This window comes from Triturus cristatus, chromosome 7 (assembly GCF_964204655.1).
Source record: "Triturus cristatus chromosome 7, aTriCri1.1, whole genome shotgun sequence".
NCBI classification, from domain to species: Eukaryota; Metazoa; Chordata; class Amphibia; order Caudata; family Salamandridae; genus Triturus; species Triturus cristatus.
The window spans coordinates 1379433260-1379505348 of NC_140590.1; positions in this window are offsets into that span (position 1 = coordinate 1379433260).

Genomic DNA, 72089 nt, shown 5'->3' on the forward strand with positions numbered 1-72089 from the left:
AATAATATCAAGGGCAAGTCGATTTTGCATCACCATGGCTCTCATGGCAACCATTTTGGTATTTACCAGTAAGAACCCTCCAGCAGTGCTTGTCGATAAGCGATCCACTACTGTAGACAATTTTCTAATTTTATGTGCATTCAGAGATATTCCAATGGCTAGTATCAGTGCTCCAAAAATATCCCCTACAATTTCTGACCAACTTTCCCTCTTTCTACGTGTTAGTTGCCTACCTATCTCATGCACACCATCTTTTCACCTTCCCACATGAAATATTTTTGTGAAGACCAGGCCTAGGTAACATGTGCCATACCAATGGTCCGGCAACCGATAATAAGCCTTGTTCCCGCAAATAAAATATAATCCAGGGAATACCAGATCGTTTCCTCCTTTAAATCCCCATCCTCCCATGATTCTATATATATCATGGCATTCACTTGCACCTACAAAATAATTATCATAAACAGTTTTATTTCTTCTGATACACAATTTCCCTCTCTGAGGCCATCCAAAGCCATTGCGGGACTCATTTCTCCCCGTAAATGGTTTTCTTTCTCCACATCCCAAACTGTTGTCTCTCTCTTTTCTTCAGGTACCTTTCTTTTCTTAATTCTCCTCTCTTCTACCATGTCCACGAAGGTCTTTTCTTCCTTCCTCAGACTACAAGTAAGATTATTCTTAAACACTTCTTCTAAAGTTAGTTCTCTAGTTTCTAAGAATATTCACCTAAAATTTTACCAGGTTTTATCTTATTTAGTTCAGGAACTACAGGTACTTGTGAGAAAACATTATCTACATCAGAGTAATAGTATTCTAATTTCCCTGTTTGATCAAACAAACTTGCTAATACACTACATGTTATTCCATATGTCACAGGAAGGTGGTGATAGGTAACACCCTCTGATGCAGGTAATTGCATGCAAACATAACAATCTCTAACATCCATAGTTTTTACATATTCATATAATAACTTTGAAAAAACGCTATTAGAAAAATTAGTTATAGACCTATCCTTATGTAAGTCAGTTCTATCTACCAATCTAGTTCCTCCCTCCCATCCTATGGTTCCCAAACTCACCACTGTTTTCCTTCCTGGATTGTATTGCTGACATATGAGACATCTTTGACAAAGGCTCTCAGCTACAAGCCGAAACTTGGCATTATTCCATGTCTGTTTGAAAAGTCTGATCATAGCATGCCTGCCTACATGTGCTTGTCTATGGTACATCCGTGCCATGGTAGAGATCATGCTATCAGGCATAACTGGTCTTCCATCCCGATAAACCCAAACTCTGTCTGCCTCTCATGGTGCACATCCGGATTTTATCCACTGTTTCCTCTTCTCCTGCCTCTTCCTGTAACTGCCTCTCCTCTTCCCAAGTACTCACAGTGGTAGTAAAAAGACACTGATCATTTCCGAAATGGCAAACACAGAAGGTAGAAAACCTACATGTGGGTTCCTTCGAAGATGGTGCAAGGACTGTTGTTGTTGTACAGGATTACTAATGCTTCTATGGATTATATTAGCTATAATAATTTCATTTAAAGTAACGTTCGAAAGGGTAGAGAACCCTCTTTAGGACCAAATCTGCCCAAAATCATGCACCACTCCAAATCCATACTGACTATCTGTAATCACAGTGAGTCTCAGATTCCTTCCCAATTTACATGCTCTTGTCAATGCAAACAATTCAGCAACCTGAGCTGGTCTCACTCCTTTCAGACAAGACGCTTCCAATACAGCCGCTACAGTACATACTGCGTACGCTACACTCAAAATTCCTTCTTCTGTTCTCAGACATGACCGATCCACGAACATCACATAGTCACTTTCTTTCAGAGGCACATCTTTTATATCCGGAAGCGGCTTCGTGCAAAAATCAAGCACTTCCAAACAATCATGATCCACGTCATCCTTCACTTCCACATTTACAGACTCAGGTAACAATGTTGAGGGGTTTATATTGAGACACCTCACAAGGCTCACATTCGTAGCACCCAAAATGACTTTCTCATATTTAGTTAGACGACTATGCATCATGAACTGAGTGCAGCTCCTTGTTAAAAGGATCGCAACGTCATGGGGTACAAACACTCTCACAGGGTATCCCATCACAATTCCTTCACTCTGTTCCAAACTCTTACAGGTAGCAGCCACTGCTTTCAAACAACCAGGCAACGCTACAGCTACAGCATCTAGTACAGCTGAGAAATACGCAATTGGTTGTCTTAATTTTCCATGCTTCTGTACTAACACAGAAAGTGCACACCCATCTCTCTCACTGCAATAGAGCTCAAACTCTTTTTCATAGTCAGGCATTCCAAGAGCCGCGGCTTCTCACAAGCTGTCTCTCAATTGTTTAAAAGCCTTCAATTCCTCTTTGTTCAATTCAAGGGGGTCTTTCACATCACTCTTCGTCAAGCGTACCAGAGGTTTTGCAATCAGCGAAAAGTTGCTGATCCACTGACGACAGTATCCAACCATTCCAAGAAACATTCTCACCTCTCTTCGAGTCATTGGTGCTCTCATTCCCTTTATTATTCTGATCCTGTCTGCAGTCACCTTTCTCATACTTTTCTCAATTTTATGACCTAAATAATGTACTTCCTTTTTGCAAAATTGTAATTTTGATGGGGCTACTTTAAGTCCTCCATCCGCCAAATGATTCAGTAATGCAACTGTATCTACCACACAGGCTTCTCGTGTTCTCGCAGCCAACAGTAGGTCATCGATGTACTGCACTAGTACTGAACTTTTGGGCATTTTTATATCTTCCAGGGATTTCTTTAGAATCTGATTAAATATCGATGGACTTTCTGTATACTCCTGTGGGATTCGGCACCATGCCAAGGTACGTTCGCCGAACCGGAAAGCAAAAATCTGTTGGCTGTCAGGGTGCAATGGGATGGAAAAGAAAGTGTGACACAGGTCAATGACCATGTACCATTTTGCGTCGTGGGGAATCTGATATAGGATCACTGAATGGTTTGGTACAATGGGACAACAAGGTACAACAATTTTATTCACTTTTCTCAAGTCTTGCAATATCCTGAAAGTTCCGTTAGGCTTTTTCAAACTCATGATTGGTGAATTACATGGACTACTCATTATCTCTTTCAAAATTCCATGTTCAATCATTTTATCTATTACAGGAGTCACTCCTGCAATTATTTCTGGTGTCAATTTTTATTGGGGAATATTCGGGTAACTTATTCCTTCTTTTACAGTTATCTTCACTGGGTCTACTTTTTTCATCAATCCCATATTTTCTCCCGTGAAATCCCATACCTCGGGTTTCACTGTTTTCTTCAATTCCTGAGGCAAATCCTCTGGGTCAAATACAACAAATGCCTCAGTAACTTCGGGTTCCAGATTGGCCATGGTCATTCTATACAATACATCCTCATCACGAGTTACAAAAGCTCTGCCATCCGGAGTACAAAAAATCGTGCAGTTCATTTTACACAACAAGTCCCTCCCTAAAAAATTTACAGGGCTAGTATCACACACGACAAATCGGTGCATGTCAGTAAATTTCCCTATTTTAACTTTAACAGGTTCTGTAAGGTATGTTTTTATCTGTCTATTGGAAACTCCAACTACTTAGATTGTGTCATACGAGAGAGGAAGATTTTTGACGTCAGCTGATCTAACAGTTGAACGGGTAGCACCAGTATCTACTAGGAAAGTAATATTTTCATCATTTACCTTTCCATCCACAAAAGGTCCTGTCTGTCTGGTCTACCTCTAGAGTTGCGCCAAGTACGCACTCCTCTTCCTCACCTCGGCACCGTCAATAACTCTCTTCTGACTCACTCTCATCGCACTGCAGCCAATATTGCGAAACAGCACTAGCGCGCAGTAGCTTTTTTTCCTGTTCCTCGGTGTAGACTCCTGTCTCATTACTGTATCTCTGATGGTTTACGCTCTGTGGAAAAGGTGGCTTTGGCACCTGACACTGTTGGGCAACAACCTGCTGCTGTCGCAGCGGTTAACAACTCACCTCATTCTGCACCTGTGGATTCAATGATGCTTATCGCCATTAGCATTCGGGGGCAATTTACACTCGGACTTCCAATGCCCTAATTTCCCGCAATTATGACGTGGCCACTTCTTTTTGGCTTTGTCTAAACTAACTTGTCCCTTTCCTTTTCCAATATTAGGTTTTGGTCTCATATGGCCCATACCATTTGCTTGTTCAATCAGCTGGGCTTCTTGCATTTCCGCTACTTTAACCTGTGCCCACATGGCCTTCTCTTTCAGCTTGCGTTGTTTTGCTTCAATTTCGTCGCTAAAATATTACGCATGTCTCAGTACTTCATCTATCTTTTTATTTTGCCAATCTACCGTATGCTGTTTAATAATTTCGCTTACTTCAGGTCTCAATCCATAAACAAATCGATATACAAAATGACTTAAATCCTTTTCACTCAATTTCTCATCACCACTGTATTGCTTAAAGGCTAACAGTAATCTTTATAATAGGCATGGACAGATTCTTTAACTTCCTGGTGTGTTCTATCAATTTTTACCCAATCATTATTTTTCAAAAAGGTAATTACCTGTTCATACTTTCTCATTACTTCTGGATCGGGGCACCTGTTTTAGGATCCCTAGGATACTCTTGAGTGGGCCAACCTACTGTGATTTTAAATTCCGCCCATAGATCTACCGGCACAATTATATCGAACAGACCATTCAAATCTATCCACAGCACTTTTGACAATTTAACAAACCTTTCCACTTGTCGATACCACTCCACAGGCTTCTCCCTGAGCCTGAGGAAATCATTTGTAAATGATCAAATATCCTGTCTAGTCCAGGAACAACATGCACATAACCCCCTCCTGGAATCTCCCTCATGGGACATTCTGTTACCACTGTCTCCTTTTCTCTTACCGGGAACGCTGAAAAGGTCTTATCTGTTGCATCATCCCTCTTTCGAAACCACCTGCTTTACCATCTATCCACATCACCCCATTTTCTTAGCAAGGCAATCAGTTCTTTAATTTGAGTCAACCTTCCTGCAGTATTCAAATTTTCAATATCCTTTTCAGAGAAATCTACTCTATATGGCTTCTGTGGCGATCTTATTTTCTCAAAGTCAATGCCCATTTCGCTTGCTGTCTCTTCTAGTTTCTCATGCAAACTCCGCGCTATCCAAGTTATACTTTTACAAAGAAACATTAGCTCTTCATCCTGATATGCTTTTAATTTTTCAGTTGAAATAGTCCCTACTATTAATTCCTCCAACGTTATTTTTAATTTTGCCACATCTAAAGGTTGAGGTTCTGTATCTTTTCGCTGTAAACTCCTTAACTAATCTCTTAATTCATCAGAAGTGGGACCTACAGGAATTGTTTAATTTCTTATTCACTCCATACTTCTTTTTGGGGTCTCTGATGCCGATTTTGTTGTCATCAGCGTCTTACTTGCTGGACTTTGATTCATTGTCAGATTTTTAGGAGTACTTAACCCTGAGGTTCCTACTAATTTTCCCCATGGATTTTCTCCTGAATCTCTTTTTTACGTTTTGATTTGTTTATTGATATTGTAAGGAACTGTTAAACAATGTTCCCTATCTTTCTGTTTATCAAAGATAGGCATCACTGGTCCTATAGTTACAGGTACAGTTACAGCTTCCATTTTTTTGGTTACTTCCCTAATTTTCTCAGTTATTTCCAGGGTAGTTCTAGCCAGTTCAGCTGAGTTTTCATTTACCATCCTGACAGGTTGTGCTAGTTCAGAGTCTCTAAATGGATTATTTTTTCCTAAATCAGGTGGCGTTTGCTCAAAAGTTTTATTTCGTGGTGTTTCTTTTACTGGCGCACTCGGCGTCAGCAACGTGGAGTTGGATTGATACGGGGGAGGGTTTTTATAAAACATGTCCTCTAGCATATCATCCTCTGACTCATTCACACCATACTTGTAACCTTCTACCCCTGTATTGTTTCTCTTCTCTGTACACTTTCTGCCACTAGTCTCTTCAGCGTTGCTTAGTGGAAACATCCCATCAGTCATGTTTTCACTCCGCCATCTCCTCATTCGGCCATCATGACTTTCCTGTCCACACGGTCTACCAAACATGTAATTATACCTTCTGCCACTCCGCTGCCATTCTCTTTCATACATCTCTTCTTCCCATTCCGTTAAAGCTTCAAACTGAGTATTTCTAGGTCTCGGTTCTAAACTCATCATTCTTTCTCTTAAATTCCTTAATACAGCTAAACTGAACAAACCACTTTCTGGAAATGCTAAGACTCTATCTTCTTTCGTATACTTTGCCCAATTATCTAACCAAATAAATGTATGGTACCCATATTTCGCTACCAGAAAGGATGCGGCCAATTTCGGTGGAGGAAGTAGCTGTCCTTCCCTAGTCACAATTGGCTTATCCTTTTTAAATAGGTTCTTGATTTTCCCAAACCATTGCATTTTCTCCTTCTCTGGTGGATCACAATACATCATTTCTCTTATTCTTTAATCCTGAATTGCTAGATTTCTTGAATCACTTCTCCACTACTATTCTGTTTGCTGTCCAATCGCAGCGTGACTCACACTAACGCACCAATCCGGACCGTCTACGTCACTCTATAATTCTCCAATCCCAGCGCGACTCACACTAACGCACCAATCCTGAGCGTCCACGTCACACTGGCAATTCCCCACTCCTAGCGCAGCGTACACCAGCGCACCAATCCGTGAAAACTTCGTCTCTCTATGGCTGGCCAATCCCAGCGCGGTCTTTCTGACGTCAGCTTGTCTCGCTACTCCTGCTTTTGCTGACCCCTCCTTTGTAAAATTTGTAGGCAAACTTTTCTTACATTTTCTTTAATCAAAATCTGTTAGTAACGACATAAAAACACCACCATTGCCTGTTTCCCTAAACCAAAGAGATAGTTTTGTTCATTTACACAAGAATTCTGTATTTCCAGTAGGCAGCGCTTATCTCTAGCCTACCACAGAATTATTCAGTTTCGCCGATAAAGTAGCACTTCCCTCTACCTTACCCTTCTATCAAGCAAAAAGGCTAACCGTTTCTCTAGGGATAAAACACATGTGGAGACTACACTGCTCATGAGAATTAAGGCCAGAGTTTCACGAGAGAACCTGTTGCTATTGCACTCACGCACATTCACACAGAAATGTCCCTAACGATAACACACAATGATGTTACTAACTCGAAACCAGACAATGCGTTGTGCGACTTCACTTTCCACAAATTTCCCAGTGTACCTACAGGGCAACCAGACAATACACCGTGCGACTTCACTTGCCACACATTTTCCCCATGTACCTACAGGGCATCCAACTTCCTACATCCCGGAATGCTTCAAAAACAACATAAAACGCGACACGACTCAACATAAGTTGTTAGCATGAATCAATAATCAATCATCAGTAATCAATACTCAGATCAATAATCAATAATCACCAAACCAATTCAATAAAACCAAAAGTCTGCTACCAGAAAAACTGCTCCAGCGAAAAAGGCAAATTTACATATTCTCCCTGCGTCACAGACCCGTCATCGCACTAACTCACTCATACATGCATTCATTGGTGGGACTCATAACACCAATACTCATACGTCTCACTCCGAATCTGCACACAGGAGGAAAGAAGCGCTGGACATGTGGGGTACCTTATTACCTATAGGAAGAAAAATACTTTACATTATATACATTATATACATTAGTACCTATAGAATCCTAACTTTAACATCAAGGCACTCCACCACTTGTTCGATGGACCAATTAGTTGGACTGGTTGATGGTGATTTAGAACCAGCTAAAACACATTAAAGCTTTGGAACCTTTGATTAATCAATACCTTGTTAAAAGAATCACAAACTCATTTTCTGTTAATCAATGTTTCGTTTATCTAATTAATTCACTTTCATTGGCATAGTCAGCATTTTAATCAATCAGAATTTTCAATTAATATTTTGGCACAAATTTGCATAACAATTATATTTACCTAAATTTTGATACCGGTGACCATTTCCCGAAACCTGTCAACCCTGCATAACTCAAATACCTTCTGGTGAAACGACCAATCAAATGCAGGCTAAGACCCAAATAAGTCCGGGAAAGTTCTTTCGCTCGGCACGACACAGTCCCAAAGGTATCCAAAGGACCAAGCAATCGTGTAAGCAAATCGACCCTCCTCATCAAACGGAAATTCAGAACGCACTTCTACCCACCCTCTTATAAAGTTCTACTTATGTAGTAAATTCTAGGATATTATGCCACATTTTCTAGGAGTTGAAGAGTCCTGATTGGCTAAGCCCCTAAAATTTGAAATATTGAACTCTGTTCCCAGGTTTTCTTGGTTCTCAGGGAATTGAAAATGCCATCTTTTAGTTTGTTCAGTTCTCACGCGAAAAGTTCCGAAGTAACAACATGCAGACCTCTCGATACAGGTCACCATTGTCTTTTCTGTCATTCACACTAGCTGAGTCCTGGCAATCCTCCACGTTTCTATCCTTGACAAAGAACATGTAGTTCGATTTAGAGGTCACCTGGAGATCTTCAGAGCCATCCGAGTCTGCGCAGTAAACGTCACACTCACACGACAGTGGCCCCTTCCGAACTCCATTTTGAATATCGCGGCCTAGTAGGCCCGAATACCAACTTAAGCAAAACAAACATAAAAATAATTAATATATGAAAATAAAGATTCTAATGTTAAAACCCACACTAATCCCAATATATATTAGTATTTTCCTAGCTCATAGCAACATTTAAAGCAATAATACTCACCATTCCGCAATACAAGGAGCAGAAACCATTTCAAAAGCAACGTGAATCGTGCAAGTTCTATTACAACACATCCTACGGTTAATATGCGTCTCACAGTTAATCAATAGAATTATTAGCCATGCAATTAGCATTTTAGTCCCACGTGTAATTTGTGTTTATTAAGGTGCATATATTGATTAATAGTAACACTCCAAACAGTTAATACAAGTTAATATTTAGAATAGTTACGTAAGTAGTATTTTGTCATGCAAATAGAGAAGTGTCACGGGGACAGCGGGGAATACAACCTTGTAGGGGGTGACTGGTGGAAACCTCCCGAACTGACCGGCCCTATGCTTTGTGTCCCTCAGGACGATCCATGGACCGCATCGTTTACAGAACCGTATAAGGAGGAAACCTGTACCTTTAACTGGGAAGCCGTTCCCGATAGCACCGCCCTCTCTCCTAACGTGGGCAGCCAGCAGCCAATAAGAGTCAGGGAGGCGAGAACCAGGACGTGCGATGACACCGGAGAGAAGAGAGAGAGGGAGAGCGACGTTGAGCCAGAGTTCCAGCAGGAAAACGAGTGAAGCGAACAGCCTACGAGGAGCAGAAACCCCACTGAGGACGGGAAGTCGGAGACGGGAGGACTCCGCAACCACGCTCCGCCGAGCCACGCCCACGGAGGAGCGTGGCTATCCCAGGTACGGGATCGTTTCTCGGGCTGGGTCGGGAGGCGGGAGACGGGAGAGCGCCACTAGACGCCGACGCTCGCCGCCTTGTACATAGTTGCATTCCCCCCCCTTTCACTTCACCCCCGCTCACGAACGGTCGCCTGGGTCACCTCTGCACCAGTGTGTTTCCCTCACTCCCGAACCCTCAAAACAAGCGTAAAGTGGACGTGTAAACTAATCCACGCTTTTCTCTTTGTTTGGCACGGCACCGGAGTTTCCTCGTCAAAGCTGCAAAACCCGAGAAGCGAGACGAGCTTCACCCCGCCGTGATCAAGACCCCGGCACCTGAAAACCGGACAGTCCTCTACCGGGAAAGACAAAAAAACAGCCCTGAGTTGGATTACCAATAAAACCCCTCTATATAAGCCCCTTCTGTAGCGTCCTCATTTCAACCCGCTTACAAGAAGGTATACACATTTTAGCTTTACCTGCTCCACCAGAGGCTCTCAGGTTAATGGTTTCCATGGCAGAATTAACTGAAGCTTTGTCGTTAAAAACTCTGCCGTCCCCCCACCTCTGATGGGGGAGGAGAAACACAAGTAGGATTGGGCTGGTGAACCACCAATTTATAGTGGTTTACCCACTTCAGCAAACTTTAAATGGAGGTTTAAGGCTTGAATAAGTAAGATAAAATATTAATAATGACATTTTATGTGTTTTTAAGTAGGGAAAATTATGCATTGTTGCTTACGCATGCTTCCTTTAAGGCCTAGATTTATCCTTTAGATAGACAGTATATGTGAATGGAATGTCTATGTAACCAATGATCTTTGCCAGTAGAGCATCCTAAACTTATAAATAAATTTTCCACTTTTACGCTTTCTTTTAATTATTTCACTAGCTATTGTTCCGTGGAGGTTTGATCACGTAGGCATTTGATTGTTCTCCCCCCACCTCACTTGGGCTGTGTTCGATAAGTGTAATCAAATTAAAATATCTTAAAGATTACCAGGTATGCCCATCTCTTTTAAAACTCTCCATAAACTGGCTCGGGGGAAGATCGAACGCAGACCATAAATCAACAAAAGCCACATCAAGCTTCCCACCCTTAATGGCAACTTCCTTCCAATAAATATAAAGAAGGCAAAGGGGCTGATTCAGGTTGCTCGTTTTTGTGTGAAAACCCGCAAGGTAATCACTCAAGATTCGGGACTCTAGGATCCTATCCTGGATCCTAGCCAAAATCTGTTTACAAAACATGTTCTGCAGAGTGTCAATTAAGCTTTTTGACCTAAAACTGGCTGGCTTAGCTCTGTCACCCTTCTTATAAATGGGGATTATTCCTGCTATTTTCCACGGAGGGGGAAATGGTAGCACCAAATGTGATGGTATTGGTGAGCAAATTAATATAGGAGCCCCAAAGGATTATGCCCTCTCTATGCAAGTCATTTAGGATTCTATTAGGGCCAGTGGCATGGGCTGAAACACACGAACGAATCGCTGCATGGGTTTCTTCGATTGAAAAAACCAGAGCTTCACCCACTCCGGTTGGGTCTTCCCCCTTCCTATCACTAACTTCCCCCACTACTGTGGTGCCTGACTCATAAAGAGACCCTTAGTGAGACACTCAATCCTCGGGCTGGATAGTCCATTATTTCACTAGCTATTGTTCCGTAGAATTTCGATCACATAGACATTTGATTGTTCTCCCCCCACCTAACTTGAGCTGTGTTTGATAAGTGCAATCAAATTAAATATCTAAAAGATTACCCAGTATGCCTATCTCTTTTAAAACACTCCATAAACTGGCTCTGAGAACTAGATCGAATGGAGACCATAAATCAACAAAAGCCACATAAAGCTTCCCACCCTTAATGGCAACTTCCTTCCAATAAATAGAAAGAAGGCAAAAGGCCCGATCCAGGGTGCTAGTTTTTGCATGAAAACCCGCTTAGTAATCACTCAAGATTCAGGATTCTAGGATCCAATCCTGGATCCTAGCCAAAATCTGTTTACAGAAACATTTCTGCAGGGAGTCAATGAGGCTTATAGGCCTATAAATAGCCGGCTTAGCTCTGTCACCCTTCTTATAAATGGGGATTATTTTGGCTATTTTCCATGAAGGAGGGATGGTAGCACCAGATGTGATGGTATTGGTGAGCAAATTAATATAGGTGCCCCAAATGATTATGTCCTCTCTATGCAAGTCCTTTAGGATTCTATCTGGGCCAGGGGCATGGGCTGGAACACACAAACAAATCGTTGTTTGGGTTTATTTGATGGAAAATAACAGGGCTTCACTCACTCCAGTTGTGTCCTCCCCCTCCTATCACTAGCTTCCTCCACTACTGTGGTGCCTGACTCATAAAGAGACCCATAGTGAAAAACTCACTCCTTGGGCTGGACTATAAATTCCAGAGCCGGCTTTCTCTCCTTAAGCCTGTGCGCTGCTTTTTTCAAATTTATAAAAATTCATCTTTTGCAATGTAATGAGAAGAAGATACTAATGTATATGCTGAATTACCTTTAATTTCAAATTTATATACACAGATTTTGGAAAATATAAATTACTATTGCAACCAAACATTTTTCTGTAGGACAAAAATTGTCCTCATTTTTACTTATATAGTTTTTTGACACAAGGACACATTTACATTCTGAAGAATACCATTTCTTAAATTAATACAATATTACATCTTTTGCCAGCAAGCAAATGGGGTTGGAAAATGGGCTACTGGTTGAGAGGGGCGAACCCCTACACAGGCAGAAACCACAATCTCTGTCAGGGTGAACACAAGCAACCCCAAATTAGCCTATGCTTAACCTTCTGGTAGCGTGGCATAAGGCTGCCAGGCTTAACTTAGAGACAAAGTGGAAAGTACTTTGCAGCACTTGCAGTAATGCATTGAAAACACTACACAAGAAAAATCCCACAGCAATTTAGAAAAAACTAGTACAATATTATAAATTGTTTGAGACCAAAATGAAAGAAATATAATCAGTAGAATTGGCGATATGCAATTTCAAAGCTTTAAGTAGAAATAGTGTCTAGAAGCACAAAGCACTAACTATGGTAATCTGGTCATGTCGGATCGGGACAATGTCACAAGTTTAGGCCAACCGCGGTGGAGGATGCTGCTGATGAAGGTACTTGTGAAACAAAGTCCTGCATCAAAGATGGATTGCACACCAGTACTTGCAAAGAAGCAGTGAGACTGTGATGTGGAGCCCTGCGAAGTCATCGAGGATGCAATCAACAAGGGGCTTGCCAAGTGAAGGCCTGCAATGAGTATGCGTTTTGCAGCAGTGGTTCAGAGGATACTGCAGGCTGGTATGTGAGGTCTGGTGTTGGGGATGTGTTGCGCTGCGGTGGTTCCAAATCGTGGCTGTGAGGCAGTGCATCACACTGTGTTGTTTCTAACCACAACAGGGCTGGCAGATCACCTTCAGGCCCAATTCCAAGGGTCCAGGACTGAGGTGGCACCACTTGGGGAGGGCAAGACTCATAGCAGACTGAGTCCAGACGATGGGTTCAAGGTGGTTGGAGCCTTTTCTGTCACTGAGGCTCTGCTCAGGAGGCCAACCCACCCTTCGATTCACTCTGGAGTCCTGGGCTCAAGATGTAGGTCCAGTCCTTTCACTCAGGCAGCAGGACAGCAGAATATCAGCCCCTCTTGCAGCAAAGTAGCACAACAGTCCTTCTGAGACTTCCACAGGTCCTGAGGTATACTGAAGAGTTGGGTCTGAGGGTCCAATATTTATGCCTCTTGCCCACTGTGAAGTAGGAAAAGGTTCAGGAGGTTTTCACCCCCCAGAGGTGTTTGGAATTTCCTGCCGCCCTGACCTGGCCTCAGATTGGCTAGGGTCACAATAAACCTTTGTGAGTGTGCTCAGGCAGGGACTTTGTGTTGAGCAAGTGTGGTAGGTGATAGCTCCTCCCCCACATCAAGTCATAGGTGGACCATACTGTCAACACCTATGCTCCTTTGTCTCACTGTCTAGGAGCAAAATACAAAGACCAGCTGCCAGCTAGACCTAATCATGTGACCCAGGAAACAGGCTGCAGGCACCAAATCGCTGGGACAAGAACATGGCAACTGTCAAACCGCCGTTTTTATGAGTTACATGCGTCAACACCGTCGCGTAATGAACATTGCTAATGTCGCCAGCGCGTTCACTGAGGCTAATGACATTGGATTCCTACGATTCTACACCAGTAAGTGCATTTTATCTGTAGAGTAACTCTCATTTACTGCGCGCACATAGTTAATTTATATTACACAGAATCCTTTCTCTTATTTTTTCGTTTCGTATAGAATAGATCCTTCCACCACTTGGAGTCAAGTCTCGAGTAAGGTATCCGGCGTCCTATGTACACATAGGTGAGAGACACACTTCTATTGCATAAGAAACGGGACAATATTTCACAATATTTATTTTTTATGCGAGTCACTCAGGGCATTTGTATCATTTTTTCCGGTTAGATATTGAGACAACGCATTTGACACCACCGCTAGAGAGAGACTGCTGATCGCACCACTTGTGTACAATAATATTGGCCATCAGCTCAGTTACACATGGGTTAACCACCATGACTGTCATTCCAAGGTAAAGTAAACATACCCACTCTAAAGATTTATAATACAGGTTTTTTTTAATTTTTGAAAATCCTCTTTATCACCTCTTACTCTTTTTGGTAACAGTAGTTATCGGATTTCTTTCTCTTTCCGGGCTCTTTCTTATCACTTTCTTTCTCACATTACAATCAATAAGCCGTCGACAGAACTAACCCACGAGAGTTACTTGGTGTCTTTGGTTACACCATCTGGATTTCTCCTTGTGAACTTTAACGCTAATCTCACGTTCCAACAACCATCTTTTCCATTATTTAAATGCTTCCCTCCCGGCAATTGTAAGGCCGCTTCACCATTATGTATTTGATTATGATGAAATATTCATGTATATTCTTACACAGTACATATTTGTATACATTTATCGTAGATTTCCCCTGAAGAAGGGTGCTTAGAACACCCGAAATGCATTGGGAACAGTCTTGCTTTGAATGTCAAGCATTTGAAATCCTCTTATTGAAACTTCTCCACCAGTTTACGAACTTTCTTCTGAATAAAGATGGATTGGAGAATTTCGTCTTCCGGCGTTTTCATCATCATCATTCTTTTTGAGTACAACACTTTATGATTGGTGTCATTAATTTAAGTGTAATACTGGTTTTCACTGCCTAGACTATTGAATGAACAATTTGTGAACACTCAAGATTGAGTACCCCCGGTAGTGCTCTCTTTGTCCAGAACTACCAGGTCCTGGTTTATTAACTTTCTAAAACTGGCATTTTCAGAAATGTGACTTAAAATCCGACTTTGCCATTAAAAAGGGTTTTTAATTACAATTCTTTAGACATCAAACTCGACATTCCTATCTGCTGCCAATTCAAAGTTAGCATTATTAAATGTAATGTTATCCCAATGTCATCCTATGAGAGAGAAAGGCCTTGTAATAGAGCAAGACAAAATGAGGAGTTTTTCACTGCTAGGACATGTAAAAGTTTAAAGTACATGTCCAACGTTCTAAATACAAAGCACCCTGCCCTTTGGGCTGATTGAGACCTACCCTAGGTGTTACTTATTTGAATTAAAAAGGAACGTTTCGGCCTTACAAAAGCATTCTCCTGCCAGGTCAAAATGGCAGTTTAAACAGCATGTACAGGATGTTTAAAGGGCTACTTAAGTGGGTGGCACATTCAGTGCTGCATACCCACTAGTAGTATTTAATTTAAAGACCCAGAGTACATATAGTACCACTTTACTGGGCACCTAAAAGAAAACTAAATATACAAATTGGGTGTCAGGCAATATACCTATTATTAAAGGAGAGACCACAAGCACTTTAGCACTGGTTAGCAGTGGTGAAGCATGCGGAGTCCTAAAGACAACAAAATGAAGATAAGCAAAAATGGAGGCCTAAGGCAAAATGTTTGGGAGAAGACCACCCTAAGGCTGACAAGGCGAAAATGGGGTATGCAATTTCCTATAATCATGGCTATTTAAACCCGGTCTATAATATCAGGTCCAAAAATATTGTCACAAGTAGCATTTATGACAGGTGCACCTGGTGTTTCTGGAGACGATTTACAGATCAAGCCCACAATGGGGGTAACACGTGAGCATTATTTGTGCTCATTTTGCACATATTTCTACTTACAATAACATATTTTCCATGGCAAGTGCCACCAGATAGTACATCAATGTGTCAGTCCGTACAAAGAAGTAAGTATACTTTTTGCTCAACTACTCATAAGCACTTGCCGCAGGCGAGGTCATTGCTTCCTTTTTAAAACTGCTGTTCTTTTACTTTCATCGCCCACGGAGCTGCTGGCTGTGACGATTTGGAGGCGCTGAGGTGCATTTGGGGATTAGTGCGTTGCCGGGACTGCGAGGACCAGCGTGCCCTGCCTGACTTTGTGCTTCACGCACCTGGTTCCTCTTCTCGGCCCCTCCCCCTACTTCTCCATCTCCTACATTAAGCCTCGCGGCCCCCGCTTCGCGGGAGCCGCTCGCAGGCGAGGTCATTGCTTCCTTTTTAAAACTGCTGTTCTTTTACTTTCATCGCCCACGGAGCTGCTGGCTGTGACGATTTGGAGGTGCTGAGGTGCATTTGGGGATTAGTGCGTTGCCGGGACTGCGAGGACCAGTGTGCCCTGCCTGACTTTGTGCTTCACGCACCTGGTTCCTCTTCTCGGCCCCTCCCCTCCACTACAATTAAGATTGGAACACCTCACGCGTTAGCGGGACGCGAGCGGGGCTAAGGCTGGGGCTAAGCCTGGGCAAAGGGTGGGCCGTCTGAGGCCGTCCGAGGACGATCGTGGACGGGACGGGCCACACCTCTAACCTCCTCAATTTGGTGAGAGAATTGTTTGCGTATTGCCTAAAGTTTCAGTAAATTGTGGACATTGTTGATCTTAGAGCACAGTTGGACTGTATTTATACGCCTATTTTCCTCTATAGCTTATAAGATGCCTCTTGACGCTGACAATCCCCGTACCTTAACAGTTAACACCTCTAAAGGTCCAGTGTCAGGAACAATCGATCAGTTCTTCAAACGCGTAACTACCGTTTTGGAGAAAGAAATAGCGGACACTGAAAAGCGTTTATCTTTAGATCTCCTAACAGGCAAGCGTTCCTCATTGGGTATGATTGGTAATGCTCTCTCCCCAGATGTGCTAAATGAGGGCGCAGGTACCTTCAAATCCCACTTTATGCATGGAAGGACAAAAAAAGTTCCACATATTGATTCTTCAGGCGTGGTTCCTTTATCTGATAACATAAGTAGCCTAACACTCTCAGGGCTATCAGATTCTCCGAACCTAGTTATCACCCCCCCGCCGATTGTGGAACCAGAGGTCAATAGGCAACCAGCAAGAAAGAGACGATGTACCTCAATGAAGTCATCTGTGGCCAAAAAGAAGAAGGCTAAACCCTCAGCCCAAAACCCGAATCTACTAGGTTCTGTACCGCAAAAAAACTCCCATTCAACTATTAACGCTTTGGGAGTATCTTCTAGCCATGATATTATGACTGACCTACTTACAAAAATAGAGATTTTGTTTAAATCCCTCTTACTTCCACTTTTGGAAAGGTCTAGATTGATAAATGCACACCTGGAAGATTTAAGTAAACAAGTGGAAAGAAACAACTCAGTTACCTCTGAACTGCTTAATATCCACACCAAAAGCAGTTTTAATGATCAACACCCTTCTACATCTTTCGTGGCAACGCAACCCCCACCTACTGATAATTTGCCGATATTGACTATTGCTCGGGGGGAAAACTCTGTGGCAACATTATCTAATAAAACCACAGAGTCTGGCAAATCCCACCATGCAATAAACGGCAAAAAATTGGACGGGGAGAAAAAGGTAGTTAATAGTTCTAAAATCGGCTTCCCAGAAGTAACTGATGAGACAAAAAGCAAAAATGCTAATATTTCCCCGGGAACAACTAATGTGAGGAAGAGGCCTATAAAAGATCAAGAGAATAGCGATTGGTTACCCCAGTCCCAATACATTCCGGCAAGTAGAAGAGTGGACTTACCCCCAGAATCAGCCCCATACACAATTATCCTGACAGGGGTTCCTGAACTACCAGAAGGTGTAAGGGAGGACTTTTATGCGTTAAAAAATAAAACCATTTATTGGTTGACCCATAATAGACCCCTCCCTGCACATATAAATGGAGAAATTCTTATGGTGAGACGTACATGCTGGGTAGGAACAAGACCAAAGGAAAAAAAGGGGGACGTCATTATCATAAATTTTAGAGCTCACAGAGCGGTTAGATGCATAGGGGATTGGTATGAAGCTAGAGGTGAGGAAGCAATTTCCACACACCTTGTTAACTACTTCTACCCAAGAGAATTGATTTCCCATCCTAAACCCTACGCTAGAAAAGATCCCCCATCTAATCGGAGGGCAGTAGAGCGTTATTCCTCCTATCAAGCCCCTCGCAATCACTTTTCCAATCCCCAGTTAAGTGATGGGTTCCTGAATAATAACCATCAGTTCTGTCAGGATTTAAATCCATCTTCTTGGAATAACTATCCTTACACACATCAGAGGTTCAATATACCTACTGCTAATCCCTACGCAGTTTTGTATAGTTTGGAAGATGTAGACTGACTCAATGATGGAGATACCCAACCACGGAAACCCATAGAATTTTGTCAATCTCCTTCTAATGTTAAGGATCCTGTAACTGAAAACGTGGAAACTCAAATAACAGAAAACACTGGTCCTCAAATGGTACAAAATCCTCTACAAATTGGTGGCATAGTCACTCCCCCAATGAGGAATATTTGTAGTGACTCTCATGGACAGTTGGGGCCCGTACAATCAAGAGCTTCAGAGAATCCCATTGTAGTGGAAACTATTAATATAAACAAAAGCTCTAGTACAAGAGAATCTGACATTACATTACAAATTATGTCATGGAACATCGCTGGCCTACGCCCCAAAATAACGGATGGGTCCTTAATGGACTTTGTTGAAGACCACCATGTAATCTGTTTACAAGAGACATGGTCCACCGATGAACAACACTTGATGGGCTATAAAACATATTTTTCACCGGCAGTTGCGGGCCCTCATGGTAGGGCAAAGGGGGGCTTGACGATATTTATAAAAAACACCATACCTGGGTTAAAAGTAACCCCCCTTAGACTCCATACTAATTATCAGGTCCTGAAACTCACATTTATAAGGAAGGGGGTAGTATTTCTAGTAAACTTCTATAATAACCTCCCTGAATGTGAGAGATTAGAATTGTTTGGGGCACTTCGTAATAAACTCCTCACATTGACAAGAAAAACACAAGGGTCAGAAGTCCCTAGCATTGTTTGGGGCGGTGATTTTAATCACCACCCCTGCAGCGTGAAAAATAGTAACATTTGTGGGGTGGGGGAAGAAACTGATAACCATGTGACTCATTTTAGTCACACAAAGTTAGGAGATTCTCTTAATGAAATGATGTCAGAATTAGGCTTAGTGATTTTAAATAAAATAAATACTCCTTCAGGACAGTTACAGCCTACCTATTTGGGTAGGGGCTGGGAGACAACAATTGATTATTTCTTGGTCTCAGCTACATTGGAAAATAAAGCTCAGGGCTTTAGATTAATAAATAATATATTAAGTGATCATGCAGCCCTGGTTTTTACCTTGACCATCGATGTGGGGAAATTTAACCCATATACGATGATGACTGTTCTTGCTCAGAATAACATCCACCTTACAAAATTAAATGGCTTCACCATAGGTTGGGGCAAGATAGAACCAGAAGCACTAACCAAGAAGGTAGTCCAGGCGGCATATCCCGCAATTGGGAAATGTTTAGACAGTGATACTAACCAATTAGAATTACTGCACAATTTTAGAACAATATTGGAAAAAGTAAAAGATCTTTTAACCCGCACTAATAAAGGGGAAAAGGGCGAGAAAAGAGGGTGGTTTAGTCATGAATGCACCCTAGCCCATAAACTTTTTAAAAAAGCCTTGACAAAACCCGTAAGAGATCAAGAGGAAATTAGTGATTTAAGGAGGTCCTACCGCCTAGCTTGTAAAAAAAGAAAACAGGAATTAAAAAAATCTTTATGGGATCACTTATATGAGAGTTCTCAGGCAAAAAATGGTGAGATGTTTTGGAAGGTGGTAAAGACCCCCTTCCTGATGGATAGTTGTGATCAGCCAAGAGTTGAAGCGGCGATTGATGGCGTAACATGGGTTAACCACTTCTCTAAAGTCTTTAGTAAAACACAAGTAGTGGACCCATTAGAAAAGACGAATGATAGTCCTCAAGAAGTCTTATTTCCGATTCCATTAACCTTTGAATTACACGAAGTCATAAATGCCGTTAAAGCAAGTAAATCTGGAAAAGCCCCCGGACCAGATGGTGTACCAGTCGATTTTTTTAAATTTAAACTTGACCTGTGGGCGCCAATTCTGAAGGGGGTGTTCGATGCGGCAATGAATCACGGGTTAATTGAAACTTGGACTCAATCAATTATGATTCCGATTTTCAAGAAAGGAAATAGAGAGGAGGCCTCCTGCTATCGGCCAATATCATTACTAGATTCTCTTGGCAAAGTTCTGGGTAGGGTGGTATTACAGCGACTTCAGGAGTGGGCAGAAGACCATAACATATTATCTGTCTTTCAGTTTGGTTTCCGGGAGGGCTTTGGTACAATTGAACAGGCATTAAATTTAAGCCTATTGATGGGAAAATATGTCACAGCAAAGGAAGGAAGACTATATATGGTCTATGTCGACCTTACTGCGGCATTTGACTGTGTTTCCCATTCAAAGCTTTGGTCCGTTCTTACTGAAATGGGCATAGATCCAGCCCTGGTAAATCTCCTTCGCGCATTGTACTCTAACGCATCGTCCAGGGTCCGTTTTGGAACAAAGGGTGAAGTATCCGAGTCCTTTAGGGTGGAACGCGGCGTGAGGCAGGGTTGTGTCTTGGCCCCCTTTCTCTTCTCACTCTACACTAATGGTCTGGAAGTAGAGATGCTGAGAGGGGCCCTTGACCTCCCCCAAACAAAAGATCACCTCATTCCAGCGCTTCTGTATGCGGATGACGCTGTAATTTTAGCGCGTACCCCGCGAGAATTGCAGAAATCCCTAGATAGGTACTCAACGTTTATGGGCACCCTGGATCTGAAAATAAATATAAAAAAAACCTATGTGATGGTGGCAGGAAGGGATATGAAAAGAGGAAAGTCCATTTTCCTAGACAAAGAGAGGCTGGATTCCACAACCCAATACCCGTATCTTGGAGTCATGATTGATGAAAAACTTAATTGGAAAGCGGCTATTGAAGCTCGTAAACACCATCTTATGCGAGCAATAACGGCACTCATAAAATTTTCCCAGAAATTAGGAAAGAGACCACCCGTAGAATTGCTTCGCATCTATGTAGCGAAGTGCCATTCAATCGCACTCTACGGGGCAGGCCTGTGGGGGCATAAAAATACGACTGCGCTGCAAGTTGCAGAGAATACCTTCATGAGATTTCTCTTGATGACTTCCAAACGCGCATCCACTTTTTCCTGTCATGCTGAACTTGGTATGGCCCACATTGAGGATCTGGCCAAAATTCAACCTCTCCTCTTGTGGCGCCGTATCTGGACATCATCAAAAAATTTCCTTACTAAGGAGATTGCAGCAGACTGTATGTCTCTGGAGCATGCAGGGAAAATTGAGTGGCTGCTTTATGTAAAGAAGTTTTTTATTGATTTGGGTCTGTCTAAATATTATGTTAACCCTGAACTAATGTCCGAGATCTCTAAGAAAGAATTAAAAACAATAGCTCTCTCCTTTTTGGAAGAAATACGGTTAACCAAAGAGATAAGTAAGACATCTGTTCAACACTCCATAATAGTCGCAACCACAATGTACATTGAACCATACTTGACCTATGTTGATTCCCAATTTGAGCGCTTCTTGTTAACACGTTTTAGACTGAATGTTTTTCACAGGCTCGTAGCATTTCCTAAATGTAACTCATGGAAAGAGGTTCTAGGGGCGTGTCCCTGTGATGAAACTTCGGTTCAAACAACAATGCACACTGTCCTGTTCTGCAAGTTTTACGCTGAGCACCGTAATATATGGCTAATTCCACTATTAAGAACTCTTGGTTTCAGACGATGTCGCCCTGCTATGCTGCACCTACAATTTTTGAATACTGTACTTATCACAAAAACTGTTGTGACATTTTTAAAGTGTATCTATCATCACAGAACAAATCTTGGTTAAAATAATCGCTGTTATTTTAAATAATTCTATACACTGAGTTTACTGTGGATGATATGTTTTTTGTATGTACTTTTATGGTTATAACTGTTTCTATATAACCGAATAAAGATTTAATAATAATAATAAGCACTTGTGCTAAAAAAATCAGACATTGCTTTTACATCCAATCTAGAATTAGTGGATGGCGCCATTAATATTCTTTTTGTATTCCCTGATGTTGAGATTTTCAATATTCATTACTGAAAAGAATGACATGGGTACTACAATTTCTAAAGTTAATGGAAACTAAATTGTAAGTAATTTGAAGTTTAAGTGCAGCCTTTAGAAGACAGTGAAAATGACAAATTAATAGGAAAATGAAAAGAAAAGGTGTGACTATAGTTAGTTCGAGATACTCACAAACTACTATTGACTGCATACATGTGAAGCATACAGAATCTGGCAGTAACCTTATGCATTATACCCTAATGAAGCAGTCAGAATAATGCGCTTAAAAAACTCTGCAAATGAATATATAAATGATTGCCCTGGTGGCAAAATAAATAATAATGATAGTTATTGGGTACCTAATGTTCCAGAGTTCTCCCCGCTTGAGGCTAGAATAGATAGCATTTTCCGATCGATTTCTCATCCAGATTGACATTATCTGTATTTCACTTGGAAGAAATATGACACTATTAAGCAACTCTTATCTTTCTTACTTAGAATGTTTATGCTGCATCTGTGTATTAGACAGAGATGAAAATAAGCTGAGAATACAGAAAAATAGCATAAAGAAGACGCTTGAAATAAGTGAATCTAAATAAATATGGTTATACTTGCCTCACACCTTCTTAGGCATCTGGGTAATATGGCCTCGGTGGGTACCTTAACTAACTACAGCAACCCACTTGCCAAATGCCAACTCCATCTAGGGCTTGCCAACTCCACCTCAGACAGTCCTCTTTTAAGGTTCTTGCTGCTGTGTGTGTAAAGCAGGAGAGGGGGCTCTCATGTACTGAGGAGTTAAACCTGTGGATGGGATGATGAGTTGATCAAGCTCCTGCTCATATAAATAAAACCAACATTATGTGGTGGGAGAGGTAAATGTTCTAGGTATATATTGAGTAGAGTTATCACAACAATGTAAATGAAGCTCTTACTATAGCAGGTGTCTCCACCTGTAGGTTAAAATGTAAGGTTTAAGGTGACCAGCAAGGAAATAAATACTCAGATGCATAACATTGTTCTAAAAACTGTAAAATACACATGAGGCTCGCTAGAGCACATGTTATTGGAAGCTCTGGCCCTGGCTTCCCTAAAGGAAGACCACTTGCTATACCGTGAGATCCCTGCCTACCTGACGGGAATCTCACGCCTTCAGAACAACCACGGATGCAGTGGCCGCTCTGAAAGTAGAATACTTAGTCAAGTGAGCACATTGTTGTTTTAATCTCGCTTGGCAAAGTTTGCAGTTTTTCAAAAGCAAACTCCCAAAGTGGGAGTTTCAAAAAGAAGAGAAAAACAATGGCTGTGGAGCTTAGGGAGTTTTCTCCCTGCACGTCTGGGTCATTGTTTGATTCGCTTTGATTTCTCTGCGTGGCGCTTCCAGGGACGGATATGACATTACAGTGGCCCCGTCCTAGTAAGGCTGGCGCTGTATCAGTCAAGTAGTGAACATGCTGCCAGGTTAAAGGATCCCACTGGCAGAATTAGCTGAGGCTTCGCCATTGAAAACTCTGCCGTCCCCCCACCTCAGAAGGGGAAGGAGAAACACGAGTATGATTGGGCCGGCGAACCACCAATTTAAAGTGATTTACCCACTTCAGCAAACTTTAAATGAGAGTTGAAAGCATGAATAAGTAAAATTAAATATTTATATGACATTTTACGTTTTTTTCAGGTCAGGAAAAATATGCATTGTTGCTTGCGCATGCTTCCGGTAAGGCCTAGATTTAGCATTTAGATAGACAGTACATGTGAATGGAATGCCGATGCAAGCAATAAATAGCTCTACTGACTCACATGATCTTCGCCAGTAGAGCATCCTCAACTTATAAACAAGTTTTCCACTTTTCTGCTTTCTTTCAATTATTTCACTAGGTATTGTTCCGTGGAGGTCTGATCACGTAGACATTTGTGAATTAATTTAAATAATTGCTTTGCTGTTGTTTTTCAGCCATGCAACTAGTTTGTCATTATCATGCGTTAGCCATTATTTCTTAAAATAGATTTTCACTTTCCTTACTGCTGGATAGAAGATTACTTCAACAGCATGTATGGCACTTTTCCTACCCTTTTAACAGCTTCCAAGTTCAACTCATATGTGTTACCAGGTCCAGCACTGAACTGTCAAGTTCAGAAATGGCTGTTACCATTCACAAAGACTCAGGTTTCTCACATCTCTGAGACTGCAATCTCTATTACGTGGCTCACAATCACAAAACAGTGCTTTATAAATCAATAACATATCCAAAAATAAACTAATAGCTTAATTAAAGCAAGCAATCTCAGTGACTGACTCGGCCTAGAACTCTTCCAGTTCATTGAGTTCAATGGAATAAGCTTGCGGCCTGCATTTCAAAATGCGAAGTGCATGTGTAGAGTACAAATCATCACTCAGTAATAACTGCAATGCCAAAAAGAAACCACAAACCCGCATATTTAACGTAAACTACATATACTCAAAAATACATTTTAGATCAATCACACAATATACTGCTTGAACTGTTTTTTTTAATATCTCTAATTACTGCACAGTCTTAGTAGTAAACAATATGCATTCTCACATTTAAATGTAGTTGTAAATATTTTATTTACGTGTTTTAAGGGTACTACATTTGTATTCATATATGGAGAATACCTAGCTATTTGTAATTTCTATATATAATGTTACTGTTTAAAACCAAGTGTGTATTCATATGTGGGAAAATAAGTTTCATTTTACAATTTTGCAATTCATTAAACATGTATCATAATTAACACATCATATCATAATTAACACTGCCCTGAAATCAAAATAACGTGGAAAAATGTGCAGCAGCAGAAAATTGAGTTAAGGCATCCTTGAACGGAGTTGTAGGTTTGCAGGTACAGAAAGCAGTAGTGATGGTGTCTGCACCGTGTATGCAGGGAGCAGCCTGCCCTCACAGGTAAACAGATAGTGATGTTAGCTTGAGGTGAACTAGGTATAGTAGGTTCTCGGGTATGAAAAGGAGTGCTGGGCAGAGGTTGGAACAGGACGCCAAAGCAAAGAAGAGCAACAGTTGTGGTGGAAGGGAACATACCACCTAGACTTACTCAGCAGACTCACCCATCCTGCAGACATTCAGCCCTCTATTGAGAATTAAAACTGAAGAAATGAAGTAAGGAAGAGCAGAGTCCCACAATGGCGTCAAGCAGAGATGGTTTGCAGATGTGCTAGTCCAGAATATCAAATACAGGAAAACATTTGTCATTTTAGTTTTAGATCTAAAAGAACAGCTCAACTAGACACCTAGCTTTCTAACCAAATTAATAACAAAGTCAAAATATAAAGTTGTGCCCACACACACAATACTGGGTAATTTGTTTGTAATATTACAATTAATCTATAATGTTTCTATATTTATTTATGTGAAATTTTATATAGCATGAACCAGGCTTAGAGGTGACAGCACACTTCACAAGTATAGAGCAGTTCATATGGGTCTTTTTTTACAAGTTTCTTCAGAACGCAAAATAACAAATTTACAAAAAAATTACAAAAAACATCAAATCAATCATATCAGAATAGAATATATATTTGTAGGCCTAGATTTGCATCAATGACCAAAAAACACACCCATTTAAGAGTTTCAAAAATTAGAAAGTGTGTCACGATGCAAAGTAAAGACGTACACACTTGTGCATGGTTGCATAGTCTCAACATTTAGATCTTGTAGCACAGTATGGGAAAAACAAATGGATCAACAGCAGTATGCTTTCAAAAGTCTCCTCCACTAGCAATCAGTCCAGGTGCATTCCAGTCGATTGTTTTGACCTACTACGCCGCTCCAGACATCAACCAGCCTTATGCAATTCAACCAAATCTACTCCTGCTCCAATAGGAACTGTTGTGAGGGGCTTATGATTGCAATGGAGAATGGACATGGCCTGAACAACCTTAAGATTTCATGTTAGGTGAAAAATTTAACATTTAGATGAAGATGACTGTCATCCACACACCACAGGGTTCAAATGCTAGAGAGGCTAAGAAGAGACTTGAGTAGTTCAAAATAGAGACTGAAGAGAAAGGGTGCATTGAGAAATCCATTGATGGAGGGAATTCGGACTGGACAGAAAGTATTTTAACTTTTTGAGAAGGATTCTCTGATTAAAACAGTGAACCGGTTTAGAACTGTTCCAGTCAATGCCACACATTATTTAAGTATTTTGAGAAGTGAGATTTAATCATCTAAGTCAAAATACGGTTGTATGACAAAATATAGAGAACAGATATATATAAATAACAAAATCTTGTTTTTTAAATACCAATAACATAAATATTGTCTTCCTTTACTCATATTACTTATAACTTATCATAGTAATGACTAAATTATTCCAAGAATATCGTGTAAGGTATATCATCAAAAATAAGATAAGAATTTAATTTTATTTAAATAAACATATACTAAATAATGTAAACCATATAGTTTTAATTAATGACTTCATTTTCTCTCTCTCTCTCTCTCTCTCTCTCTCTCTCTCTCTCTCTCTCTCTCTATATATATATATATATATATATATTCACTGAAAAAAACAGGTTTCATACACGTTATAGTTAGGAATTAGCATTTAAAAAACCTTGCAAATTCACTTAAAAAACCATAGGTTTCACACGTTATAGTTAGGTGGATATTTCACTCGGAAAAAAACAATGAAATTCCCCCGTTATAGTTAGTTCAGATAACTATAACTCGCGCGCCCGCAATGCACTGCTGATGACGTCACATATTACATCACTCATGACATGGTCAGTGACATCACTCATGACATCACTGATGACATCATCCTTGTGATAGAGTGGCGGTCGCGCAAGTTATAGTTATCTGAACTAACTATAACGGGGGAATTTCATTGGTTTTTTACGAGTGAAATATCCACCTAACTATAACATGTGTGAAACCTATGGTTTTTTAAGTGAATTTGCAAGGTTTTTTAAATGCTAATTCCTAACTATAACATGTATGAAACCTATTTTTTTCAGTGAATTTGTACGGTTTTTTAAATGCTAAGTTATGTATGTATTATTATTTTTTTAATATATTTATTTTACAATAAACTACGTATTACATTTTTTTTTTTTTTCTGTGTGCGCGCACCCCGAGATTTTTTTAAAAAGAAAATTCATTCTTTTTTCCGCCTTCGGGGTCCTTCAGGGACCCCTTGACAAAGGCTAGGGGGTCAGGAACTCTCTAACCTGCCCCCTTTTCACGTTCGCCACCTTCCTTTTTCACTCTTGCACTGAAAACAAACAAAATGGCGACCGATACTTCCTGATTTCGACCGATTCGAACGTTGACTAACATGTAATCACCAATCAGAATTACGCTCGCGCACGTTAGGGTGCTCGCACGGTGCGCGCACGGTGCGCGCACGGTACGCGCTTATAGATATTTATATGCTTTTAAATGCTATTTTCTCAGGAACTACTGAACAGATTGACATCAGACCTGCAAAAGGCACTTCCGTGACCTGAGGACTACCTCTCTGCCAAATTTCAAGTAATTCTGTTCAGCCGTTCGGGCTGTACCTTCGACTAAAGGTCTTATGGGAAAATGCATGGGGAAAATGCGTTTTGGGACCCCCCTTTTTTCTCGGCCCCCACTTGACGAATCGCCCCGAGACTTTCAGGGTAGGAGCTGAGCGGAGCGCCCCATTAGTTTTGAAAATTTCGCGAGGATTCGTGAACGGCGCCAAAGTTATTCAAAATAGAATTTTCAGATTTCCTATGGAAACACGGTCCTAACAGTAACTATCTACTGGTGACCGCCAGTAGATAATATATATATATATATCTATATAAATACATTACCTACTGGCGGTCACAAGTAGGTAGTTATCATTAGGATCTAGATTCCATAGATGAAGCGCTTTAAGTTTTGCTAAAAGCATTGATGTAGTTTGACGATTCTTCACAACAATTTTTGACAATCACTTTAGCTGGTGTCTGAAAAGTTTGGGGTAATCTGTGAAGTGAAGGCCGAGAAACAGGGTGGGGGGTCCCAAAACGTGTTATCCACATTCAATCGATTTGAACTTGTAATATATATATATAGATTGGAATAAAGTGGTAACTCTTAAAACATTTAATTTAAAAAGGAACAAAATGAGGGAGTTCATTTTGCCATAGAAAGTATGATTAGTGCTGCAGAAAGAAAAATTAGGGCACATTTTGAGTGACTTCTCAAATCCTCTTCTATTTCATAAAAAAATTCTGACATGCAGACTGAAACATGCACTTTGAATACCAGCAGCAGACTTCCCTGGTGAGCAGTAGCTTTACTACAGTGATCTAATGAGCAACTAGAGTGCAAACATTCAGAAATTATGGCAAATGTGTAACACATCTGAATGTCTTCTTGATGGAACCAAAGTAAAAAACTGAAAGTATTTCCTACTGAGGAGACTGCAGTAAATGAGGAACTTAGGAAACTTCATAACAGATAAATCTCCCAAGATGACCACCAGAGACAAAAGAGCCCAAATGTAGCCCAAATATCCCCCAGATGTAGCCCAAGTATAGCCCAATGACAGAATGTTCCAGAGTGTTCTAACCAACAACTAGAGCGCTTACTGTCTTACTTATGATAAAAGTATGGCACACCTGAAGCCATTTTGATTGGAATAAAGTGGTAACACTTAAAACATTTAATTTACAAAGGAACAAAATGAGGGGGTTCATTTTGCCATAGAAATTATGATTAGTGCTGCAGAAAGAAAAATTAGGGCACATTTTGACTTCGTAAATCCTCTTCTATTTCATAAAAGAATTCTGACATGCAGACTAAAACATGCACTTTGAATACCAGCAGCAGACTTCCCTGGTGAGCAGTAGCTTTACTACAGTGATCTAATGACCAACTAGAGTGCTAACATTCTTAATTTATGGCAAATGTGTGACACATCTGAATGCCTTCTTGATGGAACCAAAGTAAAAAACTGAAAGTATTTCCTACTGAGGAGACTGCAGTAAATGAGAAAATTAGGAAACTTCATAACAAATAAATCTCCCAAGATGGCCACCAGAGACAAAAGAGCCCAAATGCAGCACAAATATCACCCAAATGTAGCCCACATGTAGCCCAATGACAGAAGTGTGCAAAACACTTATTTTTTGTGTATTTGCAGTTTTATATAGTGCAGACTTGTCAGGTATTGGAGTGCTTTACATGAGCATTGGTTACATCACACAAGATCAAATTCATTTTGGTTGTAGACATGGGGAGATTAAGTGATTTGACCAGAATCACAGAATGTTAAGCTGAAGCAGAAACTCCAACCTAGTTCCCCAGTTGCAAAGTCTGCAGCTCTGGAAGTAACACCACATCCTCTCCCCTAAATGCAACATTTAATCAAGTGGTCAACTGAATAAAAAAACATAAAGATTACAAATAATTTAAAAGTTCTTTGTCGCTATTTGAAAACTCAGAAAATATGTCCTCATTTTAGTTTTTTAGAGCACTAACCATAATTTTGATGCAAATAAGACCCTCTCATATATGTAATTTCTAAAGGAAATGCTCTAGGTATTACAGTTTTGATTACATCAAGATGACGTTAGGCGTGCCACACTTTTGTAATAAATATAGAATGTTAGCAATCTATTTGTTCATTGGGATATTGTTGAGAGGCAGACGCCAGGGGCACGGACTCTGAAAATTGAAGGCAGGTAGGAGAGTGCAGAGGCAACAATTTGACCACACTGGGCAGGCAGGAAGGGCAGCGGCAGCACAACAGACTATGGAGGGAAGTGGAAAGGGGGGCAGGGGCAACAAACCAATAATACAGGACTGGCAAGAGAGGCTGTGGCAATATAATAGACCATTGTGGGCAGAAGGAAGAGGCAGTGGTAGTACAACCATACATGCCAACAGACCCGTTTCAGCCAGGAAATGTCCAATGTTTTTAAGCTCAAATGGGCTTCATTTGATCTGTCTCCTGTCTACAATCTCCTCTTTTTCAATGCAACTCAAAGGGGAAAATCAATACCCCAGTGTTTTTTTCAAAATCTCCCTCTTACCAAGTTCAAAATGTTCGCAAGTATGGTACATTGGATCATGGTAGGCAGGAGGAATTGGGGTAGGGGCATGGACTCGGATAACAGAGGACAGGAGGGACATGGAGAGGTGCTCCAAACTGACCCTACAGGGCAGGCATCAGGGTTTGCAGCAGCACAATACACCACACAGGGCATGCGGGACGGGAGTGCAGCACAACAATCCATAGAAAGCAATAGGGAGGGGACAGGACCATGCACATGGACAACAGAGAACAGAGGGGAAAGAGGCAATGGTCGCTAGCTGACCATAATGGACAGACAGGAGAGAAAGCTGCAGCATAACAGACCATAAAGGGCAGGAGGGACGGATCAGGGGCATTACAATGGAACAGGCAAGCCAGGAGGGAGGGAATAGGGGTCTGGGCAGGAGCAGCAAGATGACCATGGAGGTCAGGCAGGATGGGCACTAGAAACAAGACACATCATGGAGAGCAACAGTGAGACTATGATGGCATACACACAGACCATGGAGGGAAGGTGGGAGGGGGTCATGGGCAGCTAGCTGACCACACAGGGAAGGTGGGAGGGGCCATGGCAGCACAGGAGACCATGCATGGCAAGCGGGAGGGTTAGTGGCAGCACAATGGCTATGATGGGCAAGAAGGAGGGTGCAGGGGCATGCACAAAGGACCATGGAGGATAGAAGGGAGGGTCAGGACCTGGGCACAGACAAGAGAGTTCAGGGGAAGGGGCCTCACAACAGACCGCGCGGGGCAGGCAGGAGGAGCAGTTGCAGCACAACAGACCAGGGAAGGCAGAAGGGTGTGGCAGTAAAATGGACCATGGAGGACAGGAGGAAGGGGATAGGGGCATGGCATGTGGACAGGCAGGGTGGAGGTGACAGGGACAGGTTACAGTCATTTGCCAATGCTAGGCAGGTGGGAGGGGAGTGGCAGCTCAACAGAACACTCAGAGTAGATAGGAGTGGCAGGTCCATGGAACTTGGTGGGCAAAAAGGATGGAGCAGGGGCATGCACAAAGACATCCGAGAGCAGGGGGAAGGAGAATAGGGGCAGCAAGCTAAGCACAGAGGCTAAGCAGGAGGTCAATGATGGGCCATAGAATTGGGCAATGGAGGGCAGGAGGAGTGGACTGGTACATCATGCTAAATGGAGGGCAGTGGCAGCACATCAGACCATGCATGGCAGGAGGGAGGAGGCTAGGCCATGGATTCAGACAACAGAGGATATTGAGGAGGTGGATGGGGCAGCAAGCTAACTGTTCAGAGAAGGTGGGTATTAGGAACTTTATTGTTTTTAAAATGTGTTTCTGTGCAAACTACTTTAAATATGAACAAGTATGCAGCATAATGTCACTTTTATTCAGGAAGAAGAGGACGTTTGTGACTGTGACTCCGGGCTCACTTGGCAGAAACACCCCCTGACCCTCCACCCCCTATCGCAAAATGTAATGCCCGTGAAAAGGGTAGGTGGAGGCAGTGTTATATAGAACATAGTCCTGAGAGCACGATTGAAAATGAAAACTAGATGTAGTATATGGTATAAACTATGCACCAAAAAGTGTGATATAAGATGAACCGGGGAGTGAAATATAATATGCAATACATTGTGCGCAATGACAGATTCATTGGAGAGCGCGAGATAGCACAGGCACTAGCGCGTGCTATGCGATATGCGCCTTGGAGTGTAATATGTAACCTAACTAGTCTCTAAAGTTGTAATATAAAATATGTGCTGGGGATTGTAACGTTGCATATGCACTGTGACAAAGATATGGATCCCAGATTGTAATATGTAAGGCATAGTGCTGTGCGTTATAACATAGGCATCGAGGAAGGCACGTTAGATGGGGCAATATAACCCGTGCGAAGGCAAGTGTGGCATTACATATTCACGGCGTGGTGTTACAGTGCACATGGGCTAGAGAGTGTCATAGCATACGCACTAGCTGGTGGAATACAGCACAGAGGTGTGTGGCACTCGGCGGGCACTGATGGGTGTAACACAGCATTGGGCTCAGCCAGGAGCACGCTGTGACTCTCAAGTGTGGTTCGTCTCCTTTCCAGAGAGTAAAATAAAAAGTATTACACATCTGGCGGTGGATGTGTGTGTTATTAACCGTGAGGGGGGTTTCTTGCATAGTTTGGTTGAATTTTTGTCGAATCCCCTTTGAATGGCCTGGTGTGTGTGTGTACTAAATGTGCCCGTCAATAGCTACCCATGTTTGTACAAATAAACGACAAGGGTGTCTACTTGGAGGGTACCCACCGGCGGGGGTGCCTGGATTAAGCACGGTAGGACATCAGACATGTCAGAGCTTCACTAGCGGTGTAAATACATTCCACGTGGATTCGTTGTATGCATAGTCGCCTTTTAATGAATATCACGCAAATCGTCATGGTGATAGGTACATACGGTTTGTCCAGCATGTCCTAGGTGTTTCAATAAATATATATTTTTTTTAAATAATAAAAAACAAAGGCCGGCCCCGGGGGATGGGGTCCCCGGGGCTATAAGTGGCCTGAGGAGGGGGGCAACGCAGCCCCCATCCTAAAGTATAAAAAAAAAAAAGGCCATGACCCGGGGGTTGGGATCCCCGGGTCCGATCAAGGCCTTGGGAGGGGGGCCACGCGGCCCCCTTCCAAATTCATTTTTTTCAACAAAAAAAATTAGGGTGCAGGCCCTGTGGGATGGGGTCCCCAGGGCCAATACATTAGAAAAAGAAGGGGGGCCACACAGCCCTCCTTCTTAAAAAAATAATAAAAATAAAAGACCGGCATCACGCCGGAGGCCACGTCCCCTCCTTGCAGCACTCTGCAAACGCGCCCCCTGGCCAGTTGTAAGTTGGGGAATTAATTCCCCTTCAATACTGAGGGTCCCTGAGGGCCAACTACCCCAACAGGTATCTCCAGTATGTGCCAGGGAGCTGCGTTGCAGACAGGTGTTCCAGGCCGTGCCACTTTTTACAACTCTCTGCAACGTAGCTCTGTGGCGCTTTCTGGAGGTACCTAGTGTGCTAGTTGGACCCTAGGGACCCTCAGGATTCAAATGAACTTAATCTCCCAACTAAAAATGGCCACAGGGCGTGTTTACACAGTGGTGAAGGGAGGGGACGGGGCCTGAGTTAACGTGGCGCGTTTTAAGTTGGGGAAATAATTCCCCTTCAATCCTGAGGGACCTTGGGGGCCAACTATCCCACGAGGTGCTTCCATTAAGCGCCACTGCGCTGCGTTGCAGAGAGGTGTTCTGCCCCTTTTTACATCTCTGAGGTGACGTGTGCAAACACGCCCTGTGGCACGTTTTAAGAGGTAGTTTTAATCCCCTGCCCTAATATATACTAGGGGCTTACAGAGGATGTCATGCTAATCACAGGGGGACCCCAATGCATAGTGTTCCCTAGTGTATGTAGGTGTTTTCACTGTATTCTGAATGTCTTTTAACATAGCACTGGCTTTAGGACTGGTTAGTCAGACTCAGTTACCACCAGTATCCGTCTGAAAAAGTTGAGGGTACAGGATGATTTTGCAACAAGGCTTCTTTCTGCTCTTCTGTTTGTTCTTTCTGCACATTATCCTTCTTCCTGCACTTTTCTTTGTCTTTGAGGACTTCTGTTGCTTCTTTCTGCATTGCTTTTTTTTCTTTCTGTGCGTTTTTTCTTCTTTCTTCACATGTCCTATCTCTGTAGGCATAGTTAGAAATTAGCATTTAAAAAGCCTTTAAAATTCACTGAAAAAATCATAGGTTTCAGGCAGGTTATAGTTAGGAATTAGCATTTAAAAAACCTTAAAAATTCACTGAAAATACCATAGGTTTCAGGGGCGTTATAGTTAGCTGGACTTTTCACTCATACAAAACCATTGAAATTCCCCCGTTATAGTTAATTCAGCTAACTATAACTCGCGCGCCCGCAATGCACTGCTGATGACGTCACATATTACATCACTCATGACATGGTAAATTGATACTTGTATAGCGGACATAGATGTAACTGATAAATCGTGCAGTCAATCAACCCCCTCCAAGCCGTTTTGCTCATAAAGGACATTGAACCTGTTTGAGGTAGGAACATTATAATGGATATTAGGATATGTTAATCGAGGTTGATTACAATGATTGCATAGTCCATTTGTGTCCTCCCATCTCTCAAGATAAGTTGTTGGGTGGTTATCTTTTCTGGACATACCTAATGTATCACTTCTGAGATGACTTTGATCTTTTATAGTATAGTGGTCATAATTCCTTAAAGTTACACCATTATAATTTAGATTATGCATGGCGTAATTTGCCTCGTCCTCAATGATGGGATGTGAATAGCTATAATTTCTTGAGGGGTAAAAATAACTTAGATCCTTAGTACGAATTAAACTGTGAATCAGATCGTCCTTCCAGCTGGTAATATGCCTTACTGCACGGTTGTCATCAAAGGTAACAACAATGCAGTCACCCTCAGTTGATTTAAATCTATGGCCCACCCAGTCGACCCTCCTAACGTTTGTAATTTTGCCACTAATGTGGCGAGGGATCGGCCTGTGGGCAGTTAACCAATGACTGACTTTGTTTTTCAGATCCCCATATCTCTCCGCCTTACCCATTTCTAATTGCGGTACACCTATCATCACTATGGTGTAAAGTTGGGATTCAGGAGGGAGATTAATATGAATGGGTTTCTTATTTTGTTGGGGCTGCGTATATTTTTGCGCTGGTCGTGTGTTAGAGGTTAGTGGTACTATAGGTGTAGGCCTATCAGGCTCAGCCTCAACATCAAGTGGGGCGGAAGATATACCTTCCATGGCCCATTCACTCTCGTCACTACCAGCTAAGGGTCCCGACATAGTAGTGGACATAGCCGAGGAGGTTAATACGTTTTTATGTATACTTGTATGTTGTTTTGGGTTAATCTGATCTTTAGCATTCGATAAAGTGGGGGATTTTGAATTATGGCCCACGGTTTCTAGGTTATCTGTCTGGGTGAAGGTATTAATACATTTGGGCATACTAGTAAAATCCTTATATTGACATTTGTTAAGTTTCATTAAGGTTTGTTCTATACTAATTATTTTCTCATTTATAGGCTGAAATAAGGATCTGATCAACTGTTCCAGATCCATCAAATATAATTTATCTGTTGCACACACCTCTTCAGTCTGTGTTGTCTCATTTATAACAACTTTGCTATTCTTTGGCGAATTTTCAATGGGCAATGATACAGCTTGCTCTATAGATGTTGTAATCTTATTAGAAGTACTGGTTATTGGTTTAGCCAATCTGAAGTTTAGCCAGACGTCTTTTGCTGAAGTTTTATGGTTGCCTATGGGTTTGTACGTCTTCCTCATAATAGATTAAGATAAGCTAAGTAATTTTGTCTATGTTGATAACTTACCCCTCCCTTTTACTAAACCAGATAGTAATAACTCTATAGAATTAGTCACAGATTTGTTTTTAGCTAGTCCCGAACTAGTTGGTTCTGAGCACACTAGTACATTGCATTATCAGCCAGAAGCTTTTAACTTTCAACCAACCCATGCAGACTCACAACCTCCTACAGTAGAAACTGCGGGAGCTATAAATACTGAACAACCAATTCGGACATTAGTTCCCACCGTCATCGAGGCTGCAATCGATATAGAGAACGTTGATGTTTGCAACGTGAATCTAGTCTCCTGGAACGTAGCAGGCCTGGCTGACAAAATATGTGATTCTGCCTGGCTTGCTTTTGTTAAAAAATATGCAATTATATGTCTCCAAGAGACATGGTTGGAAGGAAATAATGCCTTCATTGAAGGATATCAAAGCGTCCTTAGGCCAGCAGCCCCCTCAACTAGTGGCAGAGCAAAGGGGGGTCTTGCTATTTTTGTTAATTTGGCTCTCTTGTGTGACATAACTAGCCAACAAACTGTAAAATGTAACATTCAAATGCTTGTACTGAAGAGAGGTAAACATGCTCTAACTCTAGTTAACTTTTATAATGCTATAACTAACCAAGGGGAGTGTAACATACTGTCACTGAATGAATTGCTGAAAGAAGGACCAGGCACATTGCCATGTAATGTATTGATTGTAGGAGATTTTAATGTACATCCCTGCGGTAACCCTCGAGACACCCCTCTGGGTGTCCTGGGGTGTAACAGCATGGATGGATTCCACTTTCGTCCCACTTGGCATGGGTCACATTTAAACGATTTGCTAAACGAAAATAACTTGTTTGTAGCTATGTCACTGGTCCCTGAGTCCAAAGTCCATGATGTTCCAACATTTAAAGGCTCCGGTCTTGGTTCATTTATAGATCATATACTATTATCTGCCGACCTTGTCAATCAGGCTTCTAGTTTTACCATCCAAACAAACATCTACAGTGATCATAACCCCCTTTCTATTAAATTGAACGGGGGTGTATTTGAACAGCGAAAGCACTGTGAAGATGCGGGCATTTTAAAATGTATAAATGGTAAACGCCGCTTGAAATGGCATTTGGTAAACCAAGAAAATTTCTATAAAGAAATTAACAAGACATGTGGCAGGGATCTAATGGATTGTGTATCAACATGTACGCCCCCAGAGCAAACTTTAGCTATCTTCGAAGGTATAGTGACAACAGTAGGGTCGATGTTATCAGTCTCAGTGAAGGGGCAAGTTAAAAATAACCCTAAATGGTTTGATCATACATGCTCCTCGGCAAGCAGAAATCTAAGAAAGGCGTTAAAAACTAAACCCAGAGACCCAGGTCATATTAAAAATCTCCGTTTGGTATATAAAAAAACTCTTGTTAAACGGAAAAAGGAAATAAAAGCCTACACCTGGGAGTCCTTGCTTGATCCCTCAGTTCTGGGCAACAGTAGTAAATTTTGGGAAATTGTCAACAAACCCTTGTTTGACAATCCGAGTGATACTGCATTAGGTACAAACATTTCAGAGGAAGATTGGGTTACCCATTTTAGTGCAATTTTTAAAAGTGATGAACAACAGACAGTGTATGACTTTTTAACACCAAATGAAATTTTTTTATGTTTTTCAGTCAATGAAATAGAAAAGGCTATCCAAGGGTTAACTGGTAATAAGGCACTAGGCCCAGATGGTTTGCCTCCGGACCTTTTTAAATCACGCATCTCGTTATGGGCCCCTGTTCTCACAAAGGTGATAAATGCAGCTGCAACTTCCGGATGCCCAAAGTCTTGGGGACAATCAACCATAGTTCCTGTGTTTAAAAAGGGCGACCGTAGCAGTCCGCTATGCTACAGGCCAATATCTTTAATTAATTCTGTAGCAAAAGTGGTAGGTGGTGTAATTTTGAATAGGCTAATATACATGGGTGTCAGAGAACAATGTTATATCCTCAATACAATATGGTTTCAGACCTGGCCATTCAACAATAACTCAATTCCTGAACCTATATTTGATTGTAGGCAAATACACTTTGGCCCGGCAGGGAACCATTCACATGGCTTTTATGGACCTATCGTCCGCTTTTGATTGTGTGGACAGAGGTAAACTATGGGACATCATGCTACAGATGGGCGTCGAGCAGAATCTAATTTATGTATTGGCTGACTTGCATTCAGATACAAGAGCTAATGTCCGTTACACCCAAGACTTGAAAGTGACAAGTGACATTAGAATTAACCGGGGAGTCCGCCAAGGGTGTATCCTAGCACCATTTTTGTTCAACCTGTATATTAATGAGCTGGAGGATTACCTGATAAGAACAGGAGCGGATTACCCCTACGTCAGCCGAAAAGGCGTCCCGGTTCTGCTCTACGCGGATGACGCCGTCCTTATTTCGAGGACAGCAATCGGCCTTCAGTTACTTCTAAACTCATTTTATGATTTTATGAGGTCTCGAGACTTAAGCATTAATAACTCAAAATCTTATGTCATGAAAATAGGCCATGGGTCGCGAAAACCTAATTCTTTCTCCATAAATGGGGAAAAAATCCCAAACTCTAAAACCTTCTCATATCTCGGGGTTCTCCTCGATGATCAATTAACCTGGGGCCCAGCTGTTGTAAAAAAGAAGGGCGAGGTAACACGCACCAATGCAGCTATACTTGGGTTTGCCAGAAAAATGGGCAATAGCCCGGTGGCTGCTTTGCTTAAACTTTATCAAGCCAAGAGCGTTGCCACTGCCTGTTATGGCAGTGAGCTCTGGGGCTATAGCCAGACGCGAGCCCTGGAGATTGCAGAAAATAATTTTTTAAAGAAGGTTTTGAGGCTGCCAAGCGGAACCGGAAACTTCTCGGTGCATGAGGAGCTAGGTGTACCTTTTCTTAGTGACAGATTAGCAGCAAATCCCCTATTATGTTGGCTGAACTCCTGGCTAAATAAAAACATTCCTCTCACACATGATATATTAAAAGAAGCTTTATCTTGGGATGGCAGGTTCAAGGTTCCATGGTTGAGGTACATTAACGACCTTTTCACTGAATTGGGACGGCCTGATTTGTTCTCAGCCCCAAACACCATAACTAGAGCTGATGTTACTTTTGTGAAAAAATCATTTTTGTCTATTAGGTATTTTGCCCGGGAGGAGGGTGAACTGTTGAAAGACAGTGTTAGGAAACATGCCCTACTTAAAACAAGTCTATGTATGGAACCATATCTATCATGGCCTATGTCCGGCTATGACCGCTATTTATTGACACGGTTCCGCTTTGATTTATTTCACCTCCTGTTGGCTATACCAAGAGGGGCCCACCGAGGTCAAGTGCTACCTGCTTGCGGCTGCGACGGGAAGTCTCCGCAAGATTTGGAGCACTTTTTATTTATTTGTCCTTATTATACAGTACCGCGGAAGTTATATTTAAAGCCTTGTCTAAAAGACTTAAATTTTACACAGATTAAACCAGCTCTTTATTACCTTCAACTCCTGAACTGCGACTGCACTTTATTTATATGCAGTTTTTTTAAACTAGCCATTATTTTCAGGAAAAGTATGGAGGGTTAATCATGCTGCTTCCATCATTGTACTTTTTAATCATTTTTAACTTTGTACATTTATTTATATTCTTAACTTGTTTATTCTGTCTGCTGCTCTGGTTTTATAATAATTTTGTAATGTATCTTGTCTCATAACTTTGCTGTCTCACAACGGATTTGGATGGTTTGTTTTTTAACTGTATATTTGTGAAATCTGTTTACGATTGTATGTTTGTGAAATGAACTTTTATGATTGTAAAGAATACAATCGAATAAAGATATTTGAAGTTGAAGTTGAAGTACTTGTATAGCGCACTACTGACCCGCAAGGGTCTCAAGGCGCTTGTACGAATACCGCTGTGGAACCCATCCTGGCTTTCCCTGTGAGGCGTCCACTCCTGGGCACCCCCAAGGTGGAGGCCAGGCATCCTTAGCGTTGTGGGGGCCGTTGTGGAGATTAAGCAAGCTATTGCCCAGAGTTGCAGAGTGGGACTCCATGATTGGAATTATCAGGTCCGTGGAATTTTTGAGCCCAAGACCCGCCGAGGCGGGGAATTGAACCCTGGTCCCAGGCTAGACCTCTGCATCAGGGTCTGCCGCTCTAATCATTGAGCCACACTTCTCCACTTGAGCCACATTTCTCCAATGGTCAGTGACATCACTCATGACATCACTGATGACATCTCAAATGACATCACTAATGACATCACTGATGACATCATCCTTGTGATAGAGTGGCAGACCTCCTCTCCCCCTAATATAACCTTTGATACACACATTCAAAAATAGAAACTAAAATTTTCAAAACAATGGACACACCAATGCCAGTTACAACAGCCTATTCAGTAATTCTAAGATCCACATACACATCCACTCATTTACCAACAGTCCTATACTGTCACTCATACATGTACTCACTCATCATATGTACTCATACACCTATACATCCTGTTTCATAACGCCACTCATCTATAGAGTTATAGAGTTACTCACACACATAGTCACTCATGCTAATAAAGAATCAAACATCCATTTATTTGCATATACAGTTATACACACACCACCACACTTACTTCTACAGAAACTTACACATACATAGGGCCTCATGTAGGTAAATAAATTTTACCGGTTCTTAAATACCGAGCCGTACCGAATCGGTAAATTAGAATCGGTAAGTTATATGTAGGTAAAAATTCGGTAACAGTTACCGATTCGGTAACATTCGGTAATCACGAATCGGAATTCACCGAATCGGTAAATACCGAGGTGGTATTTACCGAATCGGAAAATACCGAGGTGGTATTTACCGAATCGGAAAATACCGAGGTGGTATTTACCGAATCGGAAAATACCGAATCGGTATGTACGGATTCGGTAAATAAAATCACATGACTTGACGAAACAGCTAATCCTGTGCAACGACAGCCCACCCAACCAGGAAGTGCCCACACCCAGGCAGGTGTACATAATTAGCCGAAGTGGCCACACCCAGGCAGGTGTACATAATTAGCCGACCCTGGAGAGGCTTGGAGTGCAGAGGAGAGGCAGGGAGCCGTTGCATGTGCGAGCGGGTAAACGAACAGCATGTCCAGCCAGAGAACACAGAAAGACGGAGGGGAAAGGAGGAGGAAGCTGAAATTTAGCCCCAAGGAACTCCAGGTGCTGGTGGAGGAGGTGGTGAAGCAGCACCAGAAGCTGTTTGGAAGGCAATCCCTGCAAGTGCCTGAGGCGGAAAAGCGCAACATATGGCTGGCCATCCAGGCGCAGGTCAATGCTGTGGGAGTGACCCACAGGGACATTGAGGTCCTCAAAAAGCGCTGGTATGACCTGAGGATTGTAACCAAGAGGAAGATGGGCGACATCCAGAAGGAGGCCAGCCAGACCGGAGGTGGAACCAACAGGGCACCTGCCCTCACCGAACTGGAGGAGCTGGTGGCGGCCACAATCGAGCAAGAGAGCGTCGTGGGTCTTGGGGACGCCGACAGCTCTGCCAGAGCCGCAACACACCAAGGTAAGACGAAAGCACAGCAATGTAGCCCCCCCTACCCCTATCCCACATCCCCCATTGTGAAACGAGAATCACACTGCAGTCCACACGTGTCAGTGCAGACAGGCAATGCATTCCGGGAGATGTAGTCAGGGCAACACTAACCATGACGTAAATGTTACAGGGCAACAAGGCATGTCACGCACTCGAGGCACAAGGAGACAGAGGACATATTGGAATGTGAAATGATTGATTGTGACGCTTGCAATGCAGCCCTTCGGGGACACTGAGCCAATGTTGTATTTCTGTCCACAGATGTGACATCATGCAGGACAGGGCATGCTGCAGGAGAGACGGCACACCGGCCACAAATATCACCTCTAGCCAGCACAAGTTCAGACCAGGGAGCAGGCCCACTGGCAGCCGCACCACCAACACAGCCAGCCTCGCCGCACCCAGAGCCAGCATCACCTCACCGAGAGCCAGCATCACCTCACCGAGAGCCAGCATCACCACAACCAGAGCCAGCATCGCCACTCATGTTCGAATCACCGGCCACATCTCCGCTTGCAGGTGTGAGAATGAGGAGGCGTCCAGCAGCCAGGCTACGAGCCTTAGACACCTCGTCAGACGACAGCATGGGCCCAGAAGACCGCACCGGGCCCCAGGAAGGGAGCCATGCCACTGTGCCCCACACCTCACAGGCAGCACAGACGGGAGCAAGAGGGCGCCGCAGGTCGCGTGTCCAGAGTCCACCAGCACCCACTGACGGCCATGGTGTCTTCTTGGGACTCGAGGGCCAAATGTTGAAACAACAGCGCCTGCAATCAAAGGCAGTCATGTCAGTCCAGAGGCACATGCGGGTGATGAAGACAACATTAGTCAACATGGACAATAACATTAGCGGCATGGCTGCGGGCATTCGGGACATGTCCCAGTCAATCCAGCAGTTGTGCAGCAAATTAGATGCTGACATCGAAGCACGGCGCCGGGAACGCCAGAGAAGGGACACTACCAGCAGGGCACTCAACCGTCTGGCAACTGCGACTTCTCTACTGTGCCGGCGCTCTGTGACGATGCAGGAGGGCCTAACACAGTGCTGCAGCGACCTGTCTCGGGGGATGGTGCAGGTGACAAGTGCACTAGGGGTGCTATTGACTAGTCAGGCGTCGACAACTGCTGCAGGGGATGCTGCGGAGAGCATCGACACCAGCAGCAGCATCACACCCCCCGTCCCAGAAGCACGCAGGAGCAGCAGGCGGCTTGGGGTTGGCTCTAGTGAGGATGCACAGGCCGTGCAATCCACCACTGCAGCGCGTATGCGCAAACATTGATGTAGCCCTGCTAAGCCACTTCCCATTGGGTGACGTAACCCTGGACATACTCCTTGTATAGATGGTATATTGCCTGATTGGCCTCTTCATGTGTTCATGGCGTGGTGCCACATTAAAACTACGTCAGGACTTCTCACAACTCGCTGTGTCCCCTCACTTACTCAGAAATAGTTGCATGTGATCTCTGCCCGTCTCTCTCTCCCATCGATTGCAGTTGGCACTCTAGCTGCGTTGCCCTCTGGCTGGCCTGACTCATCCTCGTTGTCCTCAAAATATGTTAGTTCCACATCTGTACCTTTTTTCGTGGCAAGGTTGTGCAGCATTGCACAAGTGGCAATAATCTTGCAGCAGGTGATGGGTTTGTACTGGCGTGCGCCTCCGCTCTTGTGCAGGCAGCGGAACCTGCTCTTCAGTAGTCCAAACGTGCGCTCCACCACATTGCGTGTTGTTTTATGTGCCACGTTGTATCGTCTCTCACTCTGGGTTGCTGGGTGTAGGTAGGGAGTGAGGATGAATGACCGGCATGCATATGCACTGTCGCCTGGATGAGTAACAGGGAACCATCAGTAACATGCCTCTATACACTATGATTTGCAGGTTTCAAGGGGCGTCACTGTTACTTACCTAGCAGGTATCCCTCTCCGAATTCTCCGGCACTCAGTCGTGTGTAGATCCCACTATTCTGGAAGATGTAAGAGTCGTGGGTGCTCCCAGGAAACTTTGCAACAATATCTGTGATGATGTTCCCTGCATCACAGATCACCTGCACATTGATGGAGTGGGTGGACTTCCTGTTCCTGTAGATGTGCTCTGTATCAGCTGGTGGACAGATTGGGATGTGTGTACTGTTAGAAATGGGATTTCTGGTTGGCTAGGGCTTGCGCCAAAGCCAGACAGAAACCACCACTCTAGTCAGGGCAAGGAAGTTACACGCCAAAGATAACCCCTGCTCACCCCCTTGGTAGCTTGGCACGAGCAGTCAGGCTTATCTCTGAGGCGATGTGTAAAGCGTTTGCGCGCGCACCCAGCAACAACACCCAAGGCCCACCACAAAGGAAACTCCACACAAGGTATTCTATAAAAATAGCCTTTGTATTATACACAACACATTAGATACAAACGCACACTCTACAATGTGCCAACAGGCACGGGCAGAATTTACAAGGGATTATATGTACAGGGGACAGGGCCACATGGACCGCTGTCCGGAATTAGCACTCTTAGAACATAGCACTTGGAACATAGGAATAATATTTTAGAACATAGCACATACAATCATTGTAGCACTAAATTACACCTAGCACACAACCAGTCACTACTGGTATCAGGTAAGTACCACCTACGCAACCCTAACCACCTTAGGAAAATATTGCGCAGGGAATCAGGACCTCACTGGCACCACCTGTACTAGGGAGAAAACAACCACCTAAGTATCACTATACCTGTAGGGGTCTAAGCACATAAACACATGATGCATAACATTCAGAGGTGTAAAGCAAAGCACATGACGCAAAAACACATTCAGAGGTGCAGGGAAACACAATTGCGCAAGAACTCACATAAGCCACTATCTGTGGCAGTCCCTAGGCCAACTGGCCTTGTCGGGGCTAGGACGCCCTATGTCCCAGCAAAGTCAGGGCCATGCAGCGCAGGCTGCGCAAGCCAGAACACCGAGGCCACAACCTAAACGTTGCAGTTGCCCACTAAGTGCTGGGCAACTGGGGAAATGCTGGGGCCAACGTTGGAGCCTCCCAGGGCTCTGAAACAAATGAAATGCCCCCTAGAGCCTCGCAGGCTCTAAATAATAATGTGCCCCTTCGTTGGAGCGGCCCGCTGCCCTCCGGGGCCGCTCTAGCCACCAAAGAAACGCCCCCGTATGTTGGAGTCCCCTCTGGGACTCAGAATCAAGAATGCCCCCGAGTCCCCCTCCGGGACTCAACACGGACTTGCCCCCACACGTTGCAGCTGCCCGATCGGCGGCGCAGCTGGGAAGACGTTGTTAGCAACGGAGGAGTGCCCCGAGTGGCACCAACACTGCGGGGTATTCAGCCTCTTCTCACTCCCTGGGGGTGCACCGGCAGCTTTCCCTGGGGCCCCGTGGGTGGGGGCAGGCACAGGCAACGTGCGATGGCTCTCTCCCCCCCCCGGGCCCCTCCTCACCTGGTCGGCGGCTTCTTTCCGGGGCTGAGGTCCCAGGAGCGCGGGGTGGGCTCCCGGCAGCTCCTTCCTTCGGTTCCGTGTGGGGCTCTTCTTTACCGACGGAGCGCGGGGTAGGCTCCCGCCCTTCGTCCGGACTCCGGCTTCCTCCTTCCGGTATAGGAGCGCGGGGTAGGCTCCCGTCGCTTCCTGCTCGTTGTCCCGCCCACGTCCCGCAAGGGCTGCCTGACTTCCTGCTGAAGCCCGGCTGCGGCGGTGATTTTCTCGTACTGTGATGCGGGGTGGGCACCCGCTAATTATAAATCGGGCCAAAACGACACAGATGCAGGGTGGGCACCTGCTAGTTCCCAATAAAACAACAATCGAGGTGGGCACTCGATATCGGCAATGTCCCTGGCAGGGTGGGCACCTGCCAGGGGACTTCAGGCTCGGCAGAGACGGGGCAGACGCCGGGTGGGCACCGGCTTTTTAGAAATAAAAGCGCTCCTGAGCGCTAAAGGAAAAGGAAAGCGCTTCCAGGCGCTAGAGGTGAAAAATAAAGCGCTCCCAGCGCTTCAGGGCACCCAATCAGCAAAAGTCCAGGCAAGTTCTCCCCTGCATGCAGCAGGGCAGTGGTGGGGGGCAAGGCTGGACCCAGAGCCAGCTCACTGGGCCTCCAGGCAGGGAGGTAGTCCAGGTGGCGGTCCTCTGGTCCAGCAGCAGCAGCAGCCCCCCTCAGGCAGGATCCTGGCAAAGAACAGTTTCTGTGGGGACACAGCCCCATTTTTATACAGGCAAACCCTTTGTTCTGGGTTCAGGGTGAGGGGGAAAACCAGTCGCAGCTGGTTGGGGAGCACCCTTGATGTGCTCAGCCCCTCACTCTATTCACTGGCAGGGCTAGGGTCGTCAGTCGCACCACAGGGGGCGGGGCCAGCATTGTGTGTGGAAAACCCTGTCCTATTCAGGACCCAGGTGTACTCCTCCCACCCATCTAGCTGCTGATCTCCCCATTCACCACTGGGTGACTCATCCTGACTCTGGGGAATCCCTAGCCCGTCACATGACATGACCAGCCAATCACGCGACAGACACACTGCACACAGAAGTGCCCACCTCTAGAAGTGGCACTTCCACACTAGGTACATGCACGCCGCACACATCATCGCGCAGCATTCACTCCCACGAGTCCGCACATACCAAACTCGGGCCTGCACACCCCACGCATCAGGAACTACTAGGGACACATACATTCCCCATGCATTCCTATGGGAGGGCAGGCCTATCTCACCACATGCACTCAGAGCACGCACGCACTTTACCCTGGGACACAGGGAAAGTGCGCAGAAACCAAAAAAATTACCACACCAAGTCACCAATAAAAAGCCAAAAAGTCCAGGGGTGAACCTGCCAGAAGGGCCAAGTCCAACACAACCCCCTTCCAGCCAAAACGCAGGGCAGACCAATCACCACCGTGATGGACTTCCCTGCTTGGGGCGATAGAACACGGACGCGGGCCCGCAACTGCATGGACACCCTCCGGTTCTACGCCACGGTGAACCCATGGAATTCTTTTTAACACCACCGTCTGGACCAACTGGGCTACCCCACTGGTACTCCCAAGCTGTCCGCGGCCAAGACCAGGCACTAGGCCACCCAGGTGCCACTGGTCTTTGCCTAACCACAGAGTGGGGGGTAGTAACCCCTGGCACATAGCGGCCATTCTCCACTCTTCCTCTCTGAAAGACAGGACTAGACTGCCACTGGTTCTCCAGCCTAGGGTCTACACCCTCAGGCGGACCAGGAGTCTCAGGGAAGGCTCTCCTCCCCCTACCTCTTCTCCTAGGGTTCCTCCTCCTCTGGCGAGGGGTACACCTAGAACGCCATCCCAACCCAGGGTTTAACCCCTCAGGTTGTACCGGGGGCAGAGGTGGGCTCTCCCACCCTCTGCACCCCCTTCCAGAGCCCTGCTCCCTACCAACTGGGGCGGTACCTCTGGAAGAAGAACTGGTCGGGACGCTGGTTACAGACGTCCCACCCTTCAGGTCAGGCTGATCCCGAACCTGGCCTTCCAACCTCCGGCCTAGAACCTTTGGTGGAATAATTGCCTGGCACTCCAGGACTTCTGGGGATTTCCACTCCATCCCCCTGAGGCTATCAAAGGACACATACGTCAAGCGACTGTCTGTCTGGCGCTGATCTCCCGTCCCCTGTCCACCTGACAGTGCGCGGAGATCCCCCAGAACAGAAGTGGTGCCACCCTGGTCACTACACGGGATCCTAGCCCAACTGGGTAGTCCCTGACCCACAGGCTCTTCCACTGGGAAACTCATCCCCCAATCACTCCTCACACTGGACTCCTGTACCCTCCCTACCGGAGCGGTACTGCCAGACTCTAGAACCACAGGAGCCCTGGTTACAGGTGCTCCAGGTCCTCTACTCACCAGGAGATCTCCCTCAAATGGGCTAACAGGACAGCCTAGGTCCCCAACTTGGTGTTCCCTCATGGAACCATCCAAGTCCTGAGGCAGGGTTTCGTACGTCAGGGGACCCTCGGTCACCCTCTCACTCCTGCTCCACTGAGCCAGGCAGTGAGCCCCTACACCCTCCTCGCTATCCTGGGACCTAGCTGGGCTACACTGAGCCTCTTCCACCACGCTGGGCTGGAAGATACCTGACCCACTACTTTTGGAGTCACTCCCTAATGACTCTAGAGAACCTCTAGCCCTTTCCCAGCGCTCTGCTTCATCTCCAAGCTCAAATGGGGCAGACACCCCACACCCCAACAGGTGTTGGCGCAACCCCGGTGCACAACAATTGAGCAGGTGTTCTCTGAGAATCAGATCACACAGTTTATCATAATCAGATTCTGCGGGAACTCTTATCCAATCAAACAGTGCATCCTCACATTCATCCACAAACTCCTCCCAAGACTGGTGAGACAGTTTCCTACTGCCCCTGAACTTCAACCTTAACTCCTCCTCCTGGGGAACAGGTACCAGACTGGGGGGACTGGGATTGGGATTTCCTATACTGGAATCTACATCGCTACTACCACTGGACTCAACCCTCCCTGGGGAGCCCAGAAAATTAAAACTGCGCGCAGGGGATAGTCTACCCTCCAGAGCTACTTTGCCTCTGGTGGAGGCCCTCTCAGCCTCCTCTACCCTCTCCCGCGCCAAGACCCACTCAGTCTCTCGCTGTTGCTTCCTGGCCTCCAGCTGCGCCATCGCCTGAGCATGCTCTAACCTGAGCTTCTCTAACGCCAGCTGGTGCTCCCTTTCTTTCCTCCTATCTTCCCACTCCTCTGGGGACAGGGAAAGGGATGAGGCGCTGCCTCCTACGCTGGACCCAGCACGGGACGCCCTACCTATGGGGTCCTCACTCTCTACTGGCGTCCAGGTATTGTCATCCTCTACCTCCTCTTCTGACTCTTCCTCTGTACAGTACCTTTCTAACTCCTGCCTCTGGCGCCAAGCTAGCTCATAGGGATCACAAGCAGGCTCCATTCTGGCGGACGTTATGGTAACAATTATACAGGGAACCTAGGGGTCTGAGTTCCACACAGGAGCACACAATTCACAAAAAGATTCAGCAAGCTCTCTAACCCAGAGAACTCACACTCACTTGCCTAGTGCCACACACCATTCATCCACACACACAACCCTCCCCTCGGACTGGTAAGGCAGTTTCTACCACCCCTGATTCCTCAACCTGACCACCACGTGACACAGGTACCAACTCTGGGCGCAGGGCGGGGGACAAATGTACAGGACACTATTACGCTGCCACCACTGGATCCCACCCTCTGGTGAATCCAGAAACACAATGCACTAAGGGGGATGATCTACCCTCCCGAGCTAGGGACACCTAACTCACAGTGCACAAAAACACATTTCCAAAGAAATGACAAGTTAAAACAATTTTAAAACAATAATCCCTATACCATGTGATTTATCTAAATGCAGAGTTTTGTAGTGCGGCCAGTTGCCGCTGCGGTACAGCGCAAACGCAAGTCCAAATCCCACCGCTGATCACCAATGTTAGAAATGGGATTTCTGGTTGGCTAGGGCTTGCGCCAAAGCCAGACAGAAACCACCACTCTAGTCAGGGCAAGGAAGTTACACGCCAAAGATAACCCCTGCTCACCCCCTTGGTAGCTTGGCACGAGCAGTCAGGCTTATCTCTGAGGCGATGTGTAAAGCGTTTGCGCGCGCACCCAGCAACAACACCCAAGGCCCACCACAAAGGAAACTCCACACAAGGTATTCTATAAAAATAGCCTTTGTATTATACACAACACATTAGATACAAACGCACACTCTACAATGTGCCAACAGGCACGGGCAGAATTTACAAGGGATTATATGTACAGGGGACAGGGCCACATGGACCGCTGTCCGGAATTAGCACTCTTAGAACATAGCACTTGGAACATAGGAATAATATTTTAGAACATAGCACATACAATCATTGTAGCACTAAATTACACCTAGCACACAACCAGTCACTACTGGTATCAGGTAAGTACCACCTACGCAACCCTAACCACCTTAGGAAAATATTGCGCAGGGAATCAGGACCTCACTGGCACCACCTGTACTAGGGAGAAAACAACCACCTAAGTATCACTATACCTGTAGGGGTCTAAGCACATAAACACATGATGCATAACATTCAGAGGTGTAAAGCAAAGCACATGACGCAAAAACACATTCAGAGGTGCAGGGAAACACAATTGCGCAAGAACTCACATAAGCCACTATCTGTGGCAGTCCCTAGGCCAACTGGCCTTGTCGGGGCTAGGACGCCCTATGTCCCAGCAAAGTCAGGGCCATGCAGCGCAGGCTGCGCAAGCCAGAACACCGAGGCCACAACCTAAACGTTGCAGTTGCCCACTAAGTGCTGGGCAACTGGGGAAATGCTGGGGCCAACGTTGGAGCCTCCCAGGGCTCTGAAACAAATGAAATGCCCCCTAGAGCCTCGCAGGCTCTAAATAATAATGTGCCCCTTCGTTGGAGCGGCCCGCTGCCCTCCGGGGCCGCTCTAGCCACCAAAGAAACGCCCCCGTATGTTGGAGTCCCCTCTGGGACTCAGAATCAAGAATGCCCCCGAGTCCCCCTCCGGGACTCAACACGGACTTGCCCCCACACGTTGCAGCTGCCCGATCGGCGGCGCAGCTGGGAAGACGTTGTTAGCAACGGAGGAGTGCCCCGAGTGGCACCAACACTGCGGGGTATTCAGCCTCTTCTCACTCCCTGGGGGTGCACCGGCAGCTTTCCCTGGGGCCCCGTGGGTGGGGGCAGGCACAGGCAACGTGCGATGGCTCTCTCCCCCCCCCGGGCCCCTCCTCACCTGGTCGGCGGCTTCTTTCCGGGGCTGAGGTCCCAGGAGCGCGGGGTGGGCTCCCGGCAGCTCCTTCCTTCGGTTCCGTGTGGGGCTCTTCTTTACTGACGGAGCGCGGGGTAGGCTCCCGCCCTTCGTCCGGACTCCGGCTTCCTCCTTCCGGTATAGGAGCGCGGGGTAGGCTCCCGTCGCTTCCTGCTCGTTGTCCCGCCCACGTCCCGCAAGGGCTGCCTGACTTCCTGCTGAAGCCCGGCTGCGGCGGTGATTTTCTCGTACTGTGATGCGGGGTGGGCACCCGCTAATTATAAATCGGGCCAAAACGACACAGATGCAGGGTGGGCACCTGCTAGTTCCCAATAAAACAACAATCGAGGTGGGCACTCGATATCGGCAATGTCCCTGGCAGGGTGGGCACCTGCCAGGGGACTTCAGGCTCGGCAGAGACGGGGCAGACGCCGGGTGGGCACCGGCTTTTTAGAAATAAAAGCGCTCCTGAGCGCTAAAGGAAAAGGAAAGCGCTTCCAGGCGCTAGAGGTGAAAAATAAAGCGCTCCCAGCGCTTCAGGGCACCCAATCAGCAAAAGTCCAGGCAAGTTCTCCCCTGCATGCAGCAGGGCAGTGGTGGGGGGCAAGGCTGGACCCAGAGCCAGCTCACTGGGCCTCCAGGCAGGGAGGTAGTCCAGGTGGCGGTCCTCTGGTCCAGCAGCAGCAGCAGCCCCCCTCAGGCAGGATCCTGGCAAAGAACAGTTTCTGTGGGGACACAGCCCCATTTTTATACAGGCAAACCCTTTGTTCTGGGTTCAGGGTGAGGGGGAAAACCAGTCGCAGCTGGTTGGGGAGCACCCTTGATGTGCTCAGCCCCTCACTCTATTCACTGGCAGGGCTAGGGTCGTCAGTCGCACCACAGGGGGCGGGGCCAGCATTGTGTGTGGAAAACCCTGTCCTATTCAGGACCCAGGTGTACTCCTCCCACCCATCTAGCTGCTGATCTCCCCATTCACCACTGGGTGACTCATCCTGACTCTGGGGAATCCCTAGCCCGTCACATGACATGACCAGCCAATCACGCGACAGACACACTGCACACAGAAGTGCCCACCTCTAGAAGTGGCACTTCCACACTAGGTACATGCACGCCGCACACATCATCGCGCAGCATTCACTCCCACGAGTCCGCACATACCAAACTCGGGCCTGCACACCCCACGCATCAGGAACTACTAGGGACACATACATTCCCCATGCATTCCTATGGGAGGGCAGGCCTATCTCACCACATGCACTCAGAGCACGCACGCACTTTACCCTGGGACACAGGGAAAGTGCGCAGAAACCAAAAAAATTACCACACCAAGTCACCAATAAAAAGCCAAAAAGTCCAGGGGTGAACCTGCCAGAAGGGCCAAGTCCAACATGTACCATCAATACAGCCGATGACATGGGGGAACTGTGCCATGTGATAAAAGTCTGTTTTTGTTTTCTGCAGTGCAGCCTGTGTGTTTGGGAAGCTTATGTAGTGGTGCATTCTCTGCATCATGGCATCCAGGAACTTCCTGAAGAAACGTGACAGGCAACTCTGGGATACCCCACCCACCGCAGCTATCACCACCTGATAACTGCCGGATGCCAACAGATGTAGGCTGCAGAGCACCTGCACATGTGGGGGTATGGCGTGCGCCCTTCTTATTGGATGGTCCAGGAGTGGGTGTAGGTCCCTGATTAAGTCCATGATGGTTTCGGGGTGTAGCCTGTACCTCTCATGTATCTCTGCATCAGTCAGCTGGAATAGTGTGATGCGCTGTCTGTAGATTTGTTCCTCCCGTCGCCACACCCTCAGTCCTGCTGCCTGTAGACGTAGGCGCCTTGCAATGACGTACATGGCGGCCATGTTGTCCACGCTGTTGCATTTTGGGATTGCCTATATGCATTGTTGATGGTTACCACCTGCTTTCAATCCGTGTTAATTACCGACTCTTATTTACCGATTTTCCTGGATTTCTTAATTACCGAGTGCTCCTACATGTCATTTTAAATTTTACCGCTTCATATTTACCACTTCATGTTTACCGAATCGTTAATTATGTATTCGGTAAATCTGATTCGGTATTTTGGAATTCGGTAAATATGAATCGGTATTTACCGCCTCATATTTACCGAAAAGTGGTTTTTGGACTCCTACATCTCACTTGTCTGAATACCGGTCGGTAACGGCATATTTACCGAAAATCGGCCGTTACCGACCGGTATTTGGCTACCTACATGAGGCCCTTAGTCTTTTAAACAATCACTTATAGAAACACATACTTATTCATACAGAAACTCTTCCAATCTCTCACTCTCACATATACTCACTTATATACACCAATAGTCACATATACTAGTTTAAAACATATGTAGTTACTAATAAAGACACTATTGAGATAGTCATTCACTCACTAACACACCCATGCACACACTCATCCACCCATACAGTCCTGCACACATGCTGTCTTCAACACATACAAACAGTGAATGACTCATTCATGCACCTATGCACTACGTAATACCCCCCACCGAACCATACAGACACTCAGTCACTCATACTGATACTCAGAAAAACAACTAATAACCTATATAGACACTCATGTAGCTACTCACCAACCCATGCAGCCACTTATACACAAAGTGAGAGACTGATACAGATACACTTAATCAGTCAGTTATACAATCAATTTTTCAAAAACAAATCATCCATTAAGACACATATATACCCATTTATTCTTCCATCGACCTTCAGATATACATATATAAAACATATGTAATTATCAGAAAAACACACATTCACTGGATGATGTCATCAGTGATGTCATCAGTGATGTCATTTGAGATGTCATCAGTGATGTCATGAGTGATGTTAGTGTTGCAGCTGCCCGTCTGTGGAATATTCTTCCTCTACAGCTAAGACAGGTTCAGGAACTGACATTGTTTCGTAAGCAGATTAAGACCTGGCTCTTTCCCAGAGCTTAATTTCTATGGGCCTTTCTTGTTGCCTTGTTTCTCCACTGTGTCGTTAACGCCAGGATGCCCGCAGGGTTGCAGTGTGCTTTATAAATCAAATACACACACACACCATGTCATGAGTGATGTAATATTTGACGTCATCAGCAGTGCATTGCGGGCGCGCGAGTTATAGTTAGCTGAACTAACTATAACGGGGGAATTTCAATGGTTTTGTATGAGTGAAAAGTCCAGCTAACTATAATGCCCCTGAAACCTCTGGTTTTTTCAGTTACTATATATATATATATATATATATATATATATATATATATATATAGATATATATAGAAATATATTTACCTACTGGCGGTCGCCAGTAGGTAGTTATAGTTAGGACCTATTATCCATAGGAAATCCACAACATTCTATTTGGAATAACTTTGGCGCCGGTTGACGAATCTTCGCGAAATTTTCAAAACTGGTGGGGTGCTCCGGTCTGCTCCTATCCTGAAAGTCTCGTGGTAATTCGTCAAGCGGGGGTCGAGAAAAAAGGGGGGTCCCAAAACATGTTTTCCCCATGCAATTTTCCATAGGAACCTTGAATTGCAGCTGCAGCCCGAACTGCTGAACGGAATTGCACCAAATTTGGCAAAGAGGTAGCCCTTGGTTCACACTCGTGCCTTTTGGTTAAATGGTGTAAAACCGTTCAGTAGTTGCTGAGAAAATCAAAAGTAAAATCATATATATATCTATGACCTTGGAGGATCCGCGCACCCTATGCGCACCCTGAGTGCACCCTCTGTGAACCAAGCGCGCACTCGCCCGATCACGCGCTGAATGCTAATTGACTGTCAAGTGTCTGTCTATCAGATGCAAAATTGTAACTGCACCCATGGTGGAACACTACATGGAAAAAGAGCATACTCCCTCAGATATGAAATGGTTTGTGTTAGAGACTATTAAAAATACAAAACGAAGACAAAATGTCGATCGTTTACTTACATTGAAGGAAAACAGGTGGATTTGGTCAGCTAAAACAGTAGAGATGGGATTAAATTATTTTATTGAATGGCAAGCTTTGGCGACATTATGAACTAAATAGCTTACTTTATGGTCTTTTTCTGGCATATGATGGTCTGTATATGGTCTTACAGGGGTTGTATATTCATATTTTGAAGTTTTCCTATGAGCCCTGACAGCAGTTACCGATCTTTGCGGTTATACTACCTTCGATTAAATGAGTAAGATAGTAGATACTTACACCTCAGCATACTTGGTACACTATCGACATGTCCTTTATCAGTTATATGCTGCATTCATAATTCAACTTATGTAAGATAGAGAGATCTTACAATATACACTGCTTATTATACAAGAAAATTATCGGCATATATGCTATGTTCATACGATGCTAAAATGGCCGACACGTTTACCATTTGGCACAGGTTCTTACATATGACTTCCTTTATAAAAAGTTCTAGTGAATACTAAACTCTCGCACTTAGCTCACGGCTATTTATTTTCTATTTCTTTAAGATTTATAACGCGGATGTGTCCTGGTCTATATTACCCGCATTAGTGCAACCCCCAAGGTATTCATATTATGGCTTATCAACATTTGTCAATGCACGGTAGTCACGACCAGATCTAACTCGGAGATCCACAATGTATTAGATGTGAGATAGAATGACCCTGAAGTGGATACTTGTCACTATTTGTTAACACTATGGGCAAGAAGGCTATGTTTAAAGATGGCCGACACGTTTTCCATCGATACGGGGACTCCGACTTGACGTTACTCTTTAAAATAACCCACGCTTCCAGCGCGAGGTTGCTACTCGGACTTGTTTTGCGAGTTTTGCAGGGGGAAGCTAAGTCGTTGGAGTAAGAAGTAAGTGTTACATCTTAAGGCGGTACATATTCCTTATGTAAAGAATGGGGACGAGTCTAAATGACTTGTTCTATGATTTTTTGCAGATTGAAGAAGCGCAGACGAAAGTTGCCGCTTGCTTGTAAGTAAGGGCTGAGACGATGATTTTGGAGTGTTTGCTCCGCTCGTGGACATAGTGATGGTTTCCTCGATTATTGCTGATGATTTTGTTCTGTTTGATTTCTGATTTAGTGCTTCCGTGGTAGAAGAACGCTATAAAGTAGATAAACAAGATTGAAAGGTGTGATGTTAAAGATGGAGTAAATCCTTACTCTATATGTCTTTATTTACCTATGGAAGAGATACACTCACAGGATGGTGTTTCTTTGGGTTCATTATTCTTGGTGGCTCTATAGGTGTCGGGTACTTTGGACTGACACTCTGTACGTATTCATTTATGGAAGAGATACACTTGTAGGATGGTGTCTTTTTGTGTTTAATACCTTGTTTAATATTTTTGGTGGCTGCATAGGTGTTGGGTACTTGGGACTGACACTTTATATCGGGTGGTTAGAATGGGATACACCTGTTTTCCTTTAGTGTATAGACAATACAAATGTTTGAACTTAGATGCTGATTTGTGTTAAAAAATGTTTGTTATTAAATGTATGTATATATTTGTATGATAGATACGTGGTGCAACTTTTGTCCTGAGGATGGTCTCGGTGATTAAGCTATCAAAAAGGAGACCGAAACGTCGACGCTACGACACTTCTTTGATGCAAATAATTTCCATTTGATGCCTTCAGAAATTACAATTGTCCAAACCAATTGTTTGTGATATATGACCAACTGTGGATGGTTCATATCTGTGGAAAAAGTGTCATTAACTACTGCTTATGTGTTTTGGAGCGAGAGAGTAGTTGCCATTGTTTAAATGAAAAATCGTATATTCCTTTACTTTTTTGTATCAAATTATTGAAATTTACTAAATAATCAAAAATAATATTTTTGGATAAAAATCTATATAAAAGATGAACTGTGGTCTTTCTGTAATTTTTCTTCTTTTCTGAGTTCCTTGAAATGAAGCTCACTATGGTGACTATTTAATTAATTAATATAAATTGAATAAATCCTCAAGGTTTACTATTGTTTTGACATAATATACCCAATTCCTTGGGGTAAAGTGGGTTGCCCTATTGTTGTATCCCTATGCGCACCCAGCACGCACCCTCCCGATCACGAGCTGCATGCTAATTGACTGTCAGTTAGCTGTAAACACTCCAAACCAGGAAGTGTTGGCAGCCATTTTGTGCCTCGGTAGAAGCGAGGCTCAAGAAACCAGTGGATCAAGTGTGCAAAACGTATAAAGGGGGCAGGGTAGAAATACCTTGACTCTCTAGACCTGCTTAGGGGGTCCCACAAGGACCCCCAGGGCCCCAATTTTTGTAATTTCTTTTTTAAAAACGGCAAAATGCGCGCTAGGTGCGCAGATCCTGCCGTAAAAAATAAATAAAACGAAGCACGGCCTCCCGCCCTTCTTTAATATTTAGCCCCCGGGGGGCCAAATCCCAGGGGCAAAAATATTATATTTGATGGGGGCCCAAATAAATGGGTGGGGGGCTCAAAGGCCCCCCAAGCCCCGGGGACCACCACCCCCGGGGCTTTTTATATTGTGGGAGGGGGCCACGTGGCCCTCCTCCTGGAGCAGTCGATGGCCCTGGGGACCGCCACCCCACAGGGTCGGCTCCTGCAGTGTCTCGGGTGCCCACCACCGGGACACTGCTGTTTGCTATGGCAGGGCGTGAGCCGAGGTTCCCGCCCTGTCATAGCAAACTTGGTTTGGATTTTGAAAGAGAGAGCAGGAAACCTGCTCTCTCTTTCAAAATGCAAACAATATTGCTTTTCCACACGGGAGCTGCATGTTAGTAGCTCCCCGTGTGGAAAAGCAATGCCGGCTCCCGAAGGACGTGGGGAGCCGGCTGGGACCGTGGGGGCATTGGGGCTCCCCCCACGGTCCCCAACGTGGTATATAGGCCCCGGGGGATGGGGTCCCCAGGGAGAATAGGAAATTAGTGATAGGTGCAAATTTTTTTTTACGGGCAAATTAGGAGTCGCGCACACAGCGCGGCGCTCAGCACGGCCCATGGTGTGCACACGCTGGGTGCGCGACTCCTACGCGTTGGGAGCACGACTTCTAACTCGTTGGGTGCACGACTCCTCTCGCGTTGGGTGCGCGACTTCTAACGCGTTGGGTGCACGAATCCTCTCGCGTTGGGTGCGCGACTCCAAAAAAAAATGAAAAAAACAATAAAAATATATTAGAAATATATTATAAAAATATAAAATAATAAAAACAATATTAGCGTTTCAATATTTTTAAAAACATTTTTGTTTCAATTTATATTAAAAATATGTACTGTAATTTAAAAAATAAAATATGTAAAAATAAATAGTTTGAAAAATGTACAAAAACAGTATCAAAAAACTAAATAAAACAATTAATATATTTAAAAATTATCATATAAAAAACCTTTGAAATTCACTGAAAAATACCAGGTTTCAGATAAGTTATAGTTAGGAATTAGCATTTAAAAAACCTTTGAAATTCACTGAAAAAAACCATAGGTCCCAGGGGCGGTATAGTTAGGAATTAGCATTTAAAAAACCTTTGAAATTCACTGAAAAAACCATAGGTTTCAGGCAAGTTATAGTTAGAAATTAGCAGTTAAAAACCTTAGAAATACACTGAAAAAAACATAGGTTTTAGGGAAAGTTATAGTTAGTTGGACATTTAACTCGTACAAAACCAGTGAAATTGCCCCATTATAGTTAGTTTAGCTAACTATAACTCACGCCCCCGCAATGCACTGCTGATGACGTCACATATTACATCACTCATGACATGGTCATTGACATCACTGATGACATCACTGATGACATCTCAAATGACATCACTGAGGACATCACTGATGACATCATCCAGTGAGTGTGTGTTTCTGTAAGGTGAAATATGTGTAATATATATAGGGAAAGGTGTATTGAAGAATGAGTTGGTGTACAAGTGTCTGAATGGTTGTTTTAGTAGGTGCGTGACTGACTCTATAAGTGAGTGATTAAACATATCTTACTGAATGCATGGGTCACTGACTAAACTGTGTGAATGTCTGTATCCGTCTGTCTGTTGGTGTGTACGTGGCTGCATGGGTTTGTGAATAGCTACATGAATGTCTATATGAGTTATTGATTGGTTGTCTGACTATCTGTATCGGTGCCTGAGTGTTTGTGTGGGTGGGGTGTGTGTGTCTCTGTGCATAGATGTGTGAGTGGGTGATTCACTGGGTGCATGGTTTCAAGAGTGCATCTGTGATGGACGGTATGGGTGGGTGAGTGTGTATATGGGTGTGTTAGTGAGTGAATATATATCTCAGTAATACATGTGTGAGTAACTACATATGTGAATGGCAGTATATATGTGTGTTGCTATAAGTGAGAGTGTGTGATTATGAGAGTAGCTGTATGGATGAGTGTGTGCTTGTATCAGTGATTGTATAAGAGCGTAAGAATGTGCTAGTATTTGTATGAGTAAGTGATCTCGTGTGTGTATAACTGTATAGGTGAGTAAATGGGAGTGTGATTAATTATTTGCATGACTGACTAGGTGTGTGAGTACCTTTATGGATGAGTGGGGGTGTGTTAGTGTCTATATAGATGTATGAGTGCATATGATAGTCCTGGACTGAGTGACTGTAAGTATGAGTGATTGTACGGGTGAGTGAGTGGATGTGTGTGTGGACCTAAGAATCAGTGAGTGGGTATGTAGTTATTGGTGTTGGAGTGTCATTGGTTTTGAGAATGGCCGTCTGTAATTTAGAGTGGGTGTATCAAATGTTATATTAGGGTGTGAGAAGATGCATCAATTTATCACATGGATGATGTCATCAGTGATGTCATCAGTGGTCATTTGAGATGTCATCAGTGATGTCACTGACCATGTAATGAGTGATGTAATATGTGACATCATCAGCAGTGCATTGCGGGGGCGCGAGTTATAGTTAGCTGAACTAACTATAACGGGGGAATTTCACTGGTTTTGTACGAGTGAAATGTTCAACTAACTATAACTTTCCCTAAAAACTATGTTTTCTACAGTGAATATATATATTAAACTCAATTTGAGAATATTTTATTATTTGGAAAAGTATATTTATTATTTCTTTTTTTAAATTTACATTTCACAGAAGTCACGCACCCTACGCACACCCTACACGATGGCTGCGTGCACCTTGTTAGCGCACATTTCAGGAGTCGTGCTGGGGTTACAACCCTTCCATGCACGTATTCCCGATTTCGCGCCTGCATCGCGCCGGGGTCGCGACTTCGGCGTAATTTGGAAAGTATGAAGTATCATTATAGAAATTACAATACATTTTTTGATTATAGTATTTGACTTATTTAATTTAGAAAACTATTTATAAACTATTTTTTTCAGTGTAATATTAACAATACGAAATTTCACGACAATGTGACGTATGCGCGTATGGTGCAAGACCCCTCCACGCACGTATTTCCAGGGTTGCGCCGGGATCGCGCCTGGGTCGCGACTTCGGCGTATTTTCAAAGTTTGAAATATTGCTATTGAAAGTTAGAATATCAAATTAGAATAAAGAGTTTTACTAATATGACTTTTAAAATAGTGTATAAACATTTATTTACAGTCTATAATTATTTATACTATATTTTACAGATGCACGATGCGTAAGCGATGGGTGAGTGCACCCTACGCAGAAAAAAAAAGAATCTGATTGGTTCAAATCATTTTCATTCTGGAAGAGGGAGGATCCATCCTTGTGATATTCCCCTTTCTATTTGAGTTTCATTGAGAGAACACCTGTTTGCTGCTTCTCTTTCTTTGTATACATTTTTTGTGCCTTTCTTTAAGTTTTTTTGAACAACTATGGCTTCCAGCCTTGTACCTGTTGATCCTTTGGCCATTGAGGAGGAAGAAGAGATTGTGTAGCGCAGCGAAAGAGGAAGGAAAGTATTCTGTGGGCCTTCTTCTCTGTTCCAGAGGGTCACCTGCACAATTTGCGAGAGGGTATTGTCTACAGGTCAGAGAAGAAATATTCATGCGGTAACAGCAGCATGAAGAAACATCTGGAGACTCTGCACCCAATTCACCTGGCAAGAGAGCAGAGGTGGAGAGAATTGAATGCTGCTGCAGAACAAGACCCTAATGCTCCTTCCACCTCAGCACAGCAACTTCCACCTGCTCCAAGGCCCCACATTCTGCCCGAATTTTCAAACGCTACAGTAAGTTGCACAAAGTGCGACACCAAACTTTGCATTTGAGAGCAATGTATGGATGTCATCACTGCTGCTCTAAAAGCACACAAATGCTATTTTTTTCTAATGTGCTTTTGTTTTTGTTAGAGAGATCATTTGTTGATCTTCATTTTTGTCTGTTCTTATAAAAATGAAAAACATACCAAAAAAGTAAAAAAGATTTAAAAATAAAAACAAAAACAAAACATTGCTCCCAAAAAAATCTATTGGTTAAAAAAAAGAAAAATTACAGCAGTGATTGCATTAGAGCAAGGACACTGTGTGGGTGATTGGAGAAGTTGAAGGGTACTGCGTTGTTATTTTATGAATGTTTGGGTAGGGGCGGCATGACTAAATGAGTGTATTGATAATGGCTGGGTGATTGGAGAAGTGCATGGGTAGTACTTGGGTAATTGAAAGAGTGAATGACTAGTGTCTAGGTGATTAGAGGACTGCATGGGTAGTGCACAGCTGTTTGTAGCACTGCATGGTTGGTGCCTTGGTCATTGCATGAGTTCGTGAGTATTGACTGGATGATTAGAGTACTGCAAGGAGACTGCATGGTAAATTTATAAGTGCTTGGGTATTGGCAGTCGATTGGATAAGTACATGGTGCTGGCTGGGTGATTGGAGGAGTGCATGGGGAGTGACAGGTTGATTGCTAGACTGTATGGGTCCTACCTGGGTAATTGAAGGTGTCAATGAGTAGTGTCTAGTTGGTTAGAGGACTGCATGGGTAGTGCACAGGGGAATGTAGCACTACGTGTGTTAGTGCCTAAGTCATTGCATGAGTACATGGGTAGAGACTGGATGATTAGAGTACTGCAAGGAGAGTGAATGGTGAATTTGCAACTGCTTGGGAATTTGCGAAGTGATTGGATAAGAACATGGTGCTGGCTGGGTGATTGGAGCAGTGCATGGGTAGTCACAGGGTGATTGTTGGACTGCATGGGTACTACCAGGGTAATTGGAGGAATGAATGTGTATTATCTAGGTTGTTAAAGGACTGCATTGGTAGTGCACAGGTGATAGTAGCACTGCATGTGTTAGTGCCTGGGTCATTGCATGAGTACATGGGTAGTGACTAGATGATTAGAGTACTGCAAGGAGAGTGCATGGTGAATTTATAAGTGCTTAAGTTTTGGCAGAGTGATTGGATTAGTACTCGGTGGTGGCTCATACTTGTAGGAGTGCATGGGTAGTGACAGGGGGATTTCTGGACTGCATGGGTACTACGTGGGTAAATGAAGGTGCAAATGAGTAGTTTCCAGGTGGATAGAGAACTGCATGGGTAGTTCACAGGTGATTCTAGCACTGCATGTGTTAGTGCCTGGGTCATTGCATGAGTACATGGGTAGTGACAGGATAATTAGAGTACTGCAAGGAGATTGCATGGTGAATTTACAACTGCTTGGGAATTGGCGGAGTGATTGGATAAGAAGATGGTGCTGGCTGGGTGATTAGTGGAGTGCATGGGTAGTGACAGGGTGATTGCTGAACTGCATGGGTACTACTTGGGTAATTAAAGGTGTGAATGAATAGTGTCTAGGTGGTTAGAGGACTGCATGGGTAGTGAACAGGTAATTGTAGCAGTCCATGGTCACTGCCTGGGTCATTGCATGAGTACATGGGCCCTGACTGGATGATTAGAGTACTGCAAGGAGAGTGCATGGTGAATTTACAACTGCTTGGGAATTGGTGAAGTGATTGGATAAGAATATGGTGCTGAGTGGGTGGTTGGAGCAGTGCATGGGTAGTGACAGGGTGACTGCTGGACTGCATGGGTTCTACCTGGGTAATTGGAGGAATTCATGAGTAGTGTGTAGGTGGGTAGAGGACTGCATGGGTAGTGAATAGGAGATTGTAGCACAACATGAGTTAGTGTCTGGGTCATTGCATGAGTACTAGGCCTGGGCGGTAAATTCCGTTCCGCTCGTGGAATTTGCGGAATTTCGGTAATTTCGCGATCCGCGGAGAACGTGAAATTGCCCAAAATTCTGCTTTCCGCGACTTCGTGAAATATTTTCTTGTTCGCGTTCTCAAAATGCGTGTTCGCGAGATATTGCTGCCCAAGCACGCAAACAGCAACTGTGAACAAGAAAAAAGCATCGCGAAAAAGCAATTCCACGTGTTCGCGGAATTTCTGCATGTTCACGGAGATTTTTACCGTTTCGCGGAGATTTGCGTAACGCGATTACGCAAATTCCGCCCACCCCTAATGAGTACATGGGCACTGACTGGATGATTAGAGTACTGCAATGAGAGTGTATGGTGAATTTATAAGTGCTTGGGTTGTGGCACAGCGATTGGATAAGTACCTAGTACTGGCTGGCTGATTGGAGGGGTGCATGGGAAGTGACAGGGTGATTGCTGGACTGCATAGGTACTACCTGGGTGATAGAAGGTGCAAATGAGTAGTGTGTAGGTGGTTATAGGACTGCATGGGTAGTGCACAGGGGATTGTACCTGTGCCAGTCAGTGCCTGGATCATGGCATGAGGACATGGGTACTGACTGGATGATTAGAGTACTGCAAGGACAGTGCATACTGAATTCATAAGTGATTGGGTTTTGGCAGAGTGATTGGATAAGTACATGGTCCTGGCTGGGTGTTTGGAGCAGTGCATGGGTAGTGACAGAGTGATTGCTGGACTGCATGAGTACTACCTGGGTAATTGAAGGTGTGAATGAGCAGTGTCCAAGTGGTTAGAGGATTGTATGTGAGGTGCACAGGTGATTCTAGCAGTGCATGTGTTAGTGCCTGGGTCATTGCATGAGTATATGGGTACTGACTGGATGAATAGAGTACTGCAAGGAGAGTACAGGGCAAATGTATAAGTGCTTGGGTTTTGGCGGAGTGATTGGATAAGAACATGGTGCTGTTTGGGTGATTGGAGGTGTGCATGGGTAGTGACAGGGTGATTGCTGAACAGCATGGGTATTACATGGGTGATTAAAGGTGTGAATTAATAGTGTCTAGGTGGTTAGAGGACTGCATGGGTAGTCTACAGGTGATTGTAGCAGTGCATGGTTACTGCCTGGCTCATTGCATGAGTACATGGGTATTGACTGGATGATTAGAGTACTGCAAGGACAGTGCATGACGAATTTATAAGTGCGTGGGTATTGGCGGAGTGATTGGATAAGTACATGAGCTGCCTAGGTCATTGCAAGAGTGTACAGGGAGTGACAGGGGGATTGCTGGACTGCATAGAAACTACCTAGGTAATTGAAGCTGTGAATGAGCAGTGTCTAGGCGGAAAGAGGATTGTATAGCAAGTGCACAGGTGATTGTAGCACTGCATATGTTAGTGCATGGGTCATTGCATGAGTACATGGGTACTGACTGGATGATTAGAGTAGTGCAAGGAGGGTGCATGGCGAATTTATAAGTGCTTGGGTTTTGGCGGAGTGATTGGATAAGTACATGGTACTGGCTGGGTGATTGCGGGAGTGCATGGGTAGTGACAGGGTGATTGCTGGACTGCATGGATACAACCTGAGTAAATGAAGGTGCAAATGAGCAGTGTCTAGGTGGTTAGAGGACTGCATGGGTAGTGCACAGGTAATTGTAGCACTGCATGTGTTAGTGCCTGGGTCATTGCATGAGTACATGGGTACTGACTGGATGATTAGAGTACTGCAAGGAGAGTGCATGGCGAATCTATAAGTGCTTGGGTATTGGCGGAGTGGTTGGATTAGTAAATGGTACTGGCTGGGTGATTGAAGAAGTGCATGGGTAGTGACAGGGTGATTGCTGAACTGCATGGGTACCACATGGGCAATTAAAGGTGTGACTAAATAGTGTCTAGGTGGTTAGAGGACTGCATGGGTAGTGCACAGGGGATTGTAGCAGAGCATGAGTGGGTGCCTGGGTCATTGCATGAGTACATGGGTACTGACTGGATGATTAGAGTACTGCAAGGAGAGTGCATTGCGAATCTAAACGTGCTTGGGTATTGGCGGAGTGATTGGATTAGTAAATGGTACTGGCTGGGTGATTGGAGAAGTGCATGGGTAGTGACAGGGTGATTGCTGAACTGCATGGGTACTATATGGGTAATTAAAGGTGTGAATGAATAGTGTCTAAGTAGTTAGAGGACTTCATGGATAGTGCACTGGTGATTTTAGCAGTGCATGGTTACTGCCTTAGTTATTGCATGAGTACATGGGTACTGACTGGATGATTTGAGTACTGCAAGGAGAGTGCATGGCAAATTTATAAGTGCTTGTGTATTAGCGGAGTGATTGGATAAGTACATGGGGCTGGCTGGGTCATTGGAAGAGTGCACGGGGAGTGACAGGGGGATTGATGGACTGCATGGAAACTATCTGGGTAATTGAAGGTGTGAATGAGTAGTGTCTAGGCAGAAAGAGGATTGTAAGGCAAGTGCACAGGTTACTGTAGCAGTGTATGTGTTAGTGCCTGGGTCATTGCATGAGTACGTGGATGCTGACTGGATGATTAGAGTACTTCAAGGCAAATGTATAAGTGCTTGGGTTTTGGCGGAGAGATTGGATAAGTACATGGTGCTGGCTGGGTGATTGCAGGAGGGCATGGGTAGTGACATGGTGATTGCTGGACTGCATGGATACTACCTAAGTAAACGAAGGTGCTAATGAGCAGTATCTAGGTGGTTAGAGGAGTACATGGGTAGTACAGAGATGATTGTAGCACTGCATGTGTTAGTGCCTGGGTCATTGCATGAGTACATGGGTAGTGACTGGATGATTAGAGTACTGCAAGCAGAGTGCATGGTGAATTTATAAGTGCTTGAGTTTTGGCAGAATGATTGGATTAGTACTCGGTGGTGGCTCATAATTGTAGGAGTGCACACGTAGTGACAGGGTGATTTCTACACTACATGGGTACTATGTGGGTAGTGCACAGGTGATTTTAGCACTGCATGTGTTAGTGCCTGGGTCAATGCATGCGCACATGGGTAGTGACAGAATAATTGGAGTACTGCAAGATGAATGCATGGTGAATTTACAACTGCTTGGAAATTGTCAGAGTGATGGGATAAGAAGTTGGTGCTAGCCCGGTGATTAGAACAGTGCTTGGGGATTGGATTGCATGGGAACTACCTGGGTAATTGGAGGAATGAATAAGTAGTGTGTAGGTGGTTAGAGGACTGCATGGGTAGTGGACAGGGGATTGTGGCAGAGCATGAGTTAGTTCCTGGTTCATTGCATGAGTACATGGGTACTGGCTTGATGATTAGAGTACTGGAAAGAGAGTGCATGGCGAATTTATAACTGCTTGGGTTTTGGCAGAGTGAATGGATTAGTACCTGGTGCTGGCTGGGTGATTGGAAGAGTGCATGGGTAGTGACAGGGTGATTGCTGGACTGCATAGGTACTAGTTGGGTAATTGTAGGAGCAAATGAGTATTGTGTAGGTGGTTAGAGGACTGCATGAGTATCGCACAGGGGATTGTAGCACTGCATGTGTTAGTGCCTGGGTCATTGCATAGGTAGTGATTGGATGATTGGAGTACTGCAAGAAGACTACATGGTGAATTTATAAGTGCTTGGGTATTGGCGGAGTGATTGGATAAGTACATGGTACTGGGTGGGTGATTGGAGGAGTGCATGGATAGTCACAGGGTGATTGTTGGACTGCATGGGTTCTACCTGTGTAAATGGAGGGAATGAATGAGTAGTTTGTAGGTGGTTAGAGGACTGAATGGGTAGTGGACAGAGGATTGTAGCAGAGCATGAGTTAGTGCCTGGGTCATTGCATGAGTACATGGGTAGTGCTTGGCTGATTGGGAGAGTGCATGGGTAGTGCCTGGGTGATTTCATAAGTGTTTGAGTTGTGGCGGAGTGATTTCATGAGTGCTTGCAGACTAAGTGGGTAATTGCAGAATATGGAATCAGTCAATCATTACTCATGTAGTTTTAAAATCACCTAGTCACTACCTTTGCACTCCTGTAATCAGTCAGGCACCTCTCAATAGTTCACTAAGCATACATACAACTGTATAAATACAATCTGATCACATAGATGAGTCATTACATATTATCTAGTTAAGTAGATAAGTACAACATGCCTGGAAGGGTAATATGTGGTGCTTTACTTTTGAGCTACATCTTGACCATTCTATATACAAATATGCGACATCATTAAACTATACCTCTCAATAGACTTAAGAAAGAAGGCTAATTAACAACACCTTTGATGAGCATTTTTAAAACCACACTTTTATTCTACATCTTCACCTTTGTATCTAAACTTATGTGGCATCATTCAACAATACCTTTTTTCAGACTACAAAAAGAATCCTAATTAACAGCACCTTATTTCACCATTCTATCTAAAAATATGTGGAATCATTTAACTTTACCTTTGTACAAACTAAAAAAAGAAAACTAATTATTAACACCTTATATGAACATCTTTCAAACTGCACAGTTGTGCTGCATCTTTACCAAACTATCTAAAATTATGCAGTATCATTCAACTATACCTTTGAAGAGACAACAGAAAAAGAAGTCTAATTAATTACACCATATATGAACTTCTTTCAAATTACACATTTCTGCTGCATCTTCAACCAACTATCTAGAATTATGCGGCATCATTCAATGTTACCTTTGTACAGACTTAAAAAACAGCCTAATTAATAACATCTTATTTGAACATCAGTAATCATCCTAAAAAATACACATATTACTGTACAGACTCTTTTTTAAACAATACTTAAGCACTATAAAACAAAGTACAATATACATCTCTTCATGTAATAATATATTTTAAACAACACAGTTTTTGAATAATGTTAAAAAATGTAAAATAAACCTCACAAATGTATAACTCACCTTGCAAATGTGTTCAATTTAAAATCTCACAAACTCTGACAGGATTTTCTTTTACACACAATCACTATAATGCACCAGACTCAGCAAGGTAAAAACAGTAATGGCAAAGTTTCCCTCTCTTTCGCCACACAAACACACATAAGTAACAAATCACTTTGCTTCCCAGGTTTTTCAAAATTGTAAAACACATTTCTATTGGTTACAAATAATAACCCTTAGCAACTCACTTCTAAAGGTGCCCAAACTGTTCCTACATTTTTTGAGAAGTCGCGACCCCATCGTGCACCACGGTGATGGAGTCGTGACTTCATACCTGAGTTAAAAAAGATATACAAAATAAATTCAACACTAGTTTTTTAATTAAACACCACTTCAAAAGATGGAACTGAATTGGGAAAATTTATTGAAACAAAACTATTACTCATATATAATTTACAATTTCACATTTTAAAAGCACAGTTAACTTTTAACCCTTCCTCCATTCTGCTTAATGCCAGTTTCCATAGTAATAGTTCATGGAACATTCAACTGAACCCCAGGTCACAAGTTCACCATATTTTCAAGTTTACAACACAATGTTGCAAATACAAACAGCAGGTGTGATTGAGTTGGCAAAATATGATCTTATCCTTTCTATTGTACCATTCAAACATTTTTTACTAACCAATAAGAAAACTACTTTTAAAAAACAAGTAAAATGCACCCTATGTTTGAATGTAGAATGTTCTTAAACAGCCATTCAATTCTCTTATTTTTTTAAAATTGCATCTTGTCCACCATTTTACACTCCTCTCATTCCACCAACTGACTACCTCAGCTACAGACATCTCTTCATTACTTACAGACATCCCTTCAAGATGCTTACAGTGTGGATTGTTGGTCACAGCTATGTTTTCTGGTGGAAAAGGTATGCTGAACGCAGAGGTATTGACAAAGACCTAGCTTTGCAAAATGTAGATATTAAATGGATTGGACAGAGAGTATTAAATTGGCATCAATTAATGCTTGTGGTTAAAACCTTTTTGCATCTCCAACCCCCTGACCTCATGATTGTGCACTGTGGAGGCAATGACCTAGGCACATTGACTGGGGTAGGTCTGGAAATGCTAATGAAGGACACCTTTTCAGAATTGATGTGAGCTTTTCCTTTAAACTGGCTTTGTATACTCTAACATATGCCAAAGACAGAAATGGAAGTGGTCCAATACGTTTTGTCCTCAGATTGAGAAAGCTAGAAAAAAGTCAGTAAAGCTGTTTCTGCTTACCTCAGAGACCATAGTATGGGCTCCATCTATAACAACAATCTACGTTTCCATATGGATGACATCTACAGAAGTGATGGAGTACACTTCACTAATCAAGGCAACAGAGTGTTTCTCAACAACCTGAAGCTCTGCATCCACACTTACATGTAGCTACAACAATCTCCCAATGAAAACAAGGGCTCTTTTTATATAATCCAACATATAACCTAGGTTTATATAAAAAAAATCGTAATTATTTTTGCTTGGAGTCATCACTCACTGACGGAGCCGCGCACCCATCGTGTTCACACTAGTGGGCCGCGCTGGGAGCCGCCCATCCATCGCGTTGACACTAGGGGCCGCGCTGAGCACTGTGCACCCACTGCGTTCACACTAGGGGGCCGCACTGAGCGCACTGAGCACCGCGCACCTATTGTGGGCCACGCAGCGCCCCTCCAGGGCCATTTCTGGCCCTGGGAACCCCATCCCCTGGGGCATGGCCACATATTTATTGATTTTAAAAATATATTTTTTAAGGAGGGGGCTTCGTGGGCCCCCTCCTGAGGCCTCTATTAGCCCCGAGAACCCCATCCCCAAGCCACTTCTTGCCCGGGGAACCCTGTCCCCCGGGGCCTGGCCGTTCCATAGGGGACCGTGGGGAGAGCCCCAATGCCCCCACAGTCCTGCCGGCTCCCCACCTCCTGGCATCGCCGGCTATGCTTTTCCACAAGGGGAGATGCATGTCAGCTGCTTTGCTTCATTGAAGCGAGAGCAGAGAAACCTCATGCATTCTCATAGCAAAGCAGAGTTTGCTATGGCAGGGCGGGAGCTGCATGGCTCCTGCCCTGCCATAGCAAACAGCAGTGTCCCGTGGGTGGGCACCCCGGGACACTTCAGGAGCCGGCCCTGGCGTGTGGCGGTCCCCAGGGCCATCAAGGGCTCCAGAAGGGGGGCCTCCCAACATTTAAAGCCCCGGGGAGGTGGTGGTCCCCTGGGCCTGTGGGTTTGTAACGGTCTCCCGCATTTGAATTCAGAGTGCCCCGGGGAGGTGCTGATCCCCAGGGCAGTGTAGCAGGGCTCGAGCCTCCCCACACTAATTTTTTATTACTGGAGGTGGCAGTCCCCAGGGCTTGGGGGCCCGCGAGGCCCCCCACCCTTATTTAATGAAGCCTCAGGGAGGTGGTGGTCCCCGGGGCTGCAGGGGGGCCGTGTGCTCCCGCACATAATCAGCATAGCCCCGGGGAGTTGGCCATCCCGGGGCTGCGGGGGTCCCCCTGGGCCCCCACTATTATTTTTTGACAATGACCCCAGGACCTGGCTCACCCGGGGGCCTCATTAAAATGCAGCGCGAGAGCCCGTGCTTTATTAAAAAAAAAAAAAAACAATTGTCGGGGTTTGCGACCCCTACACGAATTCTGCCAAAATTATTTTTAAAAAAAGCTTTTTTTGGCCCTGGGGACCCTTGTGGGACCCCCTGAGCAGGCCTAGGTGGTCAGGGTGTTTCTACCTTGTCCCCTTTTCTTGTTTTTGGTCTTTGTTTTGCTGTTTTCTTGTGACTCGGTGCTAGCAAGTCACAAGCTGGCTGCCAACAGTTCCTGGTTTGGAGTGTTGGCAGCCAATGAGAATGAAGCTCGTGCTCGGGAGGGTTCGCAAACCCACTGCGCCCACAGAGATATACATTTTTTCTTTTTCTAATTCCTCAGAAACTACTGAAAGGATTTACACCTTTTAAAAAAAGGCTCTTTCTGACCCAAGACCCACCTTTCTTCCAAATTTGGTATAATTCCGTTCAGCAGTTCGGGCTGTAGCTTTGTATAAAGTTTCCTATGGAAATTAACATTTAGGAAAATGTGTTTTGGGATCCCCCTTTTTTCGCGGCCCCTGCTTGTCAAACCACCCTGAAATTTTCAAGACAGGAGCTGACCGGAGCTGGCCACTAGTTTTGAAAAGTTGGCGAAGATTCGTCAACCGGCGCCAAAGTTATTGGGAAAAGCAAAAACGCTTTTTGAATAGAAACGAGGTCCTAACTATAACTACCTACTGGCAACCGCCAGTAGGTAATATATATATGTGTGTATGTATATATGTATATATATATATCATATATATATATAAATATATACAAAACAATCCTGACTCGCCACCACCTTCCAAAGGCGCAAGCAGGTACGGACCACTCAATGGAATAGTGGATAATGCAGTGCTTTATTCAGCGTTAAAATACAGAAAGCAACCAGTCAGTCCTTGGCCAGTGCCCAGCATGACACGTTTCGACTGTTACATCAGAGTCTTGATCACATAACGCGCTAACGAGTAAGGTACATTTAAATACTGAAACATACTGACACCTATAAACAATTAGACTCCAGCTTCATGACAGCAAACATAGACAACAAACTACAATGTGAATGCACGTAATGATACATTGTTGCAAATAAATAGCTAAAAAACCACTTAAAATATAAAGTACGTTTTTTTTTAAGAAAAGGAGATTGTTTGGGAAAAAAATGGTTTCATTTATCCACAATTAAGGAACCGGCAAAAATTAATACATAATGCATTACGATACTGTTAAAAATGTTGTTTTGCACAACTGGTTCTAAATCCAATTCTATACTAAAAGCTGTAAAAATACCAATGTAAACATTTACTCTCAGTGCATATTGTCAAAGTGCTGTTGCTAATTATTACACATGAATCATAAAGTGCCAAATGCTAAGGTGTCGAGTAGAAAAAGTGCTAGTGCAAAACCGTGTAAACATTCACTAATATTGTATAAAACTATAAATCCCAGAGCCCCGTGGAAGCCCACAGCTTTAAAGAAGATTAAAGTTCAAATGCAGCAGCAAACAGTAATGAAATATAAATACAGAGAAAAAAATAGAAAAATCCTTAAAAGTAACATAATATGCTAGGCATCAAGTGCATCAAAAATATTTAATCATTTGTGACAGACAATTTCATGAAGTGTGACACACAGCCTTTAATCTACAAATGGTCTGCAAACCTTGAATCCAACTGTTGCTAGAGAAAATTGTGTATTTAAACCGTTGGGCATCTTGGTGTCAAGCATAAGGATAAATGAGGATTATATCTGCCTCAATTGCCGTTCTCTGTTCCCGCCACGTATTGACTGTGGGACAGCCCCTATAACAAAGTATCTTAAGTCATTAACAATATTATTGTGTGCTAATTTGAGGTGTCTAGCTACTGGGTAGTTTGGATCAAAATTGACCACTGCTCTGAGATGTTGTAGTATTCGGTTGTAAACCTGGAGCTTAGTGCTCCCTACGTATTTCAATCCGCATGTGCACTGAAGCACATGAACAGCAAAATCTGTGCGGCATGTGAAGAACCCTTGGACCTTCACTGGTTTACTATTGAAAGCAGTGGTATATTGTGTGATGGTGATGCCAAATTTGCAAGCTCGACAAGAGCTGCACTTGAAGAAACCACACTTAGGAGACAACCACATATTAGTTGGAATGACTTCGGGACTATTCTTAACCAGTGCATCCCTCATAGAGGGTGCACGTCTAAAAGTCAATAGTGGCAGCTGTGGTAAGTTCTGGGATCAAGTTAGATCTGTGAGAACAATGGGCCAATGATTATAAATGATTTTTCTGATCTGCTTCTCCCGTCTACAGTAAGTAGTAATGAGTCTAACTTCTTGGGGAGGATCCTCTCTTTCTCTCCGAGTTGTGGGGTCACCTAAACCACCCTCAGTACTGACTCCAAGACAAGTGTCTCTGGTATGTATGTTGGCTTTGTTACAGACTGCGATCAAATCTTTACTTGGTTAACCACGAGCTATGAAGCGCTGGACTGCCTCATTTTGACAGATTTCTAACTCTCTGTCATTACTGCAGAGCCGATGGATTTGCAGGAATTCCCCATATGGAATGGTGCAAATCAGGTGTTTCGGATGGGAACTCATGGCGTGTAGAATAGACTTTCCCGCCATACTTTTTCTATGCAGTTTGGTGTGTATATGTCCTTGCTTGATGTAAAGTAGTACATCCAAAAATTCCACACAAGTGTCGCTGATGGTTGAAGAAAATTTGACATTGAGTGTGTTAGTGTTGATGGCATCTATAAACTCTATAGCTTATGTTCTAGAACCCCTCCATAACACACACACATCATCTATAAAT